This window comes from Accipiter gentilis, chromosome 1 (assembly GCF_929443795.1).
Source record: "Accipiter gentilis chromosome 1, bAccGen1.1, whole genome shotgun sequence".
NCBI classification, from domain to species: Eukaryota; Metazoa; Chordata; class Aves; order Accipitriformes; family Accipitridae; genus Astur; species Astur gentilis.
In genome coordinates this window covers 7,291,924-7,356,097 of record NC_064880.1, presented here as the reverse complement: position 1 = coordinate 7,356,097, position 64,174 = coordinate 7,291,924, and the positions used below count along the sequence as shown (strand labels likewise).

The following is a 64,174-nucleotide window of genomic DNA, read 5'->3' as shown; positions in this document are numbered from 1 at the left end:
GGGCTCGGGCTGAGCCAATTAGGGTGGTTCTGGGGGCTGAAATGCCAGGGTCAGGGCTGGGGCTAGGGTGAGTAGGGCAGGATCTGGAGGGGATCTGGTTTTCCCTTGGGGCTTGCAAATGCCCCTGAGTCAATGATAGTGCTGGAGCAGGAGCAGCAAATCCTTACTGGTGAAGCTGGAAGGCTTGGCTGGGAGCTGCTGATGCCCATCATCTGCAATGCTGGGGTAAGTGAGGCTCTAGTTTTAGGTACCATTTGATAGCAGCATCCTGTAGGAGATCTGTACCATTATGGGATCCTGCAATGGAAGGAGGAGAAAGCTGGGAAGAGAAGATGCGAATTATGGGTTTTATTTAAAACAAAAAAAGCAAGGTACTTGAAAACTGTTTTTTGAGATGACATGGTGGAAATGCAGCAAAGAGCAACAGAGGAACATGGAAACAAAATGGATCCGAGGTACTGTTGGACTCTATTCTTTCCTCGTCCCCGGAGCTGGTGCTTGGCCAGCAGAGGAGCATTCCCAAGGTCCTTTAGCCCCATCTGTCGCAGGTGGGTGAGAGTGGTACTTCATGTGTACGTCATCCCCATCCTTGTGCCCCCCCCCCCGCTGTGGCACTGAGCTCTCTGCCCCCTGGCAGGAGGGCTTGTGGTGCCAGGAGCAGCCCAGGGCAGCTGTGGGTCCCTACTGGTGGGGGCCCACCTGGGGTGCCCGCCCTCGGTGCCGTGGGGACTGGGGCCATGGCCATGGCATTCCTTCTGATGCCGGTGGTGCCTGCTGTACCCAGGAAAGCCTGGGTGCATGGCTGCGGGGTGTGTGGCTGTGGGGAGCATGTGTGAGATTTTGGGGGGCTTTTTTTTTTGCCTTGTGTTGTTGTTTTAGCTTGTTGTCTTTATGGTTTGGAGCTGCAGCTGTTCATTTTTGGTTTTTTTCCCTTTGTTTTTGGCTTTCCTAGGGGCGGTGGGTGCCCCAGGGTGGTGCTGGGGGCCCCATGCCTGTGTGGGGCTGGGGGTGAGTACCTGGAGAGGTGCGACCTCTTCTGCCAGAGGGAGCCGGGGTCACCCTGAGGCCCCCGGGGCCAGGGGGTGCTGGCCCTGTGCCAGAGCCAGCCTCGGGCAGGGTGCCCGTGGGGGCTGGGGTGGAGGGTGGGGGGGTCCAGCCAAAGCTGGGATGTGGCTGTGATGGCCCTGCCCGTGCTCAGGGGGTTAGTGAGAGCTCAGTGCCACCATGGTGTCTGTGTCCCGTCCCTGTCCCCCCCAGGGTGTGGGTTGCTGTGTTGCTCCCTGTCCCATCCCAGTCCCTTGTGCATGTGGCCCCTAGGTCTCTGGGTGCTGGGGGTTGGGGTGCCCTGGTCCTTCCTGTTGGGTCCCCATGTTTGGGTCTGGTCCCATCTGCCCTGGTCCTGTTTTTTCTTTGGGACCCTGCACTTTCCTCCCTTTTTTTTTTTTCCCTCCCCTAATGTTCCCACCAAGGGTGTGGTGGGACTGGGGTGACCCAGGGTCTGCCCAGCTGAGATGGTGGGGCTGAGGGGTGTTTTTGGGGATGGGGTCTGGCAAAAGGTGACTCTCAGCCTTTTTATTTTCCTCTTTCCTTTCCTGTGGCCTCTGGATTTTCCCTGTGGAGATGTCCCTGTCCCTGGTGCCTGATGGCAGAGGGAAGCCCAGGGGCAGGTACCCATGAGCGGGGTCTGTCTGGTGGCAGAGGTAAGGGGGCCAGGGCTGGTGGGATGGGGAAGGGGCAGGAGGTGCCTGTGGGGCTTTGAGTCATAGCCGTGTTGCCAACCTCCCTCCCTGGTTTTGGGATGCCCTTTCCATTATGGGGCTGACCACCTTTGTCCTGTGCTTGACGTGGAGCTGGCGCTCAGCCAGCGGAGGAGCGTTCCCGAGGTCCTGCGGCCCATGGATGCAGGTGAGAGCAGGGTTTGATGATGTGGCTTTAATGCCTGTTCCCATCTCTGTCCCCTCCATGGCACTGAGCTCTCTGCCCCCCAGCAGGAGGGCTTGCGGTGCCAGTGACAGCTGCAGCGGGATGCCAGGAGCAGCCCAGGGTCAGGGCTGGCACAGGACCAGTGCCACCCTTCCTGGAGGACTTGGCACAAGGTGGCCGTGGGGCCCTACTGCGGTGCCCCCATCCTCGGTGCCATGGGGACCGGGGCCCTGGCCATTGCTGTGGCCACGGCATTCCTTCTGATGCCAGTGGCACCTGCTGTACCCAGGAAAGCCTGGGGGTGTGTGTGGGGTGCATGGCTGTGGGGAGTGTGTGAGTTTTTGGGGGGCTTTTTGTTTGCCTTGTGTTGTTGTTTTAGCTTGTTGTGTTTATGCTTTGGAGCTGCAGCTGTTAACTTTTGGTTTTTTCCTTTGTTTTTGGCTTTCCTGGGAGTGGCGGGTGCCCCAGGGTGGCGGCTGGGGCCCCATGCCTGTGTGGGGCTGGGGGTGAGTGCCCGGGGTGGTGCAGCCACTTCTGCTGGAGCTGTGGCCACCCTGAGCCCCCTGGGCCAGGGGGTGCTGGCTCTGTGCTGGAGCTGGCCTAGGGCAGGTTGCCCGTGGGTGCTGGGGTGGAGGGTGGGGGGCCCAGCCAAAGCTGGGATGTGGCTGTGATGGCCCTGCCAGTGCTCAGGGGGTTTAGTGAGAGCTCGGTGCCACAGTGGTCCCTTTCCCCATGTGCCTTCTCTGTGTGCCTTCCCTATGTCCCTAGGCCGCAGGATGCTGGTGGTCCCTGTCCTGTCCTGTCCTGACCCCTTGTGCACAGACCACCCTGGTGTGTGGGTGATCCTGGGGCTGATCCCATCTACGCTGGACCTGTTCTCCATTGGGAAAGGTGACCCTGGGCTTTTCTCCGTTGGTGTTTTCTGAGGTTTGCCCGCCATGGGAGCATTGGGCCTGGGGTGTCCTATGGGCACCCAGCTGGGGTGGGGGTGCAGGGGGCTGGTGGGTGCTTTTGGGCAGAGATGGCTCATAGTCTTGTCCCTTACATTTTTTTCAATGTCATGGACCACGGTGTCTGGTTCCTTCCCACAGCTTCCTTGTTGGAGGCGAGAGCAGGTGTCCGTTAGCAGGGCAGAACAGGACCGCTCTGGTGGCAGAGGTATTGGGGGGGGTGTTGGGGCTGGCGGGTAGCAGGGGCTCAGGGAGGGATGGGGGAAGTTCTTTTGGGGTTACCCCATGGGCCCAACAGCTCACCGTGCTCCTCCCCTTCTTGCTGTGCAGGCTGTGCCCAAGGAGAGCCCTGGATATGGACTGGCGCCATCAGCGGTGGCCATGGTTGCAGCTGTGGGGTCATGTTTGTGCACTGCCTCTGTCCCATCAGCATCGGGGTGCTGCATGGTGTCTTGTGAGTGCCAAGGGGGTTTGTCCCTGCCTCCTAGGGTGTCCCCAAGCTCTCTGTCCCACCAGCGGGTCCCTGGTCCCTTGTCAACTCTCGGCTGCCTCCAGCGCCTGCTGTGCCCAGGCCACCCTGAGGCCAGTGTGTGTGTGTTTGGGGGGAGGGTGTGAATGTGAGGGTGTGCCTGGGGTTTGGGGGGGTCTTTTGTTTTCTGTCGGTTGTTGTTTCAGTTTGTTGTATTTATGGTTTGGTGCTGCAGCCATTTTATTTTGGTTTTGTTTTTTCTGTTGTGGTTGAGTGGAGCTCTCCCAGGCGCAGCAGGTGCGAGCGGCTGAGGGGCCGGGGGCTTGTCCCCATTTGCTGGGCATGGGGCTTCCCTACGGCCGGGGTGCAGAGGCTGGTTGTGGCCGTCACCGTGCGTGCCAGGGCCAGGTCTGGCTGTGGCCACGGCAGCCCTGAATGTGCCGAGGTGGAGGACGAGAGCTCAGTGCCCGCTGTGGTGGGTGGGCCTTTGCCCCCCTGTCCTGGGCGTTTTTTCCTCCTTTCCAAGTGTGTTCCCTGTGTTGTTCCCCCATTTGTCTTCCTCCTGTCTCTCTGCCTTCCTATTTCCCGCCACTTTATTTTGGTTTTTGCACCCCCCCAAGTCTTCTTCCCCCTGCTTTTCCCTCTGCTCCCTGATTTGTGTCCTGCTCCCCCCTGCCCCACTTGCCTACTCCCTGTTCTCCACTGTCTTCTTTCTCCTTCCCTTTTTCTTGGTGTCCCCCGGCTTTGTCTTTGTCCCCGTCTTCCTCTCTGTCTTCATCCTCCTCTCCCTCTCCTCTCTGTCGTCATCCTGCCTCCCCATCTTCCTTTTCTCTGTTCCCCTTCTTCCTTCTCTTCCTCATCCTTTCTTTTCTGCTGGCATCTCCCTGCATTTGTCTTTGATCTGTCCCTGTCTCTTTCTCCTCTTCTTTTTTTGTCTTCCAGCTCCCTTGTCATCCTTCTCTCTCTCCCTATTTTCTTCCTCTTCCCCCAGCCTTGTTTCCTTTTTTCTCTGGTCTGTCTTTCCCTTTTTCTTGCTTCCCTCCCTTCTTGTTGTTATCTCTGTTTCTCCCCCCCCCCCTCCCCGTTTTAAATCTTCTCCCCCAGGGTTATAGGTATGGGCTTTTAAATTTTTTACAAGTTTTCTGTCTCTCTCTCTCTCTCTCTGTCCCCCAACCCATTTTCCCTGGTTGGGGTTGGTTAAAAAAAAATAAAACGAAAGGGGGAGAAAAGTCACTGTGTGACCCTGTGGGCCCTGGTATTTTCTGGTTAATTTTCCCCCCAACCCCCCATTTCCCCTCTCTCCTGGGGGTTTGGGATGTTGGGGCTCAGCCCAGGGAAGGGCCAGCAGGCACTGGGTGTCCCACAACTTGCTGGATTGATGGGCTGATGGGTGATTCAGGGGGCTGGTGAGTTGGCTGGGTTGGGGTGCAGAGGGCTGGTGGGGGCATGTGGGGGCAAGAGAGGCCCCAGTGCAGCAACTCACAGCCTGTCCCCTTCTCTCCTCCTGCTGGTGGCTGAGCATCATCCCGTCCTTTGCTTGGAGTGACCATCCCTCGCCTGGAGTGGTCCTTGCCTGGTGAGTGCCGGCCTGGGGGGTTTGTCCCTGTTCCCTGGGGTGTCCCTGAGCTCTCATTCCCTGGGGAGGGTCCCCAGGTCCCCGGGGTGGGGGTGCTGGTCCCCAGCCGGGAGCAGGTCTCTGGTCCCTTGTCCGCTTTCAGCCACCTCCAGTGCTCGCTGTGCCTGGGTTAGCACGTGTGTGGGTTTTTGGGGGGTGTGTGCGAGTGGGGGGGTGTGCCTGGGGTTTGGGGGGTCTGTTGTTTTCTGTCAGGTGGTTGTTTTAGTTTGTTACGTTTATGGTTTGTTGCTGCAGCCATTTTAATTTGGTTGTGGTTGAGTGGAGCTCTCCTGGATGCAGCGGGCGAGGGGCCGGGGGCTTGTCCCCATGGCTGGCCGGTCGTGGCCAGCACAGTGCATGCCAGGGCCAGGTCTGGTCGTGGCCACGGCAGCCCCGCTTGCACCGAGGCAGGGGAACAAGAGCTCAGTGCCCCATGATGGGTGGCCCTTCGCCCCCTCCATCCTGGGCATTTTTTCCTTCCTGTCAAGTGCCTTCCTCCTTGCCTCTCCTCCCTCCACGTGCCTTTCTCCTGTTGTGCCCCTCTGTGTCTTTGTCGTCTTCTTCCTCCTGATATTCCCCTTTGTTTTCCTCCTGCCTTCTTCCTTGCCCCCTCCTCCCTGCTTTTTTCCCCTGAATGTGTTGTCTTTCTCCTGCCTGCCCCCTTCCTCCTCCTTTTTTCTTTTCTCCTAGTGTTCCCCTGCTTTGTCTTTGTTGTGTCCATCATCTTTCTCCTCCTCTTACTTTTTTTTTTTCTTTATTAGCTCTCCTGTTTTTCTGCTTTCTCTGCCCATTCTCTTCCTCCTGTCCTTGGTTCCTTTTTGCTCTGCTCTTTTTCCCTTTTTCTTGTCTTCCCCCTGTTTCCTCTTCCTTCCCCTGGTGTTACTCACTCTCCTGCAAGGTTGATGGTTTTGGTTTTTTTTTTGTTTGTTTGTTTGTTTTTCCTAAGTTCTCCCCTCTGTGTTCCACAATCCATTTAAACCCAGTTGAGGTCTAGTAAAGAAAGTAAGAGAAAAGAGGTAGAAAGCTGACGTGGTGGTCATGGGGGTCCACATGTGTTTTGGGGAAATCTCACCCCACATTTTCCCCTCCCCCTTTCCCCTCTGTTCTGGGGTTTCGGGTGCTGGGGCTTGGCCCACAAAAGGGCCAGCATGTACCGGGTGCCCTGGGGCTGATGGGAGGGTTTGGGGGCCGGTGGGGTGTCGGTGCTGATGCCCCCCGGTGCAGTGACTTGGAGCCTGTCCCCTTCTTTCCTCCTGCTGGTGGCTGAGCATCTTCCTGTCCTGGAGCATCGTCCTGTCTGTGGTGGAGTGGCCATCCCTCACCCGGTGAGTGCTGGCCCCAGGGCATTTGTCCCTATCACTCAGGGGCATGCCAGGGTCCCACAGGGAGGGGACCTCGGTGGCCTCGGGGCTCTGGGTTGCTCTTGGCCGCTTCCAGCTCCTGCCGTGCCCAGGAAAGTAGGGTGCGAGTGTGGCGGTGTGCCTGGGCTGCGGGGGGGTTTGTTTTCTCGAAGGTAGTTGGTTTAGTTTGTTGTGTTCATAGTTTAGTGCTGCAGCCATTGTTTTTTGTTTGTTCTGTTGGTTTGGTTGAGTGGGGCTCTCCTGGGCACGGTGGGTGCTTGGGGGCATTAGCTGAGGTCCCACGGTCCAGGGGCAGGGGGGTCCCCAGGTCTGGCTGCGGCCACAGCAGCCCTGCCTGCACCAAGGTGGGTGCGAGAGCTCGGTGCCCGTGTGGTGGGTGGCCCTTTGCCCCCATGTCCTGGGCATTTTTTCCTTCCTGTCAAGCGCCTTCCTCCTTCTTTGCCCCCCTTTCCTCTTTCCCATCAACTGTTTTCTTCCTTTTTTGATCCCCCTCCTCTCCTTTTTTGTTTTTTTTTGACCCCCCCTCCTCTCATTCTTGGTCCCTCTCTGTCTTTGACACCCCATCCCCCCTTTTTTCACCCCTCCTAGGTGGTTGTTGTCTGTGTGTCCCCCTCCTTGTTTGTCTTCCTGCCCCCTGTTGTCTTCTTTCTGCCCTGTGTCTTTGTCCCCTTCCACCATTGTCCTTTTCCCTGTTCTTTCTCCTCCTCCTGCTCATTGCTTTCCTCCTGGCATCCCCCTGCATGTGTTTGTCCTGTCCCCTGTCTTCCTTCTTTTCCTCTTCTTTTTTTTCTCTTTTAGCTGTCTTGTCATCCTTCTATGTGTCTCTGTCCTTGGTTGCTCTTGTTTCTGCTCTGTCTTTCCGGGTTTTTTTTGCCTGCTCCCCCCTCCCTTTTTATACCTTTCATCCCTTTCTGTGGTTCTCCTTCCTTCCCACTGGTGTTACTTCCTCCCCCCCAGGTTGATGGTTTGGGGTTATTTTTCCCCAAGTTCTTCACCTCTCTGTCCCCCAACCCATTGTGGCCTGGTTGGGGTTGGGTAAAAAAAAAAAAGAAAAGTGGAGGGGATGGGATGGGGGGGATGACAATACATAGACAACACAACTGCCTGTGTGGCCCTGGGGGTCCCAAGAATTTTTGGTGAATTGTCCCCCTGCATCCCTCACCTTTCCCCTCTGTCCTGGGAGTTTGGGGTGTTAGGGCTTAGCCCAGGGAAGGATCTGGGGTTCCTTTGAGGCCAGCGGGTGTGGGCGGGTGCAGGGGGCTGGTGGGGGTGTTGGCACCCGTGCCCTGGTGCTGGACTTACAGCCTGTCCCCTTCTCCTCTCCTCCCGTTCCCCCTTCTCCTCTCCTCCCGTTCCCCTGCCAGTGGCTGAGCATTGTCCTGTCCTGTCCTGGAGCATTGTTCCATCCTTTGCCTGGAGTAGTGAGTGCTGGCCTGGGGGGTTTGTCCCTGTTTCCCAGGGTGTCCCTGAGCTGTTGTTCCCTGGAGAGGGTCCCCAGGGTTGAGGTACCGGTCCCTTGTCTGCTCTTGGCCACCTTCAGCACTCGCTGTGCCTGGGCCAGCCTGGGGCCAGTGTGTGTGTGTGGTTGGGGGTGTGTGTGTGTCTGAGTGAGGGAGTGTGCCTGGGATTTGGGGGGGGGGGGGTGTCTTTTGTTTTCTGTGAGGTTGTCTTAGTTTGTTGTGTTTATGGTTTGGTGCTGCAGCTGTTTTGTTTTTTTCTGTTGTGGTTGAGAGGCGCTCTCCTGGGCACAGCGGACGCCAGCGGGCAAGGGGCCGGGGTCTTGTCCCCGTTTGCTGGAGAGGGGGTGTCCCCATGGATGGGGAGCAGTGGCTGGTCGTGGCCGGCACTGTGTGCCAGGTCTGGCCACAGCCATGGCAGGTCTGAACACGCTCAGGTCAGGGACGAGAGCTCGGTGCCCTCTGGGGTGGGTGGCCTTTTGCCCTCCCTGCCCTGGGCATTTTTTCCTCTCCTCCTAGCATCTGTTTCCTGCCTTCTTTCCACATTTATGTTGCTCTTTCCTCCTCTGGCTTCCTCCTGTCTGTTCCACTGTCTTCTTCCTTCTTCTGTTTTTCCTGCTGTCCCCCCATCTTATCCTGCTTTCTAGCTCGCTTTTTCTAAAGATTTTTTTCCTCCTAAGTCTCTTCCTCCTGCTTGTCCCTGTCTCTTCCTGGTGTCCCCCTGCTTTGTGGTTTTCCTCTTTCCCTTCTTTCTCCTTGTCTTCCGCCCTTTTTCTTTTTTAGTTCCCTCTACCCCTCTCCATTCTCCTCCTGCCCCTGGTCTTTTTCCTTTTCCTCTCTTTCCACCTTCCTCCCCCTTATGTCATTTTCCTCTTTCACCTCTTTACTGCCACTGTCTTTTTGGTCTTTGTCTCCTTCCTTCCCTCTCCCCGGGTCTCTTTCCTTCCCTCTTCCCCTTGTTGTTTCCTTCTTCCCTGCCTTGTGTCTTTTTGCTATTTCTGTATTCTTCTGCTTTGTCTCTTCTCTCCCCCTGCCATGGTGTTCCTCCTTTGTCCCCTCAGGTTTTCTGTGTTCTCTGTTCTGTGTTTCCCTTTTTCATGCCCATCCCTAACCCTCCCCACCATTTTTTATCTTTTTTTTCCCCTTCCCTTCCCTCAGCTTTACCTCCTTCCTCTCTGCCTCACAGTGTGGGTCTGCACCCCCTGGCTTGATGGTTTTGGGTTACTTTTCCATGTTCTCCCTGCTCTCTGGACCCCAGGTCGTGGCTCCCCAGCTGGAGTTGGATGGACAGCAACAGGGATAAGCGGGAGAAAATGGCATGGCCCTGGGTTGTTTGGTTTTTATTCTGTTATTTTTTTGTTTCAGTCTCCTCCTAGTCACTCTGTAACCCCTGCATTGCCCCCCTGCTCCTCTCCTCTCTGTCTTGGGGGGGTGGGTGCAGGGACTTATAGCCTGTTCCCTTCTCTCCTGTCGGCGGCCAAGCATTATCCAGTCCTGGAGCATCGGTCCGTCCCTCGCCTGGTGAGTGCTGGCCCTGGGGGTGTTTGTCGTTGTCGCCCAGGGTGGTCCTGAGCTCGGGTTCCTGCGGGGAGGGGACCCCGTGGCCTCAGGGCTGTGGGTCTCTCTCATCTGCCTGCAGTGCCAGCTGTGCCCAGGGAAGCGGGGCGTGCTGGGCTTTGGGTTTTTTTGTTTTCCTCTTGGGTTGCTGGTGTAGTGTGGTGTCTAAATGGTTTGGTGCTGCAGCAGCGTAGTTGTTTGGGTGTTTCTTGGTTTTGTGCTGAGCGGGGCTCTCCTGGGCACAGCAGGCACTGACAGCTAAGCTGGGGGTATTGGGGGGGGGGGCAAGGGGAGGTCTGTGCCAGAGTGGGTTACAGCTGTGAGAGCCCTGAGGAGCTGTGGGGGTCAGGGAAAGCTTGGTGATGCTGTGGCGTGGGTCCTGCCCCTCTGTTCTGGGGGTCTGGGGTGCTTGTTTATTGGGAGGGATGGAAAGGGGGGAGCATCCTTCACTTGCCAGGGGTTCTTTCTTTGTCAGAGGTGCCCCAGAGCCCCCCCTCTTCTTGTAAGCACCCCCCCTTGTGCTTGAAGCCCCTAGGGTGGCAGAGGGAGGAGAGGCTCTGCCGAGTGCTGTGGCTGTCCCTGGCCATGCGGTGTGGTGTTGGGGAGGGGGTGGAGATGGCTGGCGGGGTTTTAAGGGGTGGGTTGTGGGCTGTTTGTTTTGAGGCTCAGCTCCTAATGTGTATCTTTGTCTCTGCAGGTGGAGTGTGCAGACCCCCCCCCTGCGACCGGCAGACCCTGGAACTGGGGTGATGGCTTATGGGCTGGTGCCAGAGGACAGCCTCTGTCTTGTCCTCCTCAGCTGTCCTGGGAATGTCTGGTAAGGTGGAGCCACGGGGCTAGTCTGTAACGGTGGTAACACGGGGAAGGAGATGTCTGGTGCCTGGAGCTGCCGGACAGGGCAGGAGCTGGGTGTCAGAGACATTGTAAAATGCAAGGTGGGTGGTTGTGGAGGAGGTGGGAATGGCTATTGTCAGCCTTTAAAAGTTTTCACAGTGCTTAAACATTATTAATCAGAGGTAGGTTGGAGGTGGATAAGACTTTAGAAGTCATTTTGCTGCAGAGAAAATACATTTTTTTCCTTTTTTTTTTTAATTTTGCAGCATAAATAACAACAAAGAGCACTGCAGGTTTTATTAAAAAAAAAAATTTGAGAAGAGAAGATTATGCTTCAGAACCTGCCTTTTTTTTTTTTCTTAAATTTAAAAGGAGTTTTTTTTAAGAACCCCAAAATTTATACTTCTTTTATTTATACTCAGATATCTGTCTATGTCTGCCTAAGTTATATATAAGCTAGTAATGTAATATGGAGTGAGTTGTCTTTACTTACAGTGTAAGTTTATTTAAAAGAAAACTTTTTAGTATACTACTTTTAAACTTTAACTATAATTTTGGTAATAGGTATTTAAGTGTATCTTCAGTCTACCTTTATATGTAGTTTTCCTTTAAGTAAACTATTTAAGTACTATAAATATGTTGTACATTATAATAGATATATATAGTTACTAAAAATAAAAAGTATACTTTATGATACATGCTTTTTTTAGAAAGCTTACTCTACCTAGTTTATCTATACATAAACTAAGTTATATAGACCTAACTTAAAAATAAAAACTATATAAGAGAAGTATACTTAAATTTTCATACATATATATATACACAAGTATGAAAAATTAAGTAAATAAAACTTTATACTTTGATATAGTACTTTTAATCTAAGTACTAACTACAAAGTTATTACTTAATTTACTGTATACAGTTTACTTCATCTAGACCCAAGTATGTAAAGTCTGCAGTGTAGAAAATTTTCTGAACTGTAAAAATTTATAAGGTATAAGTATACAAAGTATATCTTTTACAGTTTTAATATTTTACAATATATCTATCAAATATACAGTATTAGTGTAATAAGATGATGTGTAACATTTTATATCCTAAAGAAGTATCAGATAGTATAAACTTTACAGATTATATACAAAGCTGCTATTATGTAACTTATATACTACTCTATCAATATCTTAGTATAGTATGCTATGAACTGTATAAACTTTAGAGTGTATCATAAGTATATAGGATCAAAGATTAGAGTATTAGGTAATCTTAGTACACTAATATTAACTGTTAGTATAGTATAATTATCTAAGATAAGATATATATCATAAGGATACAATAACATATCCTTAGTATTAGATTATAAAAAAAATATATAAAGTAAAGGTAAAGTATACATTTTAAATATTTTATATCTTATACTATGGTATAAGTCTATAGATAGATAGTACATATATCTGATAGTATTAGATAGATTGTGTATATATATCATAGGAGATAGATTATATATATATGTGATACTCAGTTTATAAATCTATCTACAAAGTACATATTTTTATATAATTTAATACTGTCACATATACACACAATCTAATATTAAGTCTTATCTATCTTAGATTATAAATCTATCTGCTAAGTATATATTTTCATAAAAATCTGTCAGAGTCGGACAGCTTTGGACAGAATCGGACAGAGTCAGAATCGGTCAGTCAGAATCGGTCAGAATCGGACAGAATCTATTTAATAGTAAGTCTTATCTATCTGCTAAGTATATATTTTCATAGAATCTGTCATCAGACTCTGATTGTCTTATCTATCTTAGATTAGAAATCTATCCACTAAGTATGTGTTTTCATAGAATCTATCAAATGCTATCACATACATACACAATCTATCAAATACTATCAGATATATACAATCTATCTAATATTAAGTTAGTGTTATACTTAGTAGATAGATTTATAATCTGATATATTTTTATAGAATCTATCAAATACTGTCAGATGTACACACAATTGATCTAATACTATCACATATGTACACAATCTATCAAATACTATGATAGATATAATCTGTCATATTAAGTTAGTCTTATACTTAGTAGATAGATTTATAATCTGATAGATATATTTTTGTAGAATCTAATACTATCAGATATATACACAATCTATGTAATACTGTCAGCTATATACACACAATCTCTGTAATACTAAGTTTAGTTTTATCTATCTGTGGTGGGTTAACCCTGACTGAATGCTGGGTGGTCCCCACTGAAGCTGTTCTGTCACTTACCCATCCCACCCTCGGCTGGACAGGGGAGAGAAAATACAACAAAAGGCTCATGAGTCAAGACAAAGACAGGGAGAGATCGCTCAACCGATTACCATCATGGGCAAAACAGACTCAACTTGGGGAAAATTAACTTAATTTATTGCCAATCAACCGGAGTAGTGTAATGAGGAATAAAAGCATATCTCAAAACATCTTCCCCTCCAGCCCTCCCTTCTTCCCAGGCACAACTTCACTCCTGGATTCTCTACCTTGCCCCCCCAGCGGCGCAGGGATGGGGGTTATGGTCAGTCCATCACACGTTGTCTCTGCCCCTTCATCCTCCTCAGGGGCAGGACTCATCGCACTCTTTCCCTGCTCCAGCGTGGGTCCCCCGCGGGGTCACAAGTCCTGCCAGAAAACCTGCTCCAGCCTGGGCTCCTCTCTCCACAGAGCTGCAGGTCCTGCCAGGAGCCTATTCTGGCGTGGGGTCCTCCCTGGGCTGGGGGTGGATATCTGCTCCACCGTGGACCTCCATGGGCTGCAGGGGGACAGCCTGCCTCACCATGGTCTTCCTCACGGGCTGCAGGGGAATCTCTGCTCCGGCGCCTGGAGCATCTCCTCCCCCTCCTTCTTCACCGACCTGGGGGGTCTGCAGGGTTGTTTCTCTCACATGTTCTCGCTCCTCTCTCTGGCTGCCGTTTCTGTGCCTGCTGCAACTTTTTTCCCTTCTTAAATACGTTATCACAGAGGCGCTACCACCACCACTGATGGGCTCGGCCTTGGCTGGCGGCGGGTCCGTCTCAGAGCCGGCTGGCGTTGGCTCTGTCGGACACAGGGGAAACTTCCAGCAGCTTCTCACAGAAGCCACCCCTGTAACTCCCATCCGCTACCAAAACCTTGCCACTCAAACCAAATAAACTATCTTAGATTATAAATCTATCTACTAAGTATATATGTTTGTAGACTCTAATACTATCAGATATATACCTTCTTATAAGTATATATATAAGATACTATCTATCTGAGTATAACTTGTACTTTTTTTTAGATATATACTTACATAAATCTAAGAGTATACCTTAGATATCTAAGTACATATCTCTATATAAGTGATAGATTTATACTCTTATATAATCTAAGGTATCTATCTTAATATCTTAGAGAGTATATAGAACTTTTAATAGATATCTAAATTAGTAGTATATTAAACTTTTAATAGATATCTAAGTTAGTAGTATATAAAAGATATACTCTTATCTAAAACTTTTATAATCTAAAATATACTATCTAATTAGAGTCACTTTTATAATCTATCATTCTTATCTAAGTATTAGATAATAACTTTACAAGAGTATAATTTAAATTCTGATAGGTATATACTAACTTACTTTATACTAAGTATATACTACTTAGATTATCTAATTAGGTTGATATACTATCAGATATAATCTAAATTACATTACCTCACAGATTATCTAATACTTTATATATAAGATCTACTAAGTTACACTAAGTTTTATATATACACTTAATGTACATTAATAGTAGTATACAACTTTAATAGGTATATAACTATTAAGAAAGTATACTTGTTTAATAATGTACTTATATACTACCAACTTACGATGATTTAGTAGTATATACCAACTTAAGTGTTAGTATAACTTAGATACATACTAAAATAAAGATTTAGTATCTATATATACTAAGATTTAAGTATATATACATTACTTATTAAACTTATAAGTTAGTATATACTAAAAATACATTTTATAACATAGAAAGAACATTGCTTAATAGATTAAACTTCTGTCTTAGGTATCTACTAGTTATGATATATACTAACTTTTAGTGTATACTAAAAGGTCTTATGTTATATCTTCGTATAATGATATACTAACATACACCTAGATATATAGTAGTATAAAAGTATATATATATATACTACTTATCATATCTAAGTATAACTTAGTAGGTATATACCTATCCAAGTTATAACTATATAACATATAGTTATATGTTATATAGATATATATAACATATGTTATACTATATAACATAAGAACTTACATATGTTATAAGTTCTTGGTATATTTTCATAAGAATGTTACTTAGTATAGTATACTAAGTACTTAGTATATATATAGCTATGTACTAAGAACATAAGTGTATACTTAGACATATATACTTAGTGTGTACTTAAGATATATGTGCATACTAAGTATATGTTAGATATAACATATATGATAAGTAATAGATATATCAAATATAAAGTTATACTTAGATATGATACAAAAGTGAATACTAAGATATGATACATGCTGTTATAAGTTATAAAGTTATAAGATTATATTCAGTATACTTATGTAACTTAGGTAGATAGTATATAGATAGATATGAAACAACTTATTTACCTATATAAAGTGTATACTATCATTAGTATATACCTAACTTTAGTATATACTATCATAAGCTAATTTTACTATACACTGAAGTATATGCTATCATATCTAAGTTATCTTATCATGATTAGTATATACTCATCTAAGGACTAAAGTGTATACTAAGATTTTATATCATTACTGTCTGTTTATAATAACTTAGATAGGATATAAGAACATTACTTAGTTTATACTTATGTTATAGATAGTATACATTTAGATGTATGTTAGTATGATCATATAGTATAAGTTGTGTATGTAAGTCCTTAGATAGGTATACCTATCATATCCATCTAAAATAGTATAGTATATAACTTTGGTATATACTGATCTAAGTTCTTAGATACCTAAGAACTTACATTATCTAAGTGTGCACTTACATTATGTATATATCTGTCTATGTACTTATAAGTACATATCTTATAACTTAAAATATCTTATGACTTATCTATCTTAATATCTAACAGATATCTAAATGTAACAATAAATCTTATGATAAATTATGTTTAGATTTAGATAATATAAGTACATAAGAATAATTATACCTTATCTAACTATGATGATATCTATCATAGATATCTTATAAAGATATAAGATGACAGATATAGTAAGTATACACTTAGATGAGTATAAGAGTAAAATTAGGTAGAAAGATATATCTAAGTTATTTTATGAGTGTATACTTGTAGATAAAGTAGATATCTATCTTTTATGTTATATACTTATAAGATAGATATCATATATCTTAAGGTTATGTACTTATATTTGTCTTAGATATATTTATTATGCATCTAAGATGATATCTATCTTATAAGTGCATATTTTAATATATCTTACTATTTATGTATACTCGATAAGATATAAAAGTGTATACCTAAGTAGGAGATATAATTATAAGGTACTTTACGTATCTTAGCTATATTACATAGATAGGTACAAGTATATTGTACTTATATAATATCTTATTATAAAGATATAAGATATATATAAGATACAAGATGTATGATAAGGTATACACTTAAGTGTATACCTTATCATACAAGATGTATATAAAGATTTATATCATCTTATATGATATCTTACTTGTAATAGATATCTATCGTAAGATAGTTGTAACTATCTTAAGTATACAAGTGTATACTTAGTAATAAAATATTAAATAATAAAAATAAAATCTTATATAAAATTCATCTTTTTATTATAATAAACAATAATATCTTGTACCTATATATACTTATCTACTTATAAGCAGATATTATATTATTATGATACCTTATTTGTGTTAGGGTATAAGGTGCTATATGATATATCCTGTTACATATTATTATATGCTGTGTATAATCTTATCTTATAATAGTATATATACCCTAGGATATATATATATATACTAAGATGATATCGTTACTTCTAACATTAAGATTTCTTAATGTTAGAAGATATGATGTATGTTAGTTATAAATCATATCTTATATAAAGATTACTATGATATCTGATACTTAGTATGAAATAAGATACATAGATATATCATATTAATGTTATACTTTTATTGTTTACATACTTATACTCTTATTATAACAACAAAGATAGAATACTTTATGCTATGTAAGAAAAGATATATAACTAATAATAAGATATATCTTATGATATATACCTCATAAAATAAGATATTATGGTGACTAATATACAATATACTTATTAGTGATAAGATTATATACAGTTAATAAAATATAAGATTATAAGATACTATAAGTGTCTAACTTTATATATAAAGATTATAGATACAGTTGAAACTCACATAATAAGATATTAAGATAGTACATAAATAACTTTTTTATCATATTATATAAAAGATATTATAAGATAATAGCTTATGATATATTGAGTTATAAGACGTATACCTATATAAATATCTTTATATGATATAAAGGATAATATAACCTAAGAAGATATTAAGATAGTACAAAAGATGTATATCATAATAATATTAAGATATCACATGATAAGATATCTTATTATAAGTTACACTTTAACAAGTATATGTAATATATCTATATACTTAATATCTTATACTTAATATATAGTCTTATACTTTAATTATAGATATATACCAAGATATACACTTACCTACTTAAGTATAATGCTTCTTTAAATACTGTAGTTGAAGCTTAAGTTTAAAAAGTAGTTATAGATATATAATATATACTTTATTGTAAAATTATAAAACTTATTATCAAATATACTTAAGTGCAGTACTGCACTTTATACTTAAAGTACTCATAAAGTATGCAAAGTTCTATAAATTTATAAATGTTAAAGTGTATAAGTATACTTATCTTACAAGTAATTTAAGGTTAAGTATATACTTAATTTGTATAAAGTAAGTATAACTTAATATATTAAGTATTATATACTAACTTTAAGTGCATAATTATACACTTATACATTTTACTGTAAAGTGTATAAACTTGTGTACACAAGTAATCTTTACTTATAATACTTTACACTTATACTTACTTACAAGTACTTTACACTTCAAAAATATTAATACTTTGTATATACATGAAATATATTTTTACTAAAATACCTATATATTATTTATACAAGCACCACATACTTTTAAAACTTAGATCTAAGTTTTAAGTATTATATACTAACTTAAAGTTCTTTATACACAAAGCATATACAAACAGTGTACTCTATGTAAATTATGTAATACACTTTTTAGTGTATATAATTTATCTACACTAAAAAGTTTACTACAAAACTTTCTTTAATTTGAGGTGTTAAATTTATACATAAACAGTATTAGTTAAGTGTATAGTGTAAATATATGCTTTAAACTAAAAAGTAAGTTAAAGTGTAAATAAGAAGTCAGTTCCTTTATTATTAAAAAGTACTTTACAAGTGAAAGTTAAACACTTGTTAGTTTCACAAAAAAAAAAAAAATTCCACTCCCTGAAGAAAGTTGAAGGTAAATTGGTACTAAGTGAAGCCTCAAAGGTCTGAAGCTTCAAACCTACAGCTCTGTACTCCTAAGGACCGTCTTAAAGAAGTTGTCAGAAGACTAGTAACAAGACTCAAATTGGTTGCTGCCTCCTTCCCCTTAAAAAAAACACACTTATGCCTTTTTTATGAAAAAAGTGTACCTTAAGGAGGAAGGAGGAAACCTGAAGCGCTTCCAGTAGTGAAAGGTTCAAACCTAGTAAAAGGTTCTCTACCAGTTTCAAGACCTTTTTTCCTTTCCAGTTTTTTTTTTTTCTTCAAAAAGCAGCAGCCGTTTCTGGGGGTTTTTTGAAGTTCCTTTACAACACAGTTTAAAACTTTGTGTTAAAGAACTGAGCCTACAGAAAAAGTTCAAGGTGCCTTAAGAACTTACTACTTAGACTACAGTAGTCTAAGTTCTTTGTTTAGAATTTAGAACAGGAAGGTTTTCAACGAGTTAATAATGGATTTTAGGCCCCTTGTTAGGAAACTTCTTTCCTCAAGTACATTTTTTGTCTCAAACAGTTCTTGAAAAGTTCTTGTCATTATTCTTCTGAAAGGTTTTGAACTTTTTTCTTCTACCTCATCTTTAATTTTTTTGAAGCAGTTTTCCCGCAAAAAGTTCTTCTTAACTGCAAGTAAGTTCTACCAAAAAGTTCCTCTGAAAAAAGGTTAGTTTTTAAAAGTTTTTTTAAAAAACTAATCTTTTTTCAGAAGAGCTTTTTGGTAGAACTTACTTGCAGTTACCCACAAGACCTTTTCTTTTTGACAGACTTCTTAGGAGAGGGTAAGAAGTACTTTTGACTTTTCTAACTGTAAGTTTTCTTTACAGTAAAAGTTCCTTTAGTTACCTTGAACTTCATTAGACAGTTTTCTTCTTTTTACGATAAACCTTTTCTCCTAAAGCTTTGTCAGACTTTTTTAAGTAAGAAGAAAAGTTACACAAAATACTTACACTCGAAAATGCCAAAAGGTTTAGTCTCTCTCTTAGCAAAACAGACACTTGAAAATATCACAAAGTTTTTAAGCCACTACACGAACTTGCGTGACTTGAAACCTACCTTGAAAATTTACCTCAGCAAAATTTAATTCTCCTCTAAAACCCGCTCCTGAAGAGGTGTGTTGTTCTTCTTTTCTACTGAAAACAAGCAGCAGAACAAACAAAAAACTTACATTTGAATTTTTTCTTTTCTACTAGAAAACAAGAAAGAGCTTGTAAGAAGTCAGGAATTTTTTTTTTTTTTTTTTTTTTTTTTTTAGTTTTTCTGCTTTCCTGAAACATTACTGGGTTTATAAAAATTGGAAAGCTCCAGTAGTTGAAAGGAAAAAAACCAAAAGCAAACCCCACTTTTTTCTGGATTCTTTAACGCAGCACAGAGGTTCATGAACCTCTAACAACTAACTTCTTCAATCAGGACTGAGGAAGTTCTTAAAAAAAAATAAAAATGAAAGCCAAACAAAAACCCCACACATTGTTTTTGTTTTCTAAACCATTTCTTTTACCATACCCAGTTCAAAGATTTAGGGGTTTTTCCTTCTAACACTGTACTGTTTTTAAAATCTTCCGAAGTTCATTGGCAGAGATCCTGTTTTTCTTAGGATAGTTTCTTCTTTGGGAGTTTGGAAGAACTGCTTAAACCTCCACAAAGACCTTTGGCCTTTTTCAACTGTGAAACTGTTCAACTTAGAAAACTGTGATGTATATATCTTAGGTTAAACTTGAAAAGTTTCTGTTGAACTTCAGAAACAAGAACTTTGATTTAAAAGGTTAACCTTCTAAACCAAAAAGGTCTTACCTGTAGGTCAAAGAACTTCTTCTGTATAAAAAAAGTTTCAGTTTTTGCACCTCTTTAAGTTTCTGTGTATCTTGTTACAACCAAGCTTAAAAGGTCTCCTTTGCGTTAAGACATGTAACTGAAACAGAAACGGAATGGGGGAAAAAAAAAGTAAGAATTTTTGGTTTCCTTGAAAAAAGAAAGACCATGAAAAGCTACAAATTTTAAGAGGTCCTGAACCTCTTCACTACAAATTTGACCAGTTCAGTAACTTCACCTTTGTACACTTTGTAACTTCCTCTAAGGTGCTTTTAAGACCTTAGAAGTGCCTCAGTTCCCATGTAGTTAGACCTAAACAAGGTCTATACAAGAGGTAAGTGCATAAGTAAGTTTGGTTTTACGCTCCAGACCTCACACTGTTTGGTTTTTTTTTGTTTAAACAAGAAAACCAAAGACCCTATAACTCCCAAACCTAAGTTTTTTACCTCATTTGACTCTCAAAATCTAAAACCACTTAAGGAACGTAAAGCACCAGCTGTGTCTAACAAACCTTTTAGAGTCTTGTTAAGAACAGGTCTGGAAAACTTCAGAGTTTTCTTGGTTACAAGGTAAGACCTTTATTATAAAGACCTTAAAAAAACCACCTTTTTTTAATATACCTTTTTAAATAAAAAAACCTTTATTATATAGCGTGGCCTGTAATGAACTTAAACACCTTACTAAGAAGTTAGTTCCCTTACAAAGTCTAGAAGACAAGCTCTTTTACAAGTACTGCTTTTGATTATTAAAGCATAGGCCCTTGTGTTTGTGTTTAGGTTTTGTTGAACTTTCAAAGAAAAAAAAACAACTGAAACCCAATGGTTTTCATGCTCTCGAACGGTCTTTTGAACTACCAAGACCTTGGTTTGACTGTAAACAAACTTTGGAAGGTCTCGAAGACCTTCAAAGGTTATGTTTTCTATTACCTTATTTTTTAAAAAGACCTTAAAGGTCTCAGTAAGTTCATTACAGTCTAACAAACAAAGTGTAAACCACTGCACTTTATACACCAACAAAGCCAAAAACACTTAAACTGCAGTGGTTTCTGTTTTAGTTGGTGTATAAAGACCTTTAGCTTCTGTAAAACCACATTTAGTTTTTCTCAGGGTCTTTTTAAGAAGTGTATAGAGTTCTTTCTGAGTGTGGAAGACCTGTTAAAAAACCCTACTGGTTTTACACTTTAGTTGAAGACCCACACAAACAGGTCTTTACCCTTTTAACAGTAGTTTAACAACTATACGTTAGGACCTAAAAAAGCTTTTTAAAGTGCAGCGCGTAGTTTCAGGTTTCTTTTTTACTCTCTAAGGTCTTTAGGCACCAATGTAAACTTACTTGCATAAGGTCTTCCACGTGTTAAGGTCTCGTTAATTGCAATATTACAGGTAGTAATGCGCTGCTGTATATTACTCAAGTGGTGCAGGTGGTTTTTTTTAACCTTACCAATTACCAGGTCAGGGTGTAAGCTTACTTAAGAGTGCACTCAAGCCGACGGTACCCCTTTTATACCTTTATTGTTTGTATAACTAAAGGTATCTTAGTGCAAGTTCCAGTTCTGTAGAGCTTGCTAGTTTTTGTGTAACAATATACAAAAAAGAACTAAAGACCTCTTGACCATAACAAACTCCACAAAAGGTACTTGGGATACCATTGTAAAAAAAAAGAAGAGACTTCCACACAAAAAAGGTCTTTGAGCTTTCACATGCCTTTTTTTTTTTAGTGTAGTGTAGTGTTAGGAAAAAAGCATTACAAAAACCACCTCTCACACTTTGAAGGAATACCAAACTCAAAACGCTAAAAACCCAAACTGAGGTTTTGTAACTTCTTTCTTCATTAAAGTAAAAACTCATAAAAGTGACACTGGGAACTCTTAACAGAACTGCAAAGGTACAAAAGGGCTGATATGGTGGTTGTTAGGCATAAAAAAATGCCTTCAAAGAACTCCCCAAAAACTACACAGAGTTTAAAGTAAGTGAGCGTAACATCTTCTCACCTGTGAGTGTACCTAGTGCATCTAACTCAAAGTTGTAAGAACACTGAGTTCTGTACTGTAGTATAGGACTCTTCCAAAAAACCTCAAACTGTAACAGTCTTAGCAGTTTTTAAGATCTGTGAGTATTAAGAACTCACCTGAAGAAACTCTTTTTTTGTGTAACTAAACTCACCTAGCTTAACATAGAATTCTTAAGTAATACTAATACAAAAAAAATAATTAATAATTACAAATTTTATATTTCATCATCAACTACAAGTGTAAAAATAGTACTGTAAATATCACCACCTCACCTACACTAAGCCTTAGAGAGTTTCTAAAACTTGGTTAAGACTGTGGAACTCTCGGGATTTTTTTGAACTTTAAAAATGAAGAGAGTTATAATTTTACCAAGCGAAAACTCTCTGAATTCTGTATTTCTTACCCAGCAGAGAACTACCTACCCCAAACAAGTTTTGAGAGGTCAAACAAACTATAGTGTGGGAGCAAATGAGTGAGTTGTTAGTTAATAAACACTCTTGTTCAAAACCTCTTCATCACTGACTATCAAACTCCTAGTAAACTCTTGATTGTTTCCTCTCTCTGTAGCGGTATGGCAAGATTTTTTAAAAGGAGTTTAAGATTCTAGGAAATCACTGTGAGTTCCTATAGTCTTAGGCATGGAAACTGTCAAAAACCTCCTCCAATAGGAGAGAGAGTTTTAATCATACAGGGGGTTTTGGAGGGGTTTCTTGTATTTATGACAATTCTGAATCTGGAGAATTTGTTTAAAAATCCTCTAAACTCTTCAGATCCAAACTCCTTTTAATGAGCTTCAAACATTTGTGAGTTGGAAAGAGGCAAAGCTCTTTAAAACTCTAGGCATAGACAGAGTTACAGTAGAGGTTTTTGGTTGGAGTTGTTTTTTTTCTTTTTTTTTTTCTTTTTTTTTTTTTTGTAGTTTAGAGGAGTTGTTTAACCTTAGGAGTTGTATATTAAAAAAAAAAAAAAAAGGAAGAAAAGCAACCAAAAAACCTCCACAAACAAACAAACGAAGTTTTGAGATAAAAGAATAAGGTGTCTGTTAATCATACAAGACAGACCTTTAAAAATAACTCTAGACTCTAGTTAATTTTTTTTTTTGCGTCACATAACCACAGAGTTTTTACACGCAGAGATTTTTATACAAGATTACTGTGTTTGTAGAGTTTTTAGTTGTTTAAAAACTAAAACTCTACAAAGCTATAAAACTCTCCTTAAAACTAAATGGTTGACCTGCAGCTTTATAGACTCTCCTCTAACAATTGACCAAAGTTGACCGGAGGTTCACAGAGAGCCTAACCTCCTGTAGAGTTTCCAGTTGAACTTTAGATTCTAAAGTCTCACCAAATCTAAACTCTCTCCCAGAAAACCTTTCCCGACTCTTTAACCTAATCAAGGTGTTGCGATTTAAGCCCAGCCAGTAACAAAGCACCACAAAGCCGCTCCCTCACTCCCCCACCAACCCCAGCCCCAGTGGGATGAGGAGGAGAAAATATAAAGAAAAGCTCGTGGGTCGAGACAAGGCCAGGGAGGGACCGCTCACTGCTTGTGGTCACTGGCAAAAGACAGGCTCAACTTGGGGAAGAAACAAAATCCATTTATTTTACTCCCAACCCAATCAAACCAAGGATAACGAGAAGTAAAACCAAACCTCAGAACACCTTCCCCCCCGCCCTCCCTCCTTCCCGGCACAACTCCACTCCCGGTTGTCTCTACCTGCAGCGGTGCAGGGGGACGGGGAATAGGGGTTGGGGTCGGTTCCTCACCCCTTGTCTCTGCCGCTCCTTCCTCCTCAGGGGGAAGAGGACTCCGCACTCGGCCCCTGCTCCGCCGTGGCGTCCCTCCCACAGGAGACAGTCCTTCATGAACTTCTTTCTCCAAGGCGAGTCCTTTCCGCAGGCTGCGGTTCCTCACAAACTTCCCTGGCGCGGGTCCTTTCCGCGGGCTGCAGTCCTTCAGGCACAGGCTGCTCCAGCGTGGGCTTTCCCATGGAGTCCCGGCCATCTTGGGGGGCATCCCCCTGCTCCCGCGTGGGCTCCTGCCTCCCCGGGCTGCAGGTGGGCATCTGCTCCCCCGCTCCCCTCCGTGGGCTGGGGGGGACGGCCTGCCGTCTCACCACGAGCTGTGGGGAACCCCCCCCCCCCCCCCCTCTTTCTTCACTGACCTCAGTATCTGCAGAGACCCGGGTTCCTCTCACATTCCAATCTGCTCCCCCGCTGCAGGTTTCCCTTCTTAAATCTGTTCTCCCAGAGGTGCTACCACCATCGCTGACGGGCTTGGTCTTGGCCAGCGGCAGGTCCCACTTGGAGCCGGGAAAGCTTCCAGCAGCTTCTCACAGGAGCCACCCCTGCGGCCCCCTCTTCTGCTACCAAAACCCCCGCCACGCAAACCCAGTACACAAGGTTATAAAAGCAGCAATTACTGTAATCTAATTTAGAGAGCTAGAGTAATCTAAACTTGAAGTTTTTAAATGGCTTTAGGGTTTGGTTTTTTTTACCTTTGGAGGTTTTCAAAAAGAGTTTATACGAGTTTTTTAAAACTAAATTTAGAAACCTACTCTTTAAAAAAGAGACACAGAGAGAGTTGGTAGAGTGTTAAAAATTTCTCATTTCTAAAAAACTTTAAATGAAAGAAAGTTTTCTTTCCAATCCTTTAGGTTACTTAGGGTTGTAAACTAGGTTAAGGAAGGTGTAACATTTTTGTAAAGGTTAAAAACCTGTTACAACTTTTGCTTCATAAAACTATTTTTGTCAAGGAGGTGTATAACACACTAGGAGGTTTTCTGTCAACATGTTTACCAAGTGTTAGTTTTTAAGTTTTAAACGCTTCTTTAAAAAGAAAGGGAAATGTTTACAAGTCTCAACTGAAAAAAGGGGAACTCCTCATGTTTATTCACCTTTTTTAGGTAAAAGAGTTGTTAGATGAAACAAAACTGCAGGCTATAAACTGTACAAATCCTTTTGGAAACTCAGACGCTTAAAAAAACACTTCTTTAACTTTTTCTAAGTAACACTGAAGTTTTTTAACCTTCAAAACATGTTTATAAACTACTTTCAACTTTTCTAGGACCTTGGTTGGAAGTTACGCTATGTTAACATAAACCCTGGCTTTGTAACTTCAACCAAAACTATGTCTTGCTGAAGTCTACAACAACGACAATCTGCAGTTCAGTTTTAACCCTCTTACCCTTAAACTAAAGCTACCTTTGTACATAGTTACAAAGTGTGTACATTAAAACAGATTAGATGTAAATCTTCGGCGGTGAAAAAAATTCTTTACATCTATTCTAGATTAGATGACAAGCCTCTACTGTTTGCTGGCTAAACCTGAAGTCTTCGTAGGAATTACTTAGATACCTATAAAATCTCACTCTTCTGGATAACTAAAGGTTAGATGTAGAACTGTGCAATCCCACACTTTTTACATAGATAGTGAAACCTAGTTTTAGATAGATAGATGTTGAAGTGACTTGACATAGGTCAAGTTGAACTACTGGAGATTATTCTTAGAAACTGATTACTAAAACTTTTCAGTTAAAAAAAAAAAATTAACAGCCAGATTTAGTTAAAACCTAAATAAGTGTAAGTTTAGTTTCTTAAGTATGAACTAGATGAAAAACCCTTTCTGAGGAGTTTTCCATTTAATCTAAATTTTGGAGGTTTAAGGGTTTTGGTTACCTATAACAGTTATGTCAGTTAATTAATAAGTTTGATTACAGTTTTTTTGGGTTTTTTAAAGGTTGGTTTATGTTGGTTTCTAGCTACGATTTAAAAAAAACCTTCGGTAGATAAAACCTCTAGGTTCACTGTTAAAACAATTCTATTTTAATAGCTTTAAAAAACCACCAAATTATAAATTTATAACTTTACTTTGAAATAAATTTAGGTTGGTATGACCCACAATCTAAAAAACTTCCTTAAACAACATTCCGGTATGTAAAAGAAACAAACAAGTTTGGAAACCACTTGATGCTGTTGTTTAACAATTTTAAAAACAAAACAATAGTTATACCTGCTCTTGGTTTTAGTCCGTTCAAAGATCTGGTCCTACTAAGACCCAATACTTAAAACAGTGATCCTGGAATCCGGTTGAACTAATAAGTAAGCAAGCAATGCCCAAACCCGATGAGTTTATTCTTACCCGGTTGTATTTAAACTAACACAACAATGCTTTGCACATTTTTAAAGCCTGACAAAAACCTGCTTATTAATACCTAACTAGTCTGACAGGCAATCATGACAAACAGGAGATCAATAAGAAAGATTGCAACTTGTAGGAACCCTTTGGGAGAGAAAGAAAAAAATTACAAGCTCAGTTACTAAAAAAGGAAGGCTCTTACACCCTGAAGTTTTGGCTGCTGCCTAACCTTGCGCAGCTCCAGTTGCGTCTCGAGCCTTACTTATTCACCTACACCATCCTAACAAACAAGGTCCAAGAGAAAAATGTTACTACAGCCCGACCTTTTTAGGCATTGCCGACCACCTTCAAACCCGGACCTTTGCACCACGTTCGCACCTAACTAAGAGTTTCCTTCCACCCACACCCAGGATGGTGGTAGGGTTCACTGTAAGTTGTGCCCTAGCTACACCCAAACACCTACAGCCTCCCAACGGGGACTTCGAGGGGAGCGTCTTCCCAACCAAAAGAACTCGGCACTGTCGTCAGTCAAGCAAAGGACGCCAGCCGAGACTCTATGGTCCTCCCGCTTTCGCCTTGCGGCCCTACGCCCGGCTGTGGGAAGCTTGTAGGTCTACGGCACCTCTCCACAGCACTCCTGACAGAGCGGGGTTGACCCTAAGGACCCAAAAGACCTGTCACCGCTTATGTGCCTTGCCAGCCCTTAGGTGCTCCCCCGTCATCTACACAGAAGCCCCAACGCCTCTACCCAACTTGTTTTACAGGGGGTCGCCTTCTGTTGGGAAGCTTCTCCTTGCTCCAACAGGACCAGTTGCACTTTCCACACCGGCACCAGCCCCTGACCCCTCGCACCCTGGCTGAGACCTCTCGTGTCTTGGTCGGGGGGGTGGGGGTGTGTCCCTGCCACCAAGGGTGGCATCGAGAGGCAGGTAACAGAGCTACGCATTTCCTAATAAACCCAAGTTTCCAATGCCGTGTGTCGCCATTCCGCAGATTCCCCAACTGAACAGAAAACACACAACAGAACTCTAACTACTGCAAGTTACAGGTTTTTTTATCAGTGTCCCTACAGACCACTTGGCCTACGCCGCGGCCCCGATGCCCACCCTCACTACACCACCCATCCTGCCCCCTCGAGCCCCCAGCACTCACCTGCACTCGGTACCCAGCTCCTGGTGTCCTGCCGTTTCCTCGCAGAGGGGACAAGAAACGACACCGAGACCACGGCGCTGCTTTATTCAACACCACTGCCTGCACTAAACCAGCTCCCACCCGATGCCCCCGCTTGGGCCTGTGCTGCTGGCACAGGTCTGCCACATCACCCCTGGCACCAGTACACCCCAGTGCCCACATACTGGGAGCCCCAGCCACAGCATCGCCCAGAGCTTGTACAGCCATCCCCACGCTTACGGGCAATTCCAGCACATCACGAGCACACAGTGACAACAGCAACACCACGGCGCTTTGCGTACCCCCCCGATGCGGTACAGCCCCAGCACGCCCCGCTTGCCCCTCTGGTTTGTCGGACACTCGTACAGCCAACGCGGGGACTTGCGTGCCCCAAAGTGGTCCACTGTCCCCTAGTAAACCCTCCTGCAGGGACCCACTCGGGTCACACACCGATCTTGTGGCCGCATGCTGCTGGCCACCCGCCGCTGCGGGGTCTCGTGTGAGTCGCCACGAGGCAGACACGGTGTGACAGGCCACGCAGCCGCCACCGCACTGTGCCGGCACCGGCCGAGTCTCATGCAGGGACCATGACTCTCTGCCACCTCCTCAGGGAGGGGACATCTTTTTTTGGGGGCAACACGCATCACAGGGGGTGGCAGTGCTGGCCATGGTCCCGCTCCATCCCGATCATCACCAGCAGCGCAGGACACGGCCCGCTGGGTACCACCCCCCAGCGCCGAGGCTTGCGGCACACCGTGGCGATGCCCGGGCCTCCCACACCCACCAAACCACCTTCCAGGAGGGGACGTGGCGCACAGCTGGATGGGCACATGCGATATGACATCACATCGCAATATGAAAGGCCGCGACACTGGCCCGCGCCTCCCACACAGTCAGGGTCCCACTCCCCAGCCCCGAGAGCCGCCCCCGCAGTACACACCACAAGGGAAGGGTGGCCCCCCCCGACAGCTCCAGTTCACATACACAGCCTGTTGCTTCCCATCTCCGCTTCCCATCCCGACTGCCCGGCCCCGCTCCTTCTTCGCATGCAGGCACTGTACACGTGGCATCCCTCTCAACGCATCCTACAGACAAGCCTTTAATACCCTGTGGGGTGATGTGTACAGTCCCTTTGCTGTAGCACCCGACAGCACATTTCCCAAAAAATTTCCCAACCCGGTCCGGCACAGGTGTCGGCGTCGTTCGCCAGCCTGCCAACGGTGGCACTCGCTGGTCGGGTGGCAGCGTGTCTCCTGAGCTGAGGACCATCTATTGCATCCCACCGCTGAGCTCGAGGCGCTGCCGTCCATTTCTGCTCGTCCTCCTCTCGTCGCGAAGCTCCCCGCTGGGCTCCAGCAGCCGCCATGAGATGACAGCGTGGCACCGCCATGGCGGGTGGCTCTTCTTGGGGGGCTCAGGGCATGGCACCCACCCGCACCTCCCGGGCAGCCTCTTGACACCCACTCCTGTCAACACCACCACCTCTCTCCCCAGCAAACCCCACACCTCCCTGCCATGGCAGCCCCAGCTCCTCCCGGGGACCCCGGCAGCCAGGATACATGCACCACACCACCAGCCCCTCCCCCCCCTTCTTTCTCCTGCCCCTGTGGAACTAAATCCACGGTGAGACACACAGCTTCTGGACCACATTGCAGGTCCTGGAGCCGGCAATGCCATGTGGCTCCGAGGGGCTCTGGCTCCAACTGCGCTCCCTTGATCTCCCCCAGAACCAGTCAGCCCCCCTCAAGGCCCCCCCAGGACCAACCCAGGTCCCTTAAGACCCCCATTAACAACCAGCTGTCCTCGAGGAGGCCACTACCAGCAAGGTCCCCCCTGAGACAGCCCAGAGCCAGCCAAGTCCCCAAAAGCATCCTGGGACCTACCAAGTCCCCTAGAGCCCCCAAGGACCACCCAGCCAGCCCCTAGCCCCCAGCCCTTCTCCCCCCAAACCACCAGCCAAGCCTCAAGCCACTCAGTGCCATGGGCACACCTCGCCTCCCTGCTCCTCCCCCCCCCCCCGAATGGGGGCACCTCGCAGGATGGCTGCCCACCTCAGCCTTCCCAGGACCCCGGCCAGCCCCGCTGCATGATGTGGGGGACCCTCCCGAGTGCACAGGCTGAACCCCGACATCGCCAGGCACGGCCCCGGGCATCCACCCACCCCCAGCTCCACCGCGTGCCCCCTCCACCCCCAAAAAAACAGCAGGACACGTGAGGCCAGCTCAGCGCTTTTGCCTTTATCGCACTCGAGGCTGGTTGCGCCGCGTGCCGCGTCCTCAGTTTGTGGCCATTTTCTGCCAACGACAAGACATGGGGGGGCTGACGGTGAGACCCTCGGCTGGGTGAGGATGGGGACAGTGTGGTCAGCCCCTCCATGGGGGCAAAGAGAGGGGCACCCACCTCGTTGATCCAGTCGATGTAGGCAGACACCCGCGTGAAGACCGTCGGTTTCTTGGCCGTGTTGCAGCCCAGCCCGGAGCCGAAGCTGACGATGCCGTCCACCTCCCAAAGCCCGTTGCGCTGGCAGTTCAGAGGGCCGCCCGAATCCCCCTGCCCCGATGGATGGACAGACGGACGCTCAGTACCCGCTCCCGGGCACCCACTGCCGTGACTCCCTCCCCTCTCCTCCCTCCCGTGTTTCCCACGGGGGGCCGCAGCCCGGCCCCGCTGCCGACCCACCCCCCTTCCCCGCACCCCCCGCCTTTGGCCGGGGTCACCCACCGCCCCACGACGCCGGCACTCACGTTGCAGCCGGCGACGATGCCGTCACCGCCGGCGCACACCATGGTAGTCCGGACGGTGCTGCCCCACCAGTCTCTCTGGGAGCAGATCGCGTAGTCCACCACGGGCAGCAGCGCCTGCTGCAGCACGTCGGACACGGGCCCGTTCGCTGCAACGACAGCCGCACTTCACACCCTGCGCCTGTGCCCCCCACCCCGCGCTCCTCCCCGAGGACCCCCGCCCCACTTACTCCAGAGGCGTCCCCAGCCGGTGATGTAGCAGGGGTAGTTGTTCTCCAGGATCAGGCCAGCGGGCGGCAGGCAGGCAGCCTGGATGGTCTCGCTCTCCGCCACCTCCTGCGCCAGCTTGATCAGGGCGATGTCATTGCTGCGGGGAGAGCCGAGCCGTGGGGATGGGGGACCCCGAGCCGTGGGGACAGGGGAGGACCCCGGCCACGATGCACCCCCCTCCCCCCCGCCCACCCCCAATGCATCCCGTCCCCTACACGATGAAGAAGGAGTTCCACTTCTCATGGACGATGATCTTCTCCACGCCTACGGCCAGCGAGCCCGGCTCGTTCTCCTCCGACAGGACCTGCTTGCCCAGCACCACGCGGTACGTTGTGCCAGAGCTGCCAGTAGGAAGAGAGGCAATGTCAGTCACCACAAAAGTCTTGCCACCCCCAGTGCGGACCACCGCCACCCCCCCCTTGGCACTCAACACCCACCTGATGCAGTGGGCGGCCGTCAGCACCCAGTTGGGAGCGATGAGGGTCCCGCCGCAGGTGTGGGACCAACCTCCGGAGCGGCTGCGCTGCAGCGAGATCTGCGAGGGCAGGGGCGCAGCGTCAGAGCGGGTACGTCCCCCTCCCCGTCTCCCTCCTCCGCATCCCCCTTACCTGCCACGGCCAGCTGTGGGCCCGAGCGTCTTCGCCGCCTACCACCCGGGTGCCCAGCACCGGCGCGATGGCCGGCTGACCGCATCCGTAGGCTGCACGACACCCGGCAAAGGGACCTCAGCAACCGCCTGCACCCCTAGGCCCGGGGCCACGGCGGATGCCGGGGTCCCATTTCCCCCATCCTCGCCGCCCGCACTCACCATAGCCCAGCAGCACGGCGAGACACACAGCCCCCAGCATGGTCGTGCAGTCCCAAGGTGCTGCGGTGGGGCCGCTCGCCCTTCTTATAGCACCTGCCGCCGCTGGGGACCTTGGCATCGCCCCTCCTGCCGCCGACATGTGGCAACTGTCCCATGCCATGGGGGGGGCCAGGGGCCATCTTATCGCCCTCACCCATCCCGCCTGGGAACAGCCCCATCTGCCCACGGTGCGCCGGCACGGCTGCACCACGCTGCGGCACGGCAGAGACGCCCGGGCCCCAACTTGGGGACAGGCAAGGTCCCTCGCGGGGGTATGGCTAGCGGGCTGGACCCCCCAGCCATGCCGCTCTCTGTGGGGTGCCAGCCAGCCCAACTGCACCCCAACCTCGAGCACAAGCTGCCCCAGGACGTGGCCCCCCCAGCCCACTCCCCCACACGGCCAATGTCCCCTTATCTCACCCTCCGTACGGCCAAGGCCGGCCAAAATCCCACAGGTGCCCACAGAGCTGCAGAGCACGTCGGGGGGGAGAGGGAGGAAGAAGGCCAGCCCCTGGGTGCAATCATGCCAGGAGGGACGCTGGAGACCTTCGACAACACCACATCCACACACCTGGATCAGGCCCCCGCTGCTTCCCACGCTGATGTGCCATCACCGCCGTGGCTCGCCCCCATTCCCTGCCCAGGGGGGCCGGCTCCAGCAGCGGTGACCAGGTGCCCCATGGCCTGACCCCCCCCCCCCCCCCCCCCGGCAGGCTCCTTCCCCACACCCGAGCCCCCGACGCAGACACGATCGCACCGTGGCGGCCCCTCAGCCCCCTGCATAGGCACCCAGCGCACTTACGAAATATAATATTTATTTGGGATTAAAATAAAAACCCAATACACCCCCCGCCCCACCCCGTACCACCGCGCAGAGGATGCCGCAGGACAGACATGCCGCTTTGCAGCCACCCACAAACCCGGGAGCCTCCGTCGACCGACAGGAACCGCTCACGGCTACAACACTCGCCCTCCCGGGCTGAATACAGCACGAAAAAACACGATAACAGCTTTGCGAGCCAGCAGCTGCCTTTCCACCCGTCTTTCACCACATTTAAGAGAGAGCACAGGCAAGCGGGTGCGATGCTGCTCAGCCCCTCGGGGGCTGCACGCCAGCGGGGTGGGCACCCACTCCCCAGCGCCGCGCACACAGCCCCTCTGCCGGCACCTGGCCCCCTCGCCACACTCCCCCGCAGCACGGCTGGCTTTCGGCACGGGCATCGCGGCACGCGTCAGCAGTGCCAACAGGCACCGAGCTGGCGCGGCCACCGCGACGGCAAGCCACCCAGGCAAGCCCCCATCCTGCGACCCTCACAGCACGTGCACGACGCACAACCACCCAGGGACAGGCGGTCCCCGGCATGGCTCCCCTGGGACTCGGCGGCAGCAACCCCTGGCACGGCTGCGGGCTGGGGCTGGGGTGCCGCTGCCCGCGGCGCTGCCCTTTGGGGCAGGAGCGGTTCGGCGGGAGGGCACGCTGGGGACGCAGGGGGGCACGGACAACACCTACAGACACCACAGCAAAGGGGAGGGAGACGGGGCTCTGCCAGCAAGGCAGGCGCTGTGCCGAGCCCGGGCCAGCAGCCAGCCCGGCCTTCGGGGAGTCGTGGGCGGCACACGGCTTAGGCATCGCTCCCGGCACGGTCGGCACACGCAGCGTTTCCAGCCTGGGTGCCGCAGACCAGTCCTGCCTGGCCCCGTGCCGGCACCCCGTCACTGCTTGAAGGTGGACTGCAGCTCCTTGAAGGCCGCCTTCCTCTGCTTCAGCTCCTCCGCCTGCTTCTTCTTCTCCTCCTGCTCCGCCTTGATCTCCTCCTCAAAGCGGCTGGCGTCGTGGATGGCTTGCACCTACGGGCAGTGGCACGTCTGGCTGGGTCCTCCCCGAGCCCCCCACCAAGGCCTGCCGCCCAGCCCAGCCTCTCTGCCTCCTGCCCCGAGCCCTTGCCAGCAGCCAAGTGCCGGTGCCGAACCACCCTCATGCATCGCCATCCTGCGTTGGGACCTCTCGCGCCCCGGCGTTCGCCTCACCTTGGCCTCGAAGAAGCTCTTGGCACCCTTCACCCCCTCCGTGGAGACGTCGATCTCGGAGAGCCGGGCCAGGGCGTGCAGCCCGCTGTCCTCCTGCAGTTCGCCCGCCGCCGCCTTGCGGAAAATCAGCAGGAACTGCGAAGGGAGACGTTGGCATCAGCTCCCCCTCAGACCTCAAAGCTGCCGCAACTCCCTCCCCACCTTCTTACCACCAGCCCAGCCCAGCCCAGCCCCCCTCCCTGCCAGAGTGGCGGCCCCCCCGGCCCCCCACCTCCCGAAAGCTGAGCTTGCTGTCCAGGTCTTCGTCCACTTCCTTGATCATGTTCTTCAGGCCCAAGTGCGTCTGCGGCGCTCCCAGCTTCTCCATCATCAGCTTCAGCTCCATCAGGTCGATGAAGCCATCCTTTCCTGCGTCGTACCTGTGGGACGGAGGCACGGTCCTGTCACATCGCCACGGGGCACGGAGCGGTCCCAGCCCCCCGCAGCGGTCCCTCTGCGTGCGCCCAACACGCGGTGCCCACGGCGGTGGCGTAGCGAGGCGGCAGGCGCGGGCAGGGAACAGCAAGGGCACGGGCACCGACGATCTCGGGCGCCTTGCCAGACCACGGGAAGCTGCCGGTGAACCGCTAACAGCCCCCCGGAGCATCATCCGGGATCGCTTCTGCTTCCGTGTGGCACTTGGCAGGAGAACCCCCCGGGATGCTGCCAAATCTGCTGCTGGCTCCCTGGGCCAGGAGCTGAAGCACACGCTCCTCTTGGCCGCTACAAGGGCTAACAGGCCATGGCGTGAAGCCCACCGGGTGCTGCTCCCCCCGTCACCGCTCCCCTGGCCATGACCCACCCTCCTCTCAGTGGACTAGCCAGCTCGCCCAGCTCCCAGGGGTTTGGCACCCTGCAAGTGCTCCCGGCAGCCCCTGCCCATTGGGCTGAGGGGACCGTGAGCCCACCTCGTGCAGCCACCGCCGCCTCCTCCTCCTCTTCCTCCCTGCGACACCTCCAGGTGACCACTCCTGCCTGCCCAGAGCCCCTCAGCATCCAAGCTCCAGCCCTGGCCAGACACCTAGTCTCGGCCCAGAGATCTGGGCACATCTCTCTTTACCGAGCTTACGGACCCTGGCAGGGACACCCCACCTCGGACCCCTGCCCGCAACCACGCCACCATCCCAACCGCCCTGCCTGCACGGAGCCGGCAGCTTGCCCTGTCTGCTGCCTGCTGCACCGTGGGCTGTGCCGGTGGCACACCATCCTCTGCCCCAAAGCCTTTCTGCACGGCATGGCACGGTTCCGTGGCACGGGCAGCTGCTCTCCCCGCTGTGCCCCTGCAGGGCTCGCTGCTGTCACCTCACCCCACCGCCCTTCCTGGGCACAACCTCAGGCACAAGACCAAGGCCCTGCGGCACGTCCCGGCGCAATGCAGAAGTAGGCAAGCAGCTACCCGGCTGCACACATTGAGACCAGGCGGGTTTGGGTTTGGTGGTTGGGTTTTTTTTGTGTGTGTGGCTTGTCTTTTCTGCGCCTGTAGGCTCTGCAGCAGCCACGCAAAGCACCAGGCTCACCACGCTTGCCGCTCTGCTGCTGGTCCATGACTCATTTGCACCTTCTCTGCTGTGGTCTGCTCTGTCCGTGTCACAAGCAGTGCCTTCCTGCTCTCCCACGCTGTTGGGGGCCCCGAAACAGGGCTGGCCCCGCTCACCTCTGGCTGCTGCCGCCGCCGTCACCCCGGGAGCACAAACACCACGCGCTTTCTGCTTCCGAGACCCCTCTCGGAGCATCACACCACGAAGCTTCTCTGCAAGGGGTGCGTTGGCTAGCATGGCCCTGCTACCTCGTCCCCTGCAAGCCATTCCCCACCTGCAGGGCATTTCCTCGCTCTCACTCCCCTTCTCACTGATTTTCAGCAAAGCGAGCATCCCAGGGAAGCTCCCAAAGGGCAACATCTGCCCCGTAGAGAGCAAAACCCCTTCCATGCCTTGCTTTACCCCATACAGCCGGGTCATCCCATCGCGAGGACGGCAGCGGTGGCGAGGGCAGCGTGGCAGGGCTTCGTTCAGCAGCATCCTTTCCTCGGGGAGACCCCCGAGCGCCGCCTCGCCGGAGAGCGCGCAGCCCCGCCGCTGCTCCTTTCGCTGCAGCGAGACGCTGCAGGTGTCAGAGCAAACACGTCTGCTTCGCACGCCCGGCTCCCTCGTCTGCGCAGCGCCGGCCAGACTCCCACCACACGCCGCTTCTCCCCCTCCTCCCCGCACCGCCATCTGCGCCACGGCCAGAGCTCCCGCGCCCATCACCGCCGGTGCCGGGAGCAGCCGCTCCGGATGCGGCTCTGCCCCCGGGGACCCTGAGCCCTGTGTCCCCCCCTCCCACCGCAAGTTCCCTTTTGCTGCAGTCCGAGAGACTGCTGGCAGCAATCTGCACGTCTCGCTCGCTGCCACGTCCAGGCGTCTGGGTGAGAGCCCTCTGGGAAGAAGTGGGGAACAGGGGGGACTCCTCGCACTGCCAGGGATACTGGGAGGGCACGTTTGCACCCTAAACAGCTCCCCCCACAACCAAACAGCCCCCCCCAGCCTTGTGCTTGTGGGGCTTGCTGCCTCTATCCCCTCCGCTTTCTCCATCACTCGGCTGTGCCCGAGCAAGACCGGTCAGCACGCCAACGCAGATTTCCCCCCAGTGCCGGCTGGGACGAGGGGCAGCAGGACACCGCAGCCATGCCTTCGCCTGTGCCATCTCCCCACTGCCGTGGGCTCCGTGGGGATGCTCCGGGGCGTCCCGCTCACCCGACCGCCGTTGGAGCTACCCCAGTTTCTGTCTCCCCTTGGAAATTTCCAGGCCTCGGTACTCGCTGCCAGCTTTCCCCCCGCCCCGGGGGCCGGGGGCTGAGCTCAGAGAGTCACGCTCCGCCGCGCGTGGTGGCACGCAGCGCGGACAGGGATGCCGAGGACGTGCCGCCTGCCCACGCCGGCCTTGCCACCGCAGCCCCGGCGGCCGCACCGCTGGCGGAGAAGTGGGGGTCCCTCGGCGATGCTGCAGAGGGAATGCCGGGGGGGGAGGCCCTTGCGATATCCTCCAGCCCCCTGCTTTGGCACAAGGTCCCTCCCAGGGTGGGGAGGCAGGGGGTCCCTTCTGCAAGATTTTTTTGGGGGGGTGTGTGTGTGTGTGTGCAGGACTTTTTCCTGCAAGGAGCTGGGGGGCAGGTGTCCCTCCTGCAAGGTGCTGGGGGGGAAAGTCCCTGGAGTCCCTCCTGCAAGGAGCTGGGGGGTCCCAGGCATCCCTCCTGCAAAGAGCTGAGAGGGGAGGAGGGGGGTTCCTCCCTCAAGGAGCCGGGGGGGCTTGGGGGTCCCCTCCTGCGAGGAATGGGGGGGGTTCCCTCCGGCAAGCACGGGGCAGGGGACGCTGGAGCATCTCTCCTGCCAGGAGCGGCCCCCCACCAGCAGGCGGGATGCCGGGAGAGCCAGTGATCCCACCCGGAGGCGAGGGGATCCCCTCCAGTGATCCCACCCGGGGGCGAGGGGGTCCCCTCCCGTTCCCCCCCCCCCTCCCCCCCGCCCAGCACTCACTGTCGGAAGAGCCGCTCCATGTCTCGCAGCTGCCGCCGGGAAAACTCGCGAAACTCCCCGGCGGGGCTGAAAACGCGACGACCTCCCCCCCCCGCCGGGGGAACCCTCTCCTCCCCCTAACCGCCCCACCGGGCTACCAGGTCCCGGTCCCGGCTCCGGTGCCCGGCCCCGCCGCCCCACCAGCTCCTCCGCCGCCGCCGCCATGGTGCCCGGATGGCCGCCCCGCCCCGCCCCGCTCCGCCTCACCGCCGGGGCCGCCCCCCCTCCCCGCCTCCCCGGTCTCCCCCCACCCCGGAGACCACCCGGCTGGGGGTGGCTCTCAGCGGCGGCCCCATCCACCGGCGGGGAGGGAGGGAGGGAAAGGGGCTTTTGCAGCCCCCCCCCGGGTGCACCTACAGGCACCTGCGCTCCTTTTCCAGCTCCATCCCACCAGATTACCCCCCCCCCCCCCCCCCCCAGATGATGGCCAGCCTCGCAGGACAGCGTTCAACCCACGCAGGCACACGAGGTCACGCCTTGCCCCCAAATAAGCCCAGGCCAGCGCACGGATGGAAGAAGCCCACCGCCACTGTCCAGGGGGAAAAAAACAACCCAGGCTCCCCTGGCCATAACCAGAGCCCTGCGGCACTGCCTGTGCCAAAACTGAGGCATCGGGCCAGCGCCTGGGTGCCCGGCAGCCTCCAGGCTGCTTTCAGACCTTTTGATCCTACCAAAAAAAAAAAAAAAAAAGAAAATTAAAAAAAAAAATAAATTAAGTAACCCAACCCACCAACCAAAAACCCCACGGGGTTGCGCTCACAGCCAAATTAGCCTCGGCTGAAAAGATCTGCCGAGGACTCGGCCCAGGCTGCTCCGAGCAATGCAAAGGCAGAACCGGCTGCAGGGGAGGTGCGCGCCAGAGCTCCCCATTCCCTGCAGAGACACCACCACCCCACCCCCCCCCCAAAACACCGCTGCACCCCAGAAACCAGGGTCTGCCCTCGCCCTCACTACCAGCCATAGCAGCAGCAGGACCACGTTCGATGGCAATAGCGGGCACACAAGCGAGCCCAGGTCCCTGCCCCATCCCAGCCGACCAGGACTCGGCTCTCATCTGCCCAGGCTCCTTCTCACGCTGCTGCCATAACGTGCCAGCACAGCCAACGCGGCTCCTCTTCTTCCCCTCCCATTACTGCGTGGCAGCTCACCGCGGCTCCGGTTGGCACCACGCTCCAGCGTTCCTAGGGCGCTACGTTTCCAGTCAGCATCGTGCCTTAGGCTCCAACTCCCCCGTGACACCACGGGAACCGGAGGACACGGGACTCGCAAGGGACAATTCCAGCCATGCAGGCTTCAGATGCTCAAAGCCACTGCGGCAGGGACAGGAGGGAGCCCACGCAATCGACTTCACCCACATACTGTATACACCGGGCCGTATTCACGCATATATGTGTATATCTATACACACACACGCGTACGCTGGGCTGTAGCTACGCAACCTCTTCTATTGCCATACACCTCACCGTGCGGTACAGGACATGCGCTGCAGAAAAATAAGGTCCTATGCATCGCACAGTCAGGCCGGCGTGCCTGGGAGCTGCGGGGTACCAACAAGGGGCTCCTTGGAACGCACCCGGTGCCTGTACCACGTCCGACGTTACAGAGTCCACGGGGCGACGACCTGTTCCTACCGTGGACCTTCACCTACCAAAGGCCCACACGGTGCCTCTCCTACACGCTTCCCGTCGTGACAGCTTCTGCCGTGCTCTCTTTGGCCTTCAGCTTTCCCGAGCAGTGAGGCTTCTCGGCTCCAGGCTGCAGAACAGAAAGACATCCAACACCACGTTCACCCGTGCGAGCTCAGCAGGGCCTTTGCACCGCCTGTGGGACGTGCGTGACCTTCCCTTCTCCCTCATGCCGGGATGTGGCCCGACTCCATCGATACAGCTGCCTCGGCATGCATCACCCTCCAACTTGGGTGGTGGGGATGCTGCCATGTGGCCCAGCCTGGCCAAGCAGCCAGGCCCTGGGACGCCCAGACAGACGTCGACCTCCCATGTTCCTGACAGACGGAGCTGGCTGCGGCATAAAGCACAGGAGCCGGGTATTGCACAGAGCTCCTAGCTCTTTGCCTGGCGTCTGCCCCGCTACTGCTGCAGAAGGGCACAGCCACCCACGGTACCCAATGGCCAGAAAACCGCGCCAGGCCTGCCACATGTTCCCAACCGATTGCAAAAGCTAGGTAAGCTCGTGAGACGGGTCTCGCGGCTTCTGCCGAGGCTCCGCGCTGGGTTGCTTCGCCTTTCTGGCTGCAGCAAGCACGCTGCAGAGGCACCCCATGCGAGAGAAGCGTCTCCAGAGCCGATGATGCTCTTGCAACTTTCAGCCCACCGATGCCCCGGGCGTCTCGCCCCACAGCCCTCGCTCTTCTTTTACCAAATGCCTCCTGAGTGGTCATCTCAGAGAGAGCAAAATCAGGTGTGTCTGCCCAGGCAAAGGGAGACGTTTCCTGCGGCGGCCGACAGCTCGCTCGCTCCTCCTCGCCTCCACCGCATGCGACCAAGTGGCCGGAGGGCGTTATGCCTTCCCAACCCTGCTGTCTGGAGAACGGCACAGCCTGGAGGTTCCTTCGCCTTGTCCTCTGCAAGCCTCTGGATAACACCAGGAGTCACCCTCCTTCTGCTTGCAGGACTTGCCTCAGGCATCTTACCGACAGCTGAGCGTCCAGGCTGTGCCGCGCATCCCCGCTGCCTTCCGACATCGTCGGGGCAGACGCAGCTCGAAGAGCCTTGCTGACCTCCGAGGTGCCTGCTGCCCACCGCAACCTGCCTTTGAATGCTCGGGGCACGAGGACCTTCAGCTCCTGGGGATCCAGCTGTCCTTGTGGACTTTGCTCGCCCACTCCCGCGTGCTCACCTTGCGCAGTTTGGCCGCTCGCAGCCGCTTCTTCTCCTGGTTTAGCTGGAGCTGCGTCCTCTCCAGAGCCTCTTTCAGCAGAGCCTTCTCTTCTGCCTCCCTGGTGGCTTCGTCTTCTAGTTTGGACATCTCCTCCTGGCACCTTCTCAGGGATGCTTGGCTCAGCCTGTGCAAAATGGGGGGGAAGGGGGGCTGGGGGAGCGGTGTGTGATGGTGGTGGTGGGGTGTCTGTCACCCACGTTGACACCCCCGGCCCTCAGCTGGGCTCTGCCTGGAAGAGATGCCTTTTGAGCAAAACCATAACGCGCCTGCATCCCTCCCAGGACCCCCCACACCACGGGGTGACACTGAAGGGCATCAGAGCAGCTAACACCTCATGAAGACCTGCACGTGTTTTAGCAAGTGTTTTCCCTGCTCCGATTCCTTACAACCTGGAAAAACCCCTCTCCTCCCACCTTTGCCAAGACCAAGGTGCCACCTCTTCAAGGCTTCCCCCCCTCCCTCCCCACCCGATGGCTGCGATCCCTTCTGTTTGGCGTACGAGCTCACCAAGAGACTCTGGGTAGCCACATCGGCACTTCTGCCTCACAGATGGCTATCAGACCTCTTACCTATTTTGGAAACATTGGTGCGTTTGCACCAGCCCAGAAATATCTTTCTTCACCGCTTTTTCCGGCGCTGTGGGCCAAGCGACTTCTGCATTTGTGCGGCGAGCAGCAGCGGGGCTCGCACAAGCGTGCCCACGGGTGCCTCCCGGCTCCCTGACACGCGTGTTTGTGGGGCAGCTTGTGGAGCGGGAGCGGCACCTTCTATTTGGATGGCCTTTCCATCGGCTCCCACAGTCCCTCCAGCCCAGACGATGCCACTGCCGTCCCCCAGCCTGGCCACCCCGGACTAGGGAGGCTGCCAAGGTTTCCCTGACTCCGACACCGCTCAACCGCGGAGGACCCTGCAATGCACCGTTGCAGAGACCTATTTCTGGGTTGCTCCTAACACTTCCTTTTTATACGGTGGCCGCACCGTGACCGCGCACAGGCAGGCATACGGCCTGGGATGGGGCTGCACCCCTCCTTTCCCCAAGTTCCCCATCACTTTGCATCCCAGGAGTTGGTCTTGCTCGGACCCATGGCCAGTAACAGCCACCTTGCCCTTCGGTACCTGAGCTGCTCCATGCTGGCCTCGTAATCTTTCAGCATCTCTTCTTTTCTCTCCAGGCGACTCTTGAGGTTCCTGATCTGATTGTACAGCAGCTCCAGGTCCTTCCGCCTCTGCAGTCCCACTTTTTCCCTCTCCTCCTGAGGCAGGTGCTTCAGAGACTGCATTCCTGACAGCTCCTTCACCTTCATCAGGCTTCCCAGAGCACCAATTACATCAAGGTACTGTGGCAAGAACAGGGAATGCATTATTTACTAGGCCTGCCAACTCCTCCGCCACATAACATCCCACCGCTCAGCCATCTGCTTCCATTCTGCTCTGCTGAGGAGAGGAAAACATCACAAGAAAACTGCTGCCTTCCCCTTTGTTTAATTTCCACGCGTGCTTTCCCTGGGAGAGCTTTTCTTAGCGCTCCTGACAAGAGGGCCAGCTCTGGCTCATCTGTGCCTTTGGTCTGCGTGCTCGGAGGTACTCGGAGAGGTGCCACACCGCACCGGCCAACACCCAAGCTCCAGACCAGACCCTGTCACACCTGGCATTCTGTTGCCAGCCGCATGACTCTTTGGGGTCGGATTTTTTACTTTTTCAAGATGACCCATTTTCCCTGCCGGACAGTGTTCTGCCCTTGTGAGTGGGAGGAGACCCACTTTCTCAACCTACCCGCTGCGCTACCAACGGACACCTCCTCTGACAGCCACCTCCATCGGTCCCTGCAGCCTCTCTCACATCATTTAAGAGGTGTGGGAGCGGGCGAAGGTCTCTGTCCTCACCAACCTGACCTCTCCACGAGGATCAGCCCCTGACTGCCCGAGGGAATGCCCCCAAAGAGCTTAGGTGGGAAGGGGAGAAGGAGGCACCCGGTCGCACATTCTGGGTTCCCGAGACCTCCCGGCAGATGCCCGGCACGCCTTGCATCCTGCAATACCCATGTTCCTGTGGAGCCCAGACACCAATCGCTTCCTTCCAAAATGCGCTTGAAAACAATCTACCCTCTAACGAGGGCCAGGTACCGTTGTAACATGTCTACCGCTGACGTACCATCTTCTCGCCGAGATCTGTCGTGTCGGCCATCTCTGAGCTTGCCACCCCATCAGTGGCCCCGTGCGAGCCCCCGTTAGGAACCCAGCCGGGAACCTGCACAGACAGGGAAAGACCAACAGAGCCAACACACTGCCTGGCTTTGGGTCGAGCTGCCTTGAGCCTCCCTTCTGCCACATGGGAAAACCGCTCCAGCAACGCCGCTCTCCAAAGCCTGCCGCCCCGCTCAGCCTGCGGCGTCCCTGAGCAGCGCTACACCAATGGTGCCGGACAATACGCTGCTCCTGACAGGAGCTGCCGCCCTCTCCATGAGCACTGCCTTCCATTAGGCTGCATCTTACAGACCACCAGATTTTACACCTCCCCCTTTGCCCCCCTGCCTTCTTATTCGGCACACCCACGAGCCTAATTCTCCCTGCTGCAGGGAATTCTTTTGCAACAGAGCCACAATCGCCACCAACCACAAGCTGCCTTCTTACCTTGCCGACCTTCCATTTTGTTCCCATTGCGGGTGCAGGTTCCTTCTCAAGAACTGTTTTCTGGACTATTTTCTCGGGTAAGTCTTTCAGCAGGACCGCCAGCGTCTCCGAACCCTTCTTCGTGGCAGCTAGAGGCACACACACCCCCACCGAGTTGCGCCGCTCTCCATGCGACATGCTGTGCCTTCGTACCTCCGCCACTTGGAGGTGTGCCAGGTTTCCCCTTAGGGAGACCACGCACGGAGAGAAGCGCAGGCTATGGAGCAAAGCCTGCACCAGCCTTCCCTGCAGACATCGTTATCCCAGTGTTTGGGCATCGCTTCCCCTACCTACATAGGATGCAAACCTGTCGTTCAGGTGGCCGTTCATACACCGTGCCACAAACTGCTACCCTACTTGTAGCTTCTCACAGAGGTGGGCGCTGCTTTTCCCTGCTGCTCTCGCTACAGGGCTATACCCAACGGACAGGGACCGAAAGAACGAGTTAGGGCAAGTGGAAGACTCTCACAACGTACAGTACTTGCAAGGCTCGGCAAGATCGCAACAGCCAAGGCTCAGTTCCTGGAGGCAACTGCTGCTCTCTCTCGCCTTGAGGAGAGCGGCACCCGAGCATGGGGAGCGATCGTGCACGGAGCCGGGAGCCTGCTCGCTCCTGGCTCCGACTGCGTGGCAGCTACCACTGCAAAACCCTTCGCCAGCCGCCTCTCCTTGCCGACTCCTGCAAGTGCTACCTCTTCGCGCGTATATGCTCGATGCCTGCAAATGACACCAAGCGCCTTTCTAAAGCCTATAGCCGCACCGCACATTCTTCAGAGAGGTTTGCCTATCACCTGTGCGCATTAATGAGTGCACACGGGAAAGCCGACTTGGTGAGGGAAAAGCCCGGGGTGAGCAAAGAGCCTGAGCCCCTGGCACAGCCCATCATGCCTTCCCTGGTGTTAGATGCTCCATCCGCGCAGACCCCGGGGTCTGCCAGAGCCAAACGGAAGCAGCTTCCCTTTATAGGGATGGCCACGCTTACCTGAGGACTGCCCCTTCTCCAGCATCTTTATTCTCTCCCGGAGCTCGGCCAAGCCTTCTTTTTGGCGCCGGATCGTTTCCTCGTGCCTGAGGCCTCGGCATTTCACGCCAAGGTCGGCCAAGTCCCACGCCGGCTCCTGGAAGAAGCAGCTGGACTGGTTCTTGCCCAGACTGCACCTGGCTCAACACAAGCTCAGCTTAAACCTGCCTTAAACACAGCCTTGCTGCCAGACCCCAGTCACTTGGTGTGCGCCAAGAGCAAAGCCCATGGAGCATCTCGCCCTACACCCTCCCTGTGGATTCGTGGGGTAGAAGAGCAGCATCAGAGACCCGTTTTGTGCTCCACCGCACCAGCAACAGCCCCGTGAGGCCGTAAGCCCCGCAAACGCTCCAGAGAGCCGGGAGAGGGACGGTGCGTGGCTCTGAACGGCCACGTCCCCCTCTCACGCTCGGTGCTGCCGCGGAGCACTTACCATCTTCCGCGCACAAATACCGCTATGCTTTATGGCCTGCGTTTGTACATGACCTCACGTTTATACAAGCACCTCCAGCGCCCTGCGCTCCCCCTCCGTCGCTACAGGACGGGCAATACCTCCCGCTCGTCAGCTGGCTGTGAGTCACCGCTCGCCCCCCACACATCCAGCCTCACGCGCCGGCACGCTGTCTGCCACCGCTGTGGTACAGGACGTACGATTTCTACAGTCCCTCCATCTGCTGCTGCAACCAGCTTTGAGTTCTTCCCATTTCTAGCGCCAGGGAAGTCAGGCGGGGGATTCGGCATGGGAGGAAAAAAAAAAGCACTTTCCTCCCCATCCTGTGCAACAAGCTCCCCCTGCTTCTGCACATTCGACCCTGTAACTGCTTTTGTGTCACCAGTACAGCCAGCAAGGTTGAGAAGCGGAAGGAACGCTTGCAAATCTTTCCGCTGCTCTACCCTCTAATTGGCAATTACCGCAGCCATTAGCACACACAACACTTTACGATTCCAAAGTGCGGTACAAACATCAGCTCGTTAGCCAGCAGCGATGCCTGCGCAGGAGCTCTGCCAGCACGGCTACCCCAGTTCACTGGCAGCACAGGCAGCAGCCCTCAGCTAGGAAAAAGGCAGCCGGTGATCTGGTGCTCCTGCCTTCAGCCAACTCCAAAGCAGGGTCGAGGCTTGGCTGGCCACTGACAGGTCACGCCACAAAGCTGAGAAGCACCACGTGCGTGATCGATACTCTTGGCAGACCTGGAGCTCGGCGGTCTCTGTGCGGACTTACCCTCTGGAAGGCTTCGCCCGCTTGCACTGGTGTCCCAGGAGCATCCTCTGACTTTTCCGGCGTTTCTCTGCAGGCATCCTTCAGCTCCTGGCACTGGGCTCGGGCTTGCCTGCGCCAAGAGGCCAGACTGTTGTGGGACACCATGATGGGTGAAGGCTGCCCAAACAGCTTGAGGAGAGCAGCACCCTGGGCACCCACCGGTGACTACTGCGGCGTGGGTGGGAACATTCCCTTCATGACAAGTGACTTAGCTACACATCCGCTGCCATGAGCTCCACTAAACCCCCGTTTCAGTTCACGTGGCGTTTCCACAGAGATAACGTGGCCGAGCTCAATTCTGATGCTCTCACATACGCCTTTTGCTCCCGGGGAGATACCTAACTGCCACCAGCTGCTGGGGATCTACAGAGCAGCTTTTGCAAAGAATCGGGTCATGGCAGCACGTACCTTAACTCTTCAGCTGCTGTTTTCAGGGCTCGATCCTTCTTCTCCACCAGGCTTGACATCCGGGAGAGCTTCTCTCTGAGCAGGTTTGCTTCCCGCTCTTGGCATTCCAGCCGGCTCAGGTTCCGCTCCAGTTCCACCTTCTGCTCCTCGCTCAGCTCTCCTAGGCACACAACAGCTTCGTGGGTTTCTGGCCGTCTCAGCACCCAGACCCATGGGAATACGCAGTTCTCGGTGAAACGATGCTCACGGATGTGTCCCCCCTTCTCCCAGCGTGCCCTCGTGGGGGCTCTCAACAACAATGGACCTTGTGCCCGCAGACCCTTGCCCTGCCCTCGACAGCAGCCCTCGGATCCTGGGCTGGGCCAGCAGACCTTGTGCTACTAAATCACAGTGCGAGGTCTGGCTCACCTTCTGCCCACTCCGCTGGGTATTCCCATAAAGCCTCCCCCAAAGCACAACCATGCCCACTGAGGAGTCCCAGGCAATGCTCTCCCTGCCTACTGGCTTAGGATCCCTTAGGCTCAAAGGAGCTCACCAGCAGGATTTGGAGAAAGATGGCCTTAGCTTTGTCCACCCGTTGTCCACCTGGTTACCCTTGCTCACCATCACTGCTATCGCTTAGCCAAGGACAGGGGTGAATTCACCCACCCAAAGGGAACAGACTGCCTGCTTTGCCCCGAGCAGGGCAACAGCATCACTTTAGGACAGTGAAATCTACTTCTCATTACCTGCGAGGGCCCACTAGTACCTACCCTTGCTAATGCTTGGAAGAGGGATGGTAAGATGGAAACCACGCAGCACGCGTCACCCACCTCTCATGTCCGACATCCTGGCTCTGGTTTCCGCTAGCTCTTTGGTTAGTCTGGCAATGACGGCCTCCTTGGACAGAAGCGTGCTCCGCGCTGCTGCCAGCTCCTCCCTCAGTTCCCTGAGAATGATAATTGCCAATCTCACCGTTCATTTGAAAGGCTCATTTCACGGAGCCTGCGCACAACTTCCTGACCTGCATCTCGTGATTAATATACACACGTTACTTTTTTTAACCGCCTTTCAGTCCCCTAGGTTCATGCCTGCGGCACTGGAACTTGCCAGCTCGCTCGCTCTTACCTGGAGCCGTCTGGACGGGACAGCACATCGCTCACACGCCGTTTGGCATTGCTTTGACACTATAAGCCCTTATGGGCGTCTCAGCCTAGCAAAAGGACCCTCCTCACTGTCACTGATAAAAAAGGTCTGGGGACCAGTTGCAGTCAGCCCCTTGGTCTTCCTTAAGCTCTCCCAGCGATAAGTGCTCTTCTCCAAGACCCTCTGAACAAGACCACCCCCACCAAGCACTGCTTACCTCAGACAACTGTGCGACCCTGCGGCAGGACAAACCTCCAGCCAAGCTCCCACTGCTGGCTTGCGGCCATCACCCCGAAATCCTACAGGACACAACGACAAAGGACAATTATTTCTTTGTAGTGCGTACCTGTTCAGCCTGCTTGCTTCCACTACATATATCCTTTCCTTCATGACAGCTTTGCAGACCGAGGACCGTTTCTTGGGAAACCCTTGTCTCTTAGGGCCCATTTCCAACAGCACCTACACAGTTCCTCACATCCTTCCTCCCTCAGGATCACTTATGTGCCTGGCCACAGCCCAAAGTCCTCCAGTCCCGTCGCTTTAGAGGGCACAGAGCCCTTCTCCAGTGGGAAAGGCCTGCCTATGACCGTGGTGCGTGACCAACAGTCCCCAAAGTCACACGGCAATATACTGCAATTCCCTGGGAAATGACTTCTTCAGGCACTCATGGAGCTTGTCCTGCATGCAGGCAAACCTCAGACCAACATCTCACACAACGCCTTCCATCGCGGCCAATGCACCACTCCATCTCTAGATCCATTACACATTAACCGCGAAGGTTCCTGGTACAGACTCGACCCACGCAACCCTCGGCTACCTTCCATTTTTCCCACGAGCGCTGCGTTTTCCTCCTCCAGCGTCTTCTTCTGCTGCTTGGCCTCCAGCAACCTGTCCTCTAAAGCCACAATTGTCAGAGAATGCTGCTTGCTTTGCTCTTTATATTCCACTATCGCTTCCTGCAGTTTCTGCCTCTCAAGCTCATTCTCCTCCTGAATGGCCTTGAGCCGTTCCTCTCCCATGAGCGCCCGCTGCCGTAATGCCATCTAGGGAACAAGACGTACGGTCTCTGTTGGAAGCGTCGCATGTGTTTTCCTTCGGGCTCATGATCGGCATCATCTCTCCTGGCTAGCACTCAGAAGGACAGAGGGAAAGGATAGGTTTCAGGGAGGGAGGAGGCCGCAGTGCCCCGTCCCCTCATCAGCAGGGACTGGGAAAGCCACCTTCACCGAAACCACATCTACGCCACATCCTCTGCCTGTCCACGAGGGTCGTTGGAACTACCTCTTGCGTCGCGGCTTCCTCCAGCTTGTGCACAGCTTCTCTCAGCTTGCAGTCTGCAACCTCCTGCTCCTTTGACTTCCTCGCTATTGCCTACATGAGGAAATTTGCATTATTTGAGAAGTCAACAAGCTTGCAGGAATCCACCTTTCTCTCTGCAGATACGCATCTATGTGTATTTGGGGGGAAACACACACCATACCCCCCTTGCCCCAGTCCACTCATGACCCCTGACCAAACGGAGCACCGTGCTACAGAGCGCTTTCAGGGTGATTTATTCCAAGCACGAGCGGTTCCGCTGTGCCTCCCATGCGTGCCACTGACCTCAGTCATGCTTCTCAGCTGGCTCTCCAGGTCTTGGACCTTCTTCTGCTCTTCCGCCACAGCTTGCTTGCATTTCTCCTCCGCCTTGGCGACAGCGCTCTCCAGAGCCTGAGAATTGACAGCCCACGGTTTCGGTACAGAAAAAAATCATCCCGTTTAGCAAAAGACCTCGGCTCCAACAAGGAAAGCAACCAGGAGGGTCATCGCTTTGGAGCAGGGGTGCATTACGGGAGAAAAGCTTGGAAGAAAATGAGGTGACTCAATGCAGCGGGGATGTGAGCACCTCGGTACAGCTGAGAGACCGAGGAGGAGCCGCTTAGCTGCTCCTTACCTGCTTCCTTCAAAAACGCAATGCTGGGCAACAACCGTTCCCAAAGCAACAGGCACAGAAGTGCACTACAAACTGTCTTACAAGACCACCACGCTATGCTGTCCCTGTCACAACATACAGACACGGCAAAACACCCATTTGCGCCTTGACTAACGCTATGTCCTGCACCAGCGCCGTCAACTCGATGACTCGGGCTTCCCTAGGACTGAGGGCGACCCGGTGAGAACCCGCCAGGCAGCCCCCCCTGCTCCACAGGGGATACGCTTTTCCAGCCAAAAGAGACCTCCAAGGAGTTCAGCATGGGGAAGGGTGAGAGCAAAAGGCTTGCAAGGAAGCCCACCTGCCCTTGCATTCCATTTACTACAGCCCATGCAATGTCTTACGAAGCTCGCATATCTGGATAACGCTCCTTGCTTTCTGCTTTCTCCCAGGGATTGACCGGCAGCAGCGTGTGCTGCCATTGCCCAGAGACACTTTCCAGTTCCACTGTGGATACTTTGGGGAGGTAAAAATCACCCGCACCTATATAGGAGCATAGCTGATACCCAGGCTCTGGGGACTGCACCTTCGGGGCTAGAGACTTCTTTCTCTTGCTAGGCAACACTATTATAGACACCCATTTTTCCTGCATAGCAGTTATTTTCCTAACAACCAACCCCGCCACCATACCTCTTTGTTCTCCTTGTCCTTTTCCAATATAATTTGCTCGATTTTTATCTGTAGGTCTTGCTCATATGTCGCTTCCAGCTCCTTTGCGTGCTCCCGCAGCAATGCTGCCTGCGACTCCTGGACCCTCTCTAATTGGACCTACGGGGAAATGGCAGATACCGAGGTGTTAAAGAAAGCGTGTTGGCAGCAAGACAAAAAACAAACATCCCGTGTACATTCACTCACAGACAATTCAAAAAGAGATATACCCTCCACCCTTGCCACATTAGGGGTACGGCAACCAACACACACCTACAGCGGGCTCTGAATTCTCCATTCCCCTGCATTTACCGCAGACCCAGGGACCTCTGCAGCTGTACATTCCCAATTCAGATCCCACACTGGTTCACTTGGGACTACCATCATGTTTACCAATAGAAAGATCCCCAAGCAACTTGCTTTCTTGCACGTAGACATTTCTGTACCTGTAGCAACTGATTCCTCCGTGCAGTTTCCTGATGGTTTTCCAGCAAGCTCTCGAGGGCAGCCAACAGCCCTGCAAAAGCCAACCAAGTCTCGCTGTACGGGGATGCTCGCACAACCCACGTATACCACCTGGAGCATCTACGGGACCCTGCGGATGCTGCTTGCCCTCCTTGCAAAAACTCGCTTTGGCCACTGCTGACCCACAGCCCTGGCCCTCACCTCCCTTGGGACTGGGGGTGGAGGGGAGGTGTCCCCCCCTTCCTCCATAGGCAGCAGGGAGGAGAAGGGACCGCTGCTAACTTCCCACACGGTTGCCCCCCCCACACTCACTGGGGTACCCAGAAAACCCACTCGCCGTGGGTTTCCCTCCCTGGCTGGGGCGGTGGATGCACTGGTGTCGGCTGTTGGGGAAGGAGAGACCCGTGGGCAACAGTTCTGCCTTGCGCCCAGAGACCTTCATGAGCCTGGAGACCCTCTCTAGCCTCTTGCTACGGGATTCAGGATCAGCGATCCCTTCGGGAAAGGCTCGCCCAGCCAAGGGCTTCCCCTCTGCACTTAGTGGAAGCACGGCACGTTCCCACTCCATGGAGATTGCAGCTATTTCCGAGACATCACTGGAAGGGAGCTTGACTGCACACACAGCCCAGGTACCCATTCCCGCCGGGAGACTGGTTTTCCTTGTCACGCACGGTCCCCCGTTTTTGCTGCATCACCCCGTCTTCTCTAAGCCCAACATTTCTGCAAGAGCTGAGGATGGCTCGTTGCTGCCCGATGCTCCCGGTGCCATAATGACCACTCTGCTAACCATGACGGCCTTGCAGCTCCTCTTGTGCCCTCACCAACACCGCTCCACCCTGCGGCACGACCTGCACCCCCATGCAGCGCTGTCATGACAGCAACGCTCTCCTTCCCACGCCGCTGCCAGAGCCGTTACTCCTTGGCAGTGATGCTCCGCAACACGCGATGCTTTGACACAGACCCGCGCTTCTGTAGCTGCTGCCTTTTCCACGCACTGTTCACCTAAGCTTATTTTCCGCAATTGCCCCTCCACTCCACATCAGAGGTGGCACCAGAACGGGAAGGCAAAGTAACTTGTCACCTCGAGACAAGGGGTTCAGATCTCAGCCAGCACCACCACCGAGAAGCATTTCCCATAGGCCACCAAGGCAAAACCCACTTTGAATAACCACGACATCAGCATATCAGGTCCACCACGTGGAGACGTCACATCCCACAGATAAACCCCCACTCCCGGCCCCCCCCCCCCCGAGTCCTACGGGTGGCACTGGCTACACGGCGTGACTGGGGCCGCAGAGATAGGGAATAAGAGCAGGCACGCTGCCTGAGCCAGTTTCTCAGTTGCCCCAAATGCCCAAGATTTGCACCAGCATGGGCACCTGGCATCCCCAAGCGGTGGCTCACGCTGGACTTTCTCCTCAACGGCGGGCTAGCTAGGACATCCCACCTGGAGCAAGTTTGTTCCCAGGGACACCCAGCGGCACACAGACCTTTGCCGGAGGGGCGCGGGTCCATCCCAACGCTGGCCAGGAGCCGCTCCGCACCCTCCAGCCAGGACAAGGGGATGTGCACCATTTCCACCACTGCTGCCGCTATGGCCGAGATGGAGGGGTCCAGGCACGCTGCCTCCAGCCTCCCCAGCTCCCCTCGCAGGCTGTTGCTGCTGCAGAAGCTCCGCAGGGAAGCCTGGAAAAAATACAACCGGCGAACAAGCTAGCCTCCCCAGTCAATGGGCTTCTGCGACTTGGCCAGTAACACATCATCTCTGAAAAAGTCCTGGGTACGACTGCGTGAACGCTTTGATACGACATTTTGCTTTATGGGTCGAAATCTTTGATGGGGACGGCTCCGGGCAGGCCCAGGGGAGGGCATGCTTCTGCGATACCTCCTATTTCTTTCCAGCCAACGCTTTTTGGGGCCACGCTCATCTCTCACTGATCTGGAGAGCTGCGTGCTGACTAGCGCCCAGACGCAAGCGCGTCTTTTCTTGGACCTATCCTCAGGCCAAAAAAATGCCCTCTGCCGCTTTTATTGACTGGCTGCCACTTAGTCATTGCTATTTAAAGGACTGACCTGGAGCTCCTGCAGGGATTTCCTGAACACCTCGACGTTGGCAGAAACCTCCTTTTCCTTCGAGAGCCTGGAGCTCAATTCCTCCTGCAGACACTTCTCTCTCTCTTGACTTTGTTGGTTCTCATCAGAGATCTGCCTGACCTTCTCTATCACCTGGCAAAAGCATGCGAAGGAAGATGAGAATAAGGCACTGTATTAACATCGTTTTCCAGCTGAGGGACCGTAGATTGTCTCAGCAAGCAACAACTGAGACTTGCTGCAAACCGGTAGCCATGTCAGACTCCTGGGCAGCCCGCTGACTTCATCCAAGCTTTAGGGAACAAAAAGGATTGTGTCTCCTTCACATCACAGAGCGGTGCCATTAACCTGGGATAGCTACGGCACAACTCATGATCTGGAGAAGCTTGGATGCTACCAGCACTACCGCGCACGGAGCAGGCGCCGCGGCCATTCTGCTGCGGCCGACGTGAGCCACGCCAGGCTTTGGAGGCACCGAGCATCTCCGCGCGCTGGTATCCAAACTCACCTGCTGCTCCGTTACAGCTTTCCCTGCAACGGCCGCTGCTGCTGCTGGAGAACAGGCTCGCATCACTCGGGTTTTGAAGGACTCCAGCTACAGCAGAGATCGACGCAGGAAAACAAAAATCACTGATAATTGCTATCAGCTCTGCTGCTCTGCCCTACCTAACCCCGCAGACATCAATGCACGGGATGTGCCGGTGCCTGCCCTCTCCGACACCGAGGCCCCGTGCACACTCCTGCCCTCCCCTCAGGGCATCGCTTGAGCTCATGCACCTTCTTCACCGCGCAACTTGGCAAGGGTTCCCTGACACCCCTCCTTTGACCCTGCTGGCTCATGCCCTGACGGCAGCAAGGCGCCGCAGTTACTCACATTCGTGACTTTGCCCACAAGGCGTAATCCTCAGTACCATGCGCAGGGGAGGCTGTCGGCTCCCCGCCACCAAGGACAACGTGACTCCTGAACACCTCCTGCTGCCCTCCTACTGCTGCGGCAGGATTATGCCGACGGAGGGCCAGTATAAATTGAAAAGCGCAGACCGCCTGAGCCAGGCGGTTGCTCTATCCCATGCACCAGCAGGGATTTCCCATGGCTGACTCCTATTTCCTCCTGCAAAAGAGCTGGGGCAGGCTGGGGACAGCCGGGGGTGCCGTCCCCAGCCTCTCTGCAGATGACGACAACCCTTCCCACCAAGGTTAGTGCTTTACGCTTCTGTATCGCAGCTGCTGCTGGCTCCTCGTGGGGCTTCCGCAAATGGCTGTGCCTGTGCTAACCTACATGGCAGACCCAAACGTCTCCAGCTGCCTTTAAAAGCTTCAGGTCGCCCTTTGGCTCCGCTCCGCACAAAACCCAGGGTTATTTTCCAAACCTGCGATCAAACAACTCGTAGCTTTTCCTGCCTCTCATTGACTGGGCTTCCTAACAAATTCACACTAGCAAAACGCTGCCTTGCAGCTTAATGGTGGGGCACGACCTTCTTGGGCAAAGCACAGCTTTATCCTAGTGATCTAGCACGATGCTGTTCTGCAAAGGGCCATCTCTGCCCAGAGCAGCATTACCTAGCCACGGAGAAGGCTTAGCATGGGTCCCGGGCAGCGTGACTATGATTACAGAGAGCGTAGCGTGTTTCTGTATCCTATTAAACTCGCTGCACCTTCTACGACGCCTACACAAATCCTGTGGATAAGCCTATTACGCTGCACCCGACGACAAGTTAAGCCCCGTGCCAGGCTTTGGCGCTCGGGCTCCTGCGTGCCCTTTCCTGCGCTCCAGCAAGATGTCCTTCCCCACAGGAAAACCCGTACTTGCGCCGCCTGCGGCCCAGACGGCAGGACGCGCTCATCCCTGCCTCCTCCCTACCTGCTCCTTGGCCCGGCTCACGTCGGCTCTCAGCAGGCGTTCCCTGCGCCCCATCTCCTGCAGCTGCAGAGCTTGCCTGGCACAGCCTTCCTGCAGCTCCTCCTCAGCCTGCAACCACGAGAGCATTTGCATATCAAAGCAAAACCCGAAAAATCGTGCCGTAAGCACTTCTACCCCAACTATCCACACATCAGACAACTCTAAATATAGCTTCGAAATACCAGGAGACAGGCAGCAGTCCGTCCTTTTGCAGGGGTTGGCTTGGCAGCATCGGACCCTTAATGCTGCTTTTTGCCTGAGTTTGGTCCCCAAGACGTCATCCGCCCTTGACTTTCTAACACACCGCTCGCACAGGGCGGTCTCCGCTGTACCAGTTACCTTCCTCCCCCCGTGGCAGAGTTCCGCAGGTTTGACACCCTGCCCGTACAGCCTGCGTGCCTGGGGCTCGCCGGTCCTCGTCCCACGCATCCACCACCCCTGCTAGGCAGCCGAGGTACCTGCCACGCGCTCACCGGGGCACGCCTGCCCTCTGCTGCATACCCCACAGCTGGACAGTTACCTTGGCTTTCTCGGCCAGCTGTTTTCGGACGCTCTCCTGCTCGGCGCAGTACTTCTGGACTTCTCCCTGCAGCCCCTCCAGGTCACGCTCCAGCTGCCTGATGCGCTGCAAGAGTCCCGGGATGGCAGAGGTCTCACCAGAGGCGCTGGGCATCGCCCAGTCCCTGGAGGACTTTAACCAATAAGCAATACATTTTCCCCATCTATCTCATTTTGTTTACCCGGTAATTTCCTTCTAGCCTATATTTACTGTGGTTAGATTGGCTTTCTAGTGGAATTTCAATCTTATTTCTGACAGCATTCTCTCGCATTGGAACGCAGCGTTACAATTTTCATAGGAGTTTACGCTTCTCTGGGTCATTATGCACATTAGGTGCCTTCCATTACAGGAGCCGAATTCAAAACAACTCTCCTAAAATGCCCCGTTATTTATTCTCTCGATGATGCATTCCTGCAGTCGCTGCTCTCCCGTGTGCTCCATCACCCCAAACGACTTGAGACTCACGTTTCGGCACGCAGTTACTTCTCGCTCTCCGAGTTCATGCTTCAGTTCCTCTTTAATTCTAGAGCACTAAAATGAATGGCAACCGAGGAAAAATAACCATGAGGGCAGATCGCAGATCGCATTGTCTTTGCAGCAAATGTCAACACGTACTCCAGTGCTGCAGCCCAGCTAAAGTGCTTGGATACCTAATGGGCAGCGGAGTGGCCATGATGGGGCCATCAAGGCACTGAGAGCACGAGAGCACCCACAACTGGAACTGCTCATATTAAAGCATCGCCTGGCTGAGTGAAGGACAAACATCCGCAGGGAGTACCTGACAGAGGGAAATTCCTCTGCCCTTAGAAACAGTATAACAGGGACAGGGGGAAACGCTGCAGGAAAACAAAGGCCTCTTCAAAGCATCCACACTAAGCTGACCATGACAGTAACAGCCATTCCTAGGCTAATCATCACCATATCGGACCGTGCTTTGCAGCTCCACATTCCAGGGTATTGGTGTTTCAGAGACCGACCCTGTTCTGCCTGCCCTGAGCAGCTGGGTGCCTGTCCCACGAGCCTGCGTGCACCAGCTCCCGCCTCCCTCCAGGTCTTCCCGCATCCATGGAATGGGGCAAGCCGCAGAGGGATGCTCTGGGACGTGCTCTTTGCCTCGACACGAGCACTGTGGACCACCGAGTGCCACGAGGCACCCAGCAGGATGCTTCCCCAGGACGCCCAGTCCCCCTCCCACACAAAGTGGGGCTCAAGCGCTTGTACATATATCCCCTTTCCACCGTTTAAAGGGCTGATCCTCGGTCGAAGGGCTGATACTCGGCAAAACAGGGCGCGTCATTCACCTCCAGAGAGCTGCTCAAGGAGGATGCTCGGCCAGGTACAGGCCGGCAGGCGTGGTGACCCCAGCCTGCACCCCAGGGGCCCCACACGTCTCTGCTGCTACTTAAAAATCACAGTCAATCACTGAAATCTCCTGGAAGAGGGCTTATTCAGCCGGCCAACATGCAGCGCCCACTGCTCTATCCTTATTATGCCAGTTGAGGAGGGAGCTGCAAATACAGAGAAGCAACCTGCTGCACAGGCTGCTTTCGTTAAGGGAAAAACCAGGCTGGGCTGCAGGGAGCCACATGAAGCCGGGGTCTCCACAGCTCCTCGAGAGCATCTTGGCACGAGCGCTTTGTGCGTACAAACAGCTACTGTGCTCGCAGAAATCCAGGGCGCACAGTACCTGAATGCAGAACGAGGAGCGGGATTCAGCCGGGGAAGGCGACACGGCTCCGCGGGCATCGCATGGCACCGAGGCACCACCGCAGCCCCGTCCCAGCGGTACGGCTCCGCAACTTCTCTTTGCGTGCAGCCGGGACCCTCGCATTACCACTGCCCCGATAAACAGCCACACAAATACGGCTGCTACGCTCCCGAACAGCGAGGAGCACAACCCTTCTCATCCTAGTTTCCCACGCTAAACCGCCGTATGCAAGACCATAAATTACTGAGCCCCTTCTTAGGGATGTTAACCTTGGCAGAAACGACTGCTAGCTGATTGTCCTTTTCTCTGTTTTCCTTCTTCATTTTGTCAACATCTTCTTTGAGCTGCTGGATTTTCTGCTCCTTGCCAGCCACCTCCCTTTGCAGGCTGGTCACCAGACCTGGGAAAAACAGCTCCGGTGAGAGACTACCCAAGCACGTCCCTGCAAAAGCCCTCTAGCCGCTGAGCTGCCATCCTCCCTCTTTGGCAACTGTCGGCCTTGGAACGCGGATTCAGCTTTTGGCACGCCATGCTGGCTGTTGCTCCGCGACAGCACCGCTAACAAAGTTCCTCGGGACCTGGCAGCACATGGTCCCCAGAGGATGAGCAGCTCCTACGGATGCGGTTTTGCTGCCTCGCTAAGTCAGATCCATGGCTCTATGGCCTCTTTTCCCTGCAAAGCACCGATACTGCTCCCTTATCTGGGGCAATGAAATCGAGCAGAACACTTCTGCTAATCTGAATGCATTACAAAGGCCAGTATTTTGTGCACATGCTGTGCTCCTCGGGCCCGATGAAGGCAGGGAATAAACCATTGGAAAAGGCTTGTGGTCTGAGGCGGCCCTTTGCAGCCAGGCACAGCCCTGCTGCGGCTTGGGGGGGCAGGTCTGCCCCCACGGGGTGCACGGCAGCCCATTAAACAGCACCGCTTCCGAGCCGCTCGGATCCCACCCTGCAATCGGTGCTTGAGGTTTTTTCCCCCTACAAAAGTTCTCCATCCCATCACTCCCCGCCTTCCGTCCCCACATTGCCCCTCACTCCATGGGCACTCGTCACGTCAGACGCTGCTGGCAACTCTCGCAGAGCTTCAGGACACAGAAACAGAGGTCAGACGATTTCTACCAGCCGCTACAAATCGTTTGTTGTGTGGCCGGTTTTGCCAACACTCGCTCGTGATCAAGAGCCGGTCCCAAACTGCTTTGTGCCCCTACACGGAGCTCCGAGGATACGATACCTGCAGCCAAAGCGTGGTCCCTCTTCAACTTCTCACTTTCTTTCCGCAGCCTTCCAATCTCCAGGTCTCTTTCGGAGAGGGAATGGCTGAAAACCTGGCTCGAGCCTTTCTGCAGGTTGCTGATCTGCAAAACACAGATTCACCCATGTTCCTGGCCAGATAGCTTACTAACTCTATTGCAGCCCCTTTTGGAGAGGGAAATCTAGCGCTTCAAGGTCATGGTCTGATGAGGTTCCTCTCTGGCACTTTGACTAACTCTCAGCAGTCATTGCTTCTGACAGGATCACCTTACGTTCATTTTGGCCATTCACGCTGAAACCCTAGATAATATATGACTCCTATATAATATAAAATGCACAGAGAAGCACTGCCTCCCACTGCGTGCCATGCTGGGAATCCACAGCTGGGGCTGGGTGACACTGCTAACGTGGCAGCAGGCAGAAACGCCTGCCGATTTATCGCTTGCTAAGGGCATACATATTTATTGCTCACAAACGCAGATCCAGAGCCGCTAATAACTCACGTTCGTGTTTCTGCTGCAAAGACACTTTTTACGGTCCCTGCAGGAAATCAGGAGTGGGGAATAGCCTGCGCTATCCACTTCTGCTCACATCGCCACGCAGAAAGCGCAAACACGCTTCCCACGGCTCAAGCGACCAGTTTCACGAAGCAATTAACCAGAGGGTATAAAAGAGCGAGTCCGCCGGTGGAGGAGGCTTTTGTCAGAGAAAGGAAAGCTGCCGGGAAGACAGGCGCCGCACATCGTCTCATCTCGGCACAGGAACAGCAGTGATGCTGACAGCACCCAAAATGAAACTGCCTTTTCTCCACCGGGAACCTGCTTATCAAAAGCTCCTCTCCGTGACAGATAGGCAGGACGAGCACAAAGCATTTCACCACCTCCCTCAGAACCAGTACGACATGGGAGGGCAGGATGCGGCCAGAGGGGCCGGCAAAGATGCCCGGCTGCTAACCTACATGTCTCACCTTGCACCAACAACTTGGATTGACCCTTTTCCCATGCTGGAGATATTCAGGATGACTCCGTGTCACTGTCTCTCCAAGACATTTTCTGAGGCCTCGTAAAGCATGGGGGTGCGTGCTAATAACATATCCCCGGGGAAGACAACTACAAGCCCTCTCTTCTCTACCCAGCCACCTATTTTCACCAGGATGCCAAGGGGCTGCGCTGCCTTTGGGACGGGTATTACTCCTGCAAACACGACCACGCAGTCCGCTCCTGGGACGAGGGGGGAGCAAGGGGTCCGGCTGTCTGGCCCGAGGTGGTCGTGCGTGCCTTTCCCTGACCGAAGGCTGCTTAAGCTTCTGTTTTCCTTCCCTCTGCAGCATTACAGATCCTACCGCATACAGGGGAAATTTATTTACCAGATTCTTCAAGGGAAACTTGCCTGGAAAGTAAGGAAAATGCGCAAACCAAAACAACTGGGAGAAAACGCCGCCCTGTCCCTTTTTTCCCTTGGTTTCAGACGCGTGGCCGGCTACTCCTAAAACCTGGCTGTTACACTAAAAATACATCTGTATCAGGGAGATATCTTCCCCGCTCGGTGGCTGGTGAAGCAGTCGGTACCTGTTCCCTCAAGGCTTTGATCTCCTCCGTTTTGGCTCCAAGCTCTCGGTCAAAGGTGAGCAGCTTCTGGGTCAGCTCTACCTCGTTCCTCGCCGCCGCCCGAGCCAGGGTCTTTGCCATCGCTGCAATCTCATCCTGCAGATCTCTTATGGCTGCGTCTTTCTGCTTTGATTCTGTTTCCAATCCAGAGAGGCGACCGATTTCCTTCTCCAGTCGCAGAAGCTTTTCACCCTGCGGGCAGATCACGGGTGCTGTCAGTCACTCTCCGACTACGGAGATGCCGGGCTGCCCGCTCCAGGGGGTACCAACCCATGGCCATCAACCGCACGGACCCGCTCGCCCCGACTTCCCACGTCCCACCGTGCCCCCCCAGCCGCCCCCGTCCCTGGGAGCAGACCCCTTTGGTGACAGTCCCCCCAGCCTGCTGGGACGCGCGGTCGCGCACCCAACCGTCTGGCAGGATTTGCCCGCTCTGCCCAGGAGCAGGATGGGGATGGCGTTCCTCACGCCTTCCCCCAGCATCACCTTCTCCTGCGGGAGGAAATCTGCGTTGTGAGTCCCCGGGGAAGGGGCTGTCCTCGCACCGTCGCCCGAGATGCCGGTCGAGACTGGAAGAAAGCAAATGCAACAGCGGCAAGTGTCAGCATGAGAACTGCTTGCAGGCAGCGGTAACCCTTCCTGCAGCATCCCTCTCACTTGTCTCCAAACTACGCTAAGGCAGCGGCTACTTTACAGTCCACAAGCTCGGTTCGCAACTGGAAAAGAAACCCACGATTTGGCACTAAAAAGACACTTACCGGTGCAAACAGTCTGCACAACAGAGAGGGCTAATACACCTCTGGGAACCAAGAGAACCTCGAAGGCAGCAGAGGCACAGCGGAGACAGGCTCCTCTGATTTTTCAGCATTGCCCAGCCCCACAGAAAGAAGCTATGCTTCTCTGGTTTCCCGCATGCAAATAGCGGTGCTTGCTGCGATTAGTGCGTGCGGATCTTTTTGGCTCTGTTTCCCCAAAATCAGATGAGCATGTGCTAACCTGGAGCGCATGCTTCCCTCCCTTTACCTTCCCTGCAATTTCAAACTGTGCCCGTCCACACGTCTTTATGCGATGCCGCTGGGACTGCACGGTACTGCCTCTGCTCTGGAGCACCAGCTGAACTTCGGCACTTCACTATTGACTTACAACTCCTCAAACAACCCAATCCCAGACCGGGAAAACAACCTGATCGCGTATCAGGCCATAACAAGCTATATTCATGGCAAGGGTCTCATTCTCTCGCTGTGCTATTCTCCCAAACCCCTCCCTCTGCTCCACCGCTATCGCACACTGTATTTTCAGAAGCATATCAGCTACAAACCTAGTTTAAAGTTCCGGCACTCAAGGCAGCCGGTAACCGTGCTTCAAAGGAGGAAAAAAACATCCCTTCAAACAGCAGATGGGAATAGGTGCCTGAGTCACCGGTGCAGATAAAGTTAGTCATCGCCCTTCCCCATCACACACAAGGAAAAACGAAGAGGAAACACCCCTCTCAGCTACAAGGGCAAGTGCATTCCCCTTTGTATGTCACAGCCCGTTTCTTTACTGACCCAAATGCCACCGAGGACAACACATGGTCTCCCATTAGCTCCACCGGACCAGGACTCGCAGCCAGTTGCTGGCAACGCTCGTCCCTTAGCTCGTATCGAACTGCCTCTCCTCGGATCAACTCCACTCAGCGCTAAGTTGCTCAGAGAGGACACCAGGCTACGAACCACCAGGTCAGGTCAGCATCGAGGAGTACCTGGTCTCCCTGCGGAGGTCCCGCTGCAAGCGTCCGGCGAGACGGCGGTGGCCGCGCTCCTAGCCCTGGCACTCACGGGTCGCTTCCGCAGCGGCGGATGGGGCACGCGGCCGGGTGCTCCAGGAGCCCAGTTGCCGGGAGAGCTGGGGGGCTGCTGCCACTGCAGCAAGGGGAGGTGGGGAGGAGATGGAGGAGCTGAGGGTTTGGGCTCCACAACCAGCTGCGGTGGCCCGGTCCACGCCGTGCGACGCTTCACGGGGGGATAGGACATCTGCGGTGGGAAAAGATCACGTCGGCAAGAGCGTAGGAAGGTTTTTAGCCCCCAATGCATGTGCGTTATGTCGTGCAAAACCCAGGCACAGATCTGAGCGGATGCAGCGTTTCAGTCCTTTCCCATTTCCATTGCCCAAGTTATGAGATTTCAGTCAGGAAGCCCAAATATTTTGCTGGAATGGAAAGAAATTTGGGGGGCTTGCTGCTTTGAGAGCTCTTCCCTCTCTCTTTAGATTTGACCACCCTAATTCTGCACGTTGTGCAGAATTCACGCCTCTCCTGGCTCACACAAAAGCAGTCCTACCCTGTCACCACGCTGAACCAAAGCCTCTCATTGCACTCCTGGCTTGCCATCGCATTTATCAGACCTTACGTGGGGCCTGCCAGACAGGTAATTAGGACACTATCTGCTATTCTCCTTACGAGCAGAGCTTTCCGGTAAGGTAGAGACAAGCCACCATTAAGGTCTCGTACGTCACCTTACGTGTAGCCCTCAATTACAAGGGCTGAACTAAACATCTGCCAACGTGGCTTCGGACCCGGCCGGGCTGCAGACCTCCAAGAGCCGGCTGTTATCCTGGCATCTTTCTGCAACAGAGCCAAAGACCCCAGCACACGCTCCCCACTACTCCAGCACCTTGTCTTCTCCCAGAGCACACCTAAGCCTTGTCGCTTTTGCTAATGATGTTACCCTGGGCGCTTGCTTGCGGCTGGATTCCACCATAGCATTACGCCGTCCCTTTCGGGGCACTTGGCCCGTGCCCCGAGGCACTGCAGGGATGTGACTTCTAGCTGGGTGTTGCTCCTCTTTACAACATGTTCCTTTAATACTACTGAAAATGAGAGAGACCTCCCTATATTAGATACCATAAACACTTCACAGGGCACAACGCAGAGGTGATTTACTCTCTGCAGTCAGCAGGGTCACGCTTCAAAGCTATTCCACCAAAGGAGGATCACAGAGCCTGGAGCAATGAAGAAGCGCCCGCAGGGCTTCCTCTGCGTCATGGTGAAAAACTGCTTTTCTGGACGCATCCTACACGTATGCTTTTGGAAATTAAAAAGCTCACTGCTCCAGCAGGAACTAGCTTTACCTAACCAGCACTGGCACTCCAGCTGCTCTGGCTTCATCGTGCAGCTGAACATTTTTTAAATTTCTCTTGGGCAACACATTCGGGATGCCTTTGGATCCAGCAGGTCAGCTCGCTGCACCGGGGTTCTTGCCAAATACCTCCAAACCCAGTGTCTGGGTGCACAAACTGGCTGACTGCAATTCAGTTTTATTCATACGTGGGCATTGCTAGAGCAGGCTCTGTGACTCCTGCTACCAGGCATGTGACACACACAGAGTTCTTTGGGTCTTGTGTCTTGGTATTTATTTTCTTGGATTCCCCAAGAGCCAAAATAATAAGAAATAATACTGGAACTTATCGATCCTTAACTGTTTTATAACCCAAAGGCTCAACAACCTCCACAGACATCCCTAAACAGTTCTTTTCCTGGAGAGAGGAGACTACCACTACGTTCAACCACCTTCTTCCCCAGTTTCCAGCTGCTTTGACTTTCTCTCGCACTCCAAAGGCAGCTGCGATGCCCTGGCCGTGCTGTGCAGAACCCCTCGCTATCTCCAGCTACACACACCGCTGCCAAGCAAAGCACCGGTCGGGGCTGCGCCTTTAAGCTTGCTCTAGGTTTGATCCAAACCCCAACTTCTCTGTTAGTAAGCAGCTTTTGAGGAAACGTAAAAAGCAAAGAGAGAAAAAGGACATTTTCCAGACCTACCTTTGCTCACATCCTGCGCTTTTCCTTACCGACTGCCCAAGTTTCTTCAGCAGAGGGAGCTCAAGATTTTCACCACCACCACCACCACCCCCCCCCCACTGCCCAACCTTGCCCGAGGATCACCCAGATGAGCCTGGGAGCCTGCTCCTGCTCCCAGGACCTTCCCTGGCCACCAGCACCCCAACCTTACCTGGGCAGTCCCATCCACCACCAGCTCGAAGGATGCTCCCCCAAAGTGCAGGATATCCCCCGGACTCACTCTGACGGCCGCGTTTTGGACCTGGCAGCCATTGACAAAGGTGCCATGGGGAGAGTTGAAGTCCTGAAGGACGAAGCTGTTGTCCGAGGCAGCAAATTCAAGGGCTGCGTGATGATCTGCTACACCTGCGGACTGGCAGCGGGCAATCAACAGGCAAGCAGGGAAACCTGCCGGAAGGCAGCTCAGGTTTTGTTACTGATTTGCCAAGCCCCCCTCTCTTTGCTGTACATCTCGGCACAAGCAAGCTGGTAGCCCCTATGCTTTGCACAGAGGGTCCCCGTGCATCCTACTGAATCCAAACCACCATCCGTTTTTACGACAATCGGCTTCCTCGCCCCTACCTGCAGGACGATGTCGGATGCTTCGTGCCTGCCTATCGTTGTGGTGTGCTGTTTCAGCTGAAAACACCCCTCCGAACTCTTCAAAAAGGCTCGCATCATCCGCCCCCTTCACCTGCAAGGCTTGCGTTAAAAAAAACAAACCAAAACACAACTACTCATTTAGCAATCCCCCATCCAACACACGCAACTGAGCCAAGAACGTCTCGACCCACTTGTGTGTTAGAAATTGTACAAAATCAACCCAAAGGTGGCTCTGCCCTGGCCGGCGGTGCGGCCGCAGCCTGGCAGTAGCCTTGGAAACCCCAGCCATGCTGGAGCCTGCCCGCCCTCCTGGGTGCGTTTTTCTATTTGCTTTGTTTGGGTGGTTTTTTTTTCTACTCCTTTTTCCAAGCAACTGGCCCAGCAGCACAACACAGCTCTGCACCCAGCCACAGCTCTCCTTGCCAGCTGGTGACAGGCGGGGACGTTTTCCCACGTACCAAAAAACTCACAGGGGGCCATGCAAGCTGCCGGTGAACACTTTTTCACCTTTATTACTTATATTTTATTTAATATCCTGCACGCGTGCACAAAAAGGTCTTGCAACCTCAGGCAAGCGGATAAACATTGCCACCTGGTGATGGGGACGCCATCACCCATTGGCACGCTTGTCAGTCAACGTGGGCTGTCACACACCCTTTTTCAGCAGAAAAAGGGAAAATAACACACCTGCCACCAACAACCCCCCCCAGCAGCCTCCGGTTTGGCCTCACCTCTGCCAGACACTTGAGCCCCTTTTCCCCCCATCCAAGCACCTGACCCCAACCTCCCAACCCAGTGTCGTCCAAACCTGTCTCCCCTTCGCTCCTGGGAAATGGCACCCCAAATGGCAGCCCCTAATTAGTGCAGACTCCCACCATGGCACTCTGCTAATTCCCATGCCTTTCCCACACTGCTTTCCGAATTTTGTTAGCGCGTCTTTCAAGCGTGATTGCGGTGCAATTCACTGGTTGGATGTGGGTAGGTGGGCGAGCTGGGCGCATCTCAATCGCACGTGCCCCCCCCATGGTTTTGAGAAGGAGGGAAGTCTGGCAGCCCTATATTGCCCCAAACGACAGCGTTTCCCTCAACCCCAGTGTTGGGCCATCCGCAACGTGACTATCATCCGTTTGATAAGCAGCCCAGACCTGCTGGAAATGAGCCTAAACCTTGCATTTTTGTTAACAGCAAACCCCAAGATTGCCTTTTGGCCCCGTTCCGCTCCCATGGGCGAGAAATTCCCACATCATCCAGCCAAAACGCGCAGGAAGTGGAACACAAAATCACCTATTCGGCCAAACTCGCAAGCACACAGACAGCGGGAGCAGGCATCGTGCTGTGAGAGCAGCTATTGCCCCTTCGGACTGCGAGTCAACAGCAAATCTGTCCGGATGCACGTACGCGAAACCACAGCGCTTCCCCCAGAAAATAAACTGCCAATCTCCAAATATCCTGCAGACAAAGGTTTCCTGCTATTCCCAGGGCTGCTCCGATGCTTGGCAGGACCCCAACGCCAACCCCGGACAAAGGGGCTGCTCTGTCGACCGGGGGCACGGTCAGCTGCGCCGTGGCCATTCGGCACCCCCGTCTCACTGGGCACCTGCAAACAACCCTGCGGGTTCTTAGAAGAGAACAGCTAGCAAGTCCTGCAAGATTTTAACACCCTTAATTTTGAGGCAGAAGCAGCAGATTTGGCAAAGGAGCGCTCCTCC

The 64,174-nt window shown here is 52.2% G+C and overlaps 3 protein-coding genes across 3 annotated transcripts; all 3 read right to left on the bottom strand.

Annotated features, from left to right (window-relative positions):
• Positions 1-29,202: 29,202 nt before the first annotated feature.
• On the bottom strand, positions 29,203-30,944 carry LOC126045323 (chymotrypsin-C-like). The gene is made up of 8 exons (XM_049816287.1): positions 30,806-30,944; positions 30,606-30,697; positions 30,435-30,532; positions 30,213-30,338; positions 29,958-30,094; positions 29,731-29,876; positions 29,387-29,536; positions 29,203-29,280 (listed from the first exon to the last, which is right to left on the bottom strand). Exons 1-8 carry the CDS (start codon positions 30,942-30,944, stop codon positions 29,263-29,265), a joined length of 906 nt encoding a protein of 301 aa, XP_049672244.1. The 3' UTR covers positions 29,203-29,262.
• A 698-nt stretch (positions 30,945-31,642) lies between these two features.
• On the bottom strand, positions 31,643-36,639 carry EFHD2 (EF-hand domain family member D2). Its single transcript, XM_049809004.1, is given in 5 exon segments — positions 31,643-32,692; positions 32,873-33,007; positions 33,144-33,291; positions 36,424-36,518; positions 36,520-36,639. Coding segments are annotated over 5 exon segments (621 nt in total). The 5' UTR covers positions 36,628-36,639; the 3' UTR covers positions 31,643-32,557.
• Positions 36,640-37,892: 1,253 nt separating this feature from the next.
• FHAD1 (forkhead associated phosphopeptide binding domain 1) lies at positions 37,893-62,540 on the bottom strand. The gene is given in 30 exon segments (XM_049808993.1): positions 37,893-38,217; positions 39,319-39,484; positions 40,477-40,697; positions 41,512-41,607; positions 41,991-42,118; positions 43,012-43,147; positions 43,603-43,641; positions 43,643-43,756; positions 44,273-44,381; positions 44,720-44,879; positions 45,532-45,647; positions 46,062-46,143; positions 46,662-46,887; positions 47,126-47,215; positions 47,447-47,554; positions 48,447-48,584; positions 48,911-48,981; positions 50,420-50,615; positions 51,003-51,155; positions 51,529-51,615; positions 52,882-52,989; positions 53,441-53,545; positions 53,945-54,010; positions 55,457-55,587; positions 56,422-56,545; positions 58,010-58,240; positions 58,535-58,617; positions 59,790-60,060; positions 62,035-62,235; positions 62,445-62,540. Coding segments are annotated over 30 exon segments (3,936 nt in total). The 3' UTR covers positions 37,893-38,133.
• Between the last annotated feature and the right edge of the window lie 1,634 nt (positions 62,541-64,174).

What these genes read in the sequence shown, in the direction of transcription:
- LOC126045323 (XM_049816287.1), bottom strand. Translation starts at nt 30,944, where the DNA reads ATGTCGGCGGCAGGAGGGGCGATGCCAAGGTCCCCAGCGGCGGCAGGT. An exon ending in TGGAACTCCTTCTTCATCGT is followed by an intron (nt 30,095 to 30,212) that starts GTAGGGGACGGG and finishes CTCTCCCCGCAG; the next exon opens with CAATGACATCGCCCTGATCA. An exon ending in GCATCGTCGCCGGCTGCAAC is followed by an intron (nt 29,537 to 29,730) that starts GTGAGTGCCGGC and finishes CCATCGGGGCAG; the next exon opens with GGGGATTCGGGCGGCCCTCT.